Genomic DNA, 72089 nt, shown 5'->3' with positions numbered 1-72089 from the left:
CTCATAAAAACTGGTGAGAACAAGGAACCTGTTTTCCCAAAGAATGCCATATGTTAGCAATAGTTTTTAAAATAGCTTTCCGGCGTGGCACAGTAGTGTAGTAGTTAGAACAATGCTTTACAGTACCAGTGACCCGGGTTCAATTCCTACCACTGCCTGTAAGGAGTTTGTACATTCTCCCTGTGACCACGTGGGTTTCCTCCCACAGTCCAAAGACATATTGGTTAGCAGGCTAATAGGTCATTGTAAATTGTCCCGTGATTAGGCGAGGGTTAAGTTGAGGGGTTGCTGGGCAGTGTGGCTTGAAGGACCAGAGGGGCCTATTCCTTGCTCCATCTTAATAAGCAATAAATAAATAAAATAATAATAAAAAGAAGCATATGGGGGAGAAAGGAATATGGGATCTCACACAGAGTTTCATCTGTGTAGAAAGAGGTGGAGGCTTGAATCAAGTATTATTGTTGGGCCAAATGGTGTGTCTCTGTGTCTTATAAGCATCAAGGCTCAGCTAATATACTTACATGTGTTAGGAATTTCCTGTGGTGTGTTGGTGTGACATGCAACAAAAATACAACGACATTCAAGAATAAAGAATTACATAAAAAATAAAGTTAGAGGTCAAAGTACAGATATGGAATAAAATCTGTATAAACACATAAATACCATAGTGTAACCAGCAATATAAAATGACTGTTGCAGAAGGTCCCAAGCCCAGCTGTGAAGGGAGGAGGGTTGTGCGTAGGGCTGGCAACCCCAGCCTATAAAATACCTAGAGCTACAGAAAGGCCAACAGACGGATCCCTGGGACAGGAAGGATCTTTCATGGACTACACCTGAGGACAAGTTGGAAGACTGGCCCAGGACAGAGGACCCTGGTGAGCTGCTAAAGGTGGCCCATGCCCCTGTAGGAGTGATGGCCTTAAATACACCAGTGAGTATTATAAAAGTGGTTTAAAGTGCTTGCAGTGTAGTGTGGTGATTGGGGTGACATATAGAGGGGGTGGGGTCACTAACTGGAATGGTTAATCAGATTAAGATTGAAATATATTTGTTTGTCCATTTCTCTGCAAAACCCCAACAAATGTCAAAAGTTCATAACTGTGAAGATGTGTAGCCACATATTTATAATCCAGGGCCACCTTGTCCTAATTGTTTTACAATGAAATGCAGTACTGTGTAAAAGTCTTAGGCACATCTGTGTACTGTAGCTACGGTGCCTAGGACTTTTCCACAGTACTCTATTTGTCAACGTGAAGTGCAGAGCAAGTTTGTAAATCTAGTGGAGTCAAAGGATATTGAGAATGGTGAGGGTGGAGTGCCATGGGAGGGGTGAGAAAGAATGCCAGGGTGGAGGGGTGGCGCAGGTACAGGCACGTCCAGCCCTGAGATGCCAGACAAGGTCTTTTGATTCCAAAGAATTGGTTTATTGATCGTTACAGAATGTTTCTCTGGGGCTTCTCAATCCCTCCCCTTTCCCAACCATGACCCCCACTGTAGCAGCAAAAACAAATCCAAAGAGAAAACAGCTGCCGCTAGGCTGTGACGGCTTTACAGTTGTTATACTTGTGTGACACGCCCTCAGCTCCAAAGGAATGTTTGTTCCAAAGAGTTGCAAACGTGCCATCTTGAAGCGATCAGTGATCTTAAGTGGCCAGCAAAGAAAATGACCTCCGCTGGTCTCAAGCTACAGCCTGCCAAGACGTAGCAACGCATTCCCTTCCCTTTTACCACACCCCCTCTAATGAGTCTGGTTACCACAATAAACTTAATGAATGCACAAGACAGAATACAAAATAAATAGAGAAGAGATACATGGCTCCAATATGTCTCACCCTGGTCTCTTCCTACTCTCTGTCCATAATACAGACCCCCATCAGAATCAGGTTTATCAACATTCACATACGTCATGAAATTTGTTTTTCTTTGCAGCATCAATACAGTGCAATGCATAAAATTACTACAGTACTGTGCATACATTTGAGCAACAGAAGTTTTTTTGTTTCAAATGAGAAGAATAACTTGAACTATTGAAGTTACAATTATGTAGCTGTTTCTTCAATCTGTCATCTGTGGCTTTGTTGGTTAATCGTACAGGGATTTGTTCTGGGAGAGCACAACGCTCTCTTCAACGGTGAAATAATTAATTCCAGACTAATCTGCCTTGCTATTGATTGCATTGTTCCAACCACTCTCCGCTGAGTATTTGAAAGCTTGTCTAGCCAAGCCTTTACTATGCTAAAGATCATTTGGAATTGTCCTCAGAACTACAGCAATCTCTTTCAGAGGTGCAGCAGCTAACAAGATAAGCCAGCTGTAAATGTATTCAGAGCAGCCGATTTGCAGCTCTCTCTGATTGTATGAATTATCAGCATCAGTGTCTTTAACCAATACATGGACCCAACAGAGAATTACGGCTTACAGTAAAACTGAGAAACTGCTATCCATTTCTTTGGAAATCCTGATAGTTTGCATTTGGCTAAAGAGAGCCTTGTTTCCCATTCGCATTTTAAACTCATCAGGGCCCTGTTACCCTTGTTCTGATTAATATCACTGGCGCCTTGGTTTCAAATAAAATAAATTTATTATCAAAATATGTACTTACTTTCTGCCTGTTATACCACCGACATTTAGGGCAGTAATGGAGGTCCTCCATCTCTGTCTGTCCCTGGCCATCTTGTCTAGTATGCCCCAGGGGCCTCATTTCTATGCTGCCGCACGCAGGTATGGAAGGGTTCTTGAGAGTGTGGAATGAGCTGCCAGCTCAAGTGGTGCATGCAAGCTTGATTTCAACGTTTAAGAGAAGTTTGGATAGGTTCATGGACGGTGAGGGTACAGAGGGCTATGGTCCCAGTGCAGATCGATGAGATTAGGCAGATTAAATTGCTCTGCATAGACTAGATGGGCCAAAGGGCCTGTTTCTGTGCTGTACTTTTCTATGACTATTGATGTTTCTGGAACAATGACTTTTTTTTTGACCAGTCAGGGTTGTTAGCCCAGAGCAGAACCCCTGAACATGGAGGACCGATGGACCACTCTTAGTCCGGCCTCTAACCCTTGATCTGTTTGGCATGGGTGACCCCACCAACAATCAAAGCATAAAGCCCTGACTCCGGCCAGCAGAGCTCTTTGGGTCACTGAGGCATGCAAGCCTCCAAACCCAATCTAAATATACCACATCCACTGGCTCTCCCCTATCCCTATCCAAGGAGTTTTGAAAAATTATCACTAATGCATCCACTATTTCTTGGGCTACTTCCTTTAGCACTCTGTGATGCAGACCATCCAGCCCTGGGGATTTATCTGCCTTTAATCCCTTCAATTTACCTAACACCATTTCCCTACTAACATGTATTTCCCTCATTTCTTCCATCTCACTAGACCCTCGGTCCCTTACTATTTCCGGAAGATTATTTATATCCTATTTAGTGAAGACAGAACCAGAGTAGTTATTCAATTGGTCTGCCATGTCTTTGTTCCCTATGATCAATTGACCTGTTTCTGACTGTAAAGGTCCTACTTTTGTCTTGACCAATCTTTTTCTTTTCATGTATCTATAAAAGCTTTTACAGTCAGTTTTTATGTTCCCTGCCAGCTTTCTCTCATAATCTTTTTTCCCTTTTCTAATTAAGCTCTTTGTCCTCCTTTGCTGGTCTCTGAATTTCTCCTAGTCCTCAGGTGTGCTGCTTTTTTTTTGCTAATTTATATGTTTCTTCTTTGGACTTGATACTATCCCTAATTTCCCTTGTCAGCCATGGGTGCACTACCTTCTCTGGATTATTCTTATGCCAAACTGGGATGAACAATTGTTGTAGTTCATCCATGTGAGCTTTAAATGCTTGCCATTGCATATCCACCGCCAACCCTTTAAGTATAATTTGCCAGTCTATCTTAGCTAATTCACGTCTCATACCTTCAAAGTTACCCTTCTTTAAGTTCAGAACCTTTGTTTCTGAATTAATTATGTCGTTCTCCATCAATACAGCAAAAAAACTGGTCCTAACACTGACTCCTGTGGAACACCACTAGTCACTGGCAGCCAAACAGAAAAGAATCCTTTTATTCCAACTTTCTGCCACCTACCAATTAGTCAGCTCTAACCATGTTAGTAACTTCCCTGTAATACCATGGGCTTTTAACTTGTTAAGCAGCCTCATGTGTGGCACCTTGTCAAAGGCCTTCTGAAAATGCAAATATACAACACCCACTTTATCTATCCTACTTGTAATTTCCTCGAAGAATTCCAACAGCTTGGTCAAGCAAGATTTTCTGTTAAGGAAATCAAGCTGATTTTGTGCTATCTTGTCTTGTATCACCAAGTACTCCATCACCTCATCCTTATCAGTTGACTCCAACATCTTCCCAACCATTGAGGGTAGGCTAACTGGTCTATAATTTCCTTTCTGCTGCACTCCTCCTTTCTTAAAGAGTGGAGTAACAGCTGCAATTTTTTGGCCTTCTGGAACCATGCCAGAGTACAATGATTCTTGAAAGCTCATTTCTAATACCTCTACAACCTCTAGCACTTCCTCTTTCAGAACCCTAGGGTGCAGTTCATCTTGCTCGGGTGCCTTATGTACCCATATGTCTTTCAGCTTTTTGAGCAACTTCTCCCTTGTAATAGTAACCGCACTCACTTCTCTTCCCTCAGACATTTCAACATCTGGAACACTGCTAGTATCCCACAGTGAAGGCTGATGTAAGATTCTCATTTAGTTCATCTGCCATCTCCTTGTCCCCTATTATGTTAACCTGCATGTTAAAATTTCCCATGACATTGCCCTTATGACACGCCTTTTCTATTTCCTGTTCTAATCTGTGGTCCACATCTCAGCTACTGTATGGAGGCCTGTACATAACTGTAATCAGGGTCCTTTTACCCTTGCAGTTTCTTTACTCAACCGACAAGGATTCAACATCTTCCGATCCAATGTCACAACTTCCTACTGATTTGATGCTATTCTTTACCAGTAAAGCCTACCTTCCTATCCCTCCGATACAATGTGCAACCTTGGACATTCAGCTTCCAACTACAACCATCCTTCAGCCACAATTCGTTGATGGCCACAATATCATACTTGACAATCTGTAATTGTGCAACAAGATTATCCTCCTTATTTCTAATGCTCCATGGATTGAGATATAACACGTTGAGTACTGTATTTGCTACCCTTTTTGATTCTGCTTGCCTATTATACTGATACTCACCCTGCTGGCTGCAATCTTATCCTATCACGGGCCTGCCCACCCTGACTGTCTGACTACACGCTATCTTTGCTTTTTTACCATCCATCCTATCCTGAGTCCCTTCTCACTGGTTCCCATTCCTCTGCTAAATTAGCTTAAACCCTCCCCAACAGCTCTAACAAACCTGCCTGTGAGAATATTAGTCCCCTTGGGGTTCAGGTACAACCTGTCCCTTTCGTACAGGTCATGCCTCTGCCAGAAGAGGTCCTGATGATCCAAGAACCTGAAGTCCTGCCCCCTGCACCAGCTTAAAAATGTAGAAAATGTGAAAGATAGCATTTCCATTACATAATATTAAAAGTTCTTTCCAATAGTTCTGGAAGACTGTGGTGACAGCAAACATTGAGAAGAAGAATGATGACAGTTCTTCAAACCATCCCTGTGACCTGTTTTTCATTGTATAGGGGGGGGGGGCTGTCCATCATGTCCAACGATGGAAGGGAACCTGTGCGGGAGAGTTTTGAAAGTGGAAAAGCCATTGCACTGGGGCAGTTCCACTCTCTTGACCTTTGAGGTCCGGCTCCAGTGATGCAAACATGCGAAACAAACTGAGATCTTCCTTGGTTGTAGTGGGTGCCCATGACATCTTCTGTGCCTCGTTGTGCCCTTCGTTCCCCATGGAGCATTACAGTACAGCCTTCCTGGCTGTTGGATCTCACTGTTGGTCTCGTCCTCTCAGCCTGCCAGAGCTGACTGTGTATGCTAGGACAGGCATGCAAAGAGCTACTTGGAGCCACAGGTAAGAGCTGAGTGGGGATCAAAGGTGAGTGAGCTGGCCTGGAGTGGACATGATAAGCCTCTTCGCCAGAGGTCCCACCCCTCCCTGGACACTCCACACTCCCCATTTTTACACTATGTTAATCAGATACAAAGCTGTCAAAGTAAAAATTACCAAAGCCTGAATGTTAGAGAAGGATGTAAAATAACCGTGCAAGCCTAATAAAATCCAAATGGCAGCAAAGAATGCCTTTAATTAAAGCAATATAAATTCCTCAAATCAGTTGTCCAAAGAAAAATAAAAACTGATAATCTGAGAGCTTGTATTTTGGTTAAAATATTAATGAAGCATTGTGGTACCATTACTACATTCCCAAAACTGTAGCATTTCTTTTATACGAAAGTAATTTGCTAACAGAATTTGCACACTGAATGTTTTTTTAAATTGAAAGTAGATCCATTTGTATTTTATTTGGTAAGATTTATTTTTGAAGATGTTATGAAATATCACTGGCATACATTGGGAAACTTGTTGTTTTGTGGTAGCAACACACCACAATATGTAACAAAAAACTATATGTTACAATAAGAAATATATAGTTGAAAATTAAATGAAATAATTAGTGCAAGAAGAGAGAGAGAAAGTGAAACATATTTTGAGGCAGTGTTCATGGATTCATCGTCTGTTGAGATGCCTGATGGTGGAGGGGAAGAAGCTGTTCCTGAAACATTGAGTGTGTGTCTACAGGCTCCTGTACCTCCTCCTTGATGGTAGTAATTAGAAGAGGACTTGTCCTGGGTGATGGACGAGGTGAGTTTCAGTTGAAGGTATTGGAGAGGAACAACCTGTGTGGCCCAAATTTCTGGTTTAGTTGCTGCTTCACCGCATGGGAGATAGGCTGTTTGCATACTTCTTATCTTACACAGTAATATCCGGAATTTGGCAGACTGGACTTCGCTTCCCCACCGTTTCCCATTTAACTAACATATTCTCTCCATCAATCCTTCTTGTTTGCCAATGTCAAAATTCAATTCTGTTACTTACTCTTACATCTCCTGCCCATTGTCTGGACAGAAGGCAATCTTACCTCACCTGTCATTGTCCACTATCCTATATCTTTAGCAGGCTCAAATCCATGCTGTTTTGTGCTTCTGCACTTCATACCTTGTTTCTATCCCCTTCCTGACAAATATGCTGTCTTCGGCCCCTTGAACACCTCACATTTAATTTCCTGTGCTTAGCCTTAGCAGTCCCAAATCAATAACCTCCAGCTCTCTCCACTCCTTGAATTCCCCATTCCTCCAGCTCTGCTTTAATGTGTAACCTCCCCTCCATTGTCCAATGCCCGATGTTGTCATGCATTTTGTTTCCTGGGCCACATGCCCTCAGTGGGCACCTTATTATGTAGCTCCTGTACCTGAATATATGTTCATGGTCTTCTAACTGTCTGTACCACCGTCAGGTATGAGGGGAGGCATGGCACAGGATCAAAATAAGCTGCTGAAAGTTATAAACTCAATCAGCTCCACCATGAGCACTCGTCTCCCTAGCATCCAGGATATGTTCAAGGAGTTATGCCTCAAAAAGGTGGCATCCATCATTAAGGACCCCCACCACCTAGGACATCCTCTCTTCTCATTGCTACCATCAGGGAGGAGGTCCAGGAGTCTGAAGACACACATTCAACAATTCTGGAACAGCTTCTTCCTCTCTGCCATTAGATTTCTGAAAGACACTGCCCAGAAGAAGGCAATAGCAAACCACTTCTGTAGAAAAAATTGGCAAGAAAAATCATGGTCCTGGAAAGACGGTGGTTATGTCCCATGTCATACAACTTAGGATCATTATCATCATCATCATCATCATCTCCTCAATAAATAAATAAATAAACTTTGCACAAAACTCTTTTCCTTCAAATTCTCTTAAAAACTCCTTTCTCTTACCTTGTGACAGAAATGTAAGACAAGCACCAGAGCCTGCAATTCCCAAGCATTTAAGAGCAATGAGGTGTACAGTGACTAGCTTTGGAGCCAATTAGTAAGTGAGAAATTAGATTTACTGTCTGGTGCGGTTTGATGTGCTCTGCTGTGTGATGAACTGGGGCTGAGGCTGTGGGCCTGCTCCAGGCTTTGTGTCTGTGAGCTCTGCTATGTGATAAACTGAGTCTGAGGCTGTGGGCCTGCTCCAGCTGCTGCAGGCTTTGTGTCTGTGAGCTCTGTGATGTGATAAGCTGAGGCTGAGGCTGTGGGCCTGCTCCAGGTTTTGTGTCTGTGAGCTCTGCGATGTGATAAGCTGAGGCTGAGGCTGTGGGCCTGCTCCAGGTTTTGTGTCTGTGAGCTCTGCGATGTGATAAGCTGAGGCTGAGGCTGTGGGCCTGCTCCAGGCTTTGTGTCTGTGAGCTCTGCGATGTGATAAACTGAGGCTGAGGCTGTGGGCCTGCTCCAGGCTTTGTGTCTGTGAGCTCTGTGATGTGATAAGCTGAGGCTGTGGGCCTGCTCCAGCTGCTCCAGGCTTTGTGTCCATGGACATACCTTTCGTTCTGAATGCTGTTTCTTTGCTTTTATTGTTTGCATGATTTATGTCTTGCTGCACATTGGGTGTGTGTTGGTCTTTTATTAATGGGTTCTTCTGGGTTTCTTATTTTGTGGCTGCCTGTAAGGCGATGAATCTCAAGGTTGTATAATTTATACATACTTTGATAATAAATGTACTTTGAATTTTGAATTTTGAAGACAGAACCTTAATGTCAAGAGGTGAGAATCTTATCTAAGCTGCCAAGATCAAAATCAAGTTCACTGAACTTTGTTCTAAAAAATATAAAGTTTGAAGTACATTTATTATCAAAGTATTTATAAATTGTACAGCCTTGGGATTCTAATTTGTCCATGGTGTCCTATTTTTACACCATTTGTAAAAAATGGTTTGCATTATTTTTGATCAGTGTTTTTCTTATAGTGGGCGCATGAACAGAGACTTTAGCAAGTTCTTGAGATTTCTACAGGTGTTATCGCTGGGTTCTTTTTCACTTCCTTCAGCTTTGCACGTTGTGCTCTTGGTGTGATCTTTGTGGGATGCCCACTCCTAAGGAGAGTAGCAACAGTACTGAGTTTCCTCCATTTCCAGACAATTTCTCTTCCTGTGGACTGATGAATGCTCAGGTCTTTAGAAGTGCACTGGTAGCCTTTTCCAGCTTCATGTAGCCCTAAAGTTCTTCTTCTAAGGTCCTCTGAAAGTTTTGATCAATGCATTGTACACATAAGCAGGTCTTTCTTGAAGAGCACAGGCTCTGTCAGTAACCTGACTTAGTGTGTCTTTTTGATAGGGCAGGGCACCTCTACAATCCACACCTCATGTCATTGACTGAAACACTTGACTCCAAATAGCTTTTGTAGAAGGCATTACCCTAGAGGTTCATATGCAACCACATAAGACCATAAAACATAGGAGCAGAATTAGGCCATTTGGCCCATCGAGTCTGCTCTGACATACAATCATGGCTAATCTATTTTTTCTCTCCTCAACCTCTCTCCCCAGACTTCTCCCCGTAACCTTTGAAGCCATGCCCAATCAAGAACCTATCAAGCTCTGCCTTAAATAAACCCAATGACCTGGCCTCCACAGCTGCATGTGTTAACAAATTCCACAAGTTCACCACCCTCTGGCTAAAATGGACACCCTCTATCCTGAGGCTGTGCCCTCTTGTCCTAGACTACCCAACCAAGGGAAATATCCTTTCCACATCTAGGCCTTTCAACATTTGAAAAGATTCAATGAGAAACCCCTTGATTCTTCTAAATTCCACCAAGTACAGATCCAGGGCCATCAAACATTCCTTGTGTGATAACCCTTTCATACGCAGAATCATCCTTGTGAGCCTCCTTTGGACCCTCTCCAATGCCAGCTCATCTTTTCTTGGATGAAGAGCCCAAAAATGTTCACAATACTCAAGGCAAGGCCTTACCAGTGCCTTATAAAGCCTCAGCATCATATCCCTGCTCTTGTATTTTAGACTTCTTGGAACGAATGCTAACATTGCATTTGCCTTCCTCACCACCAACTCAACCTGCAAGTTAACCTTTAGTTGTTCTGCACAAGGACTCCCAAGTCCCTCAGCATCTCAGATTCCTGGATTTTTTCCCCATTTAGAAAGTAGCTTGCATACTTTTTTCTACTACCAAAGTGCATGACCATGCATTTTCCAACATTGTATTTCATTTGCCACTTTCTTGCCCATTCTCATAATCTGTCTAAGTCCTTCTACATCCTTCCTGTTTCCTCAACACTACCTGCCCCTCCACCAATCCTCGTATCATCTGCAAACTTGGCAACAAAGCCATTTATTCCATTATCTGAATCATTGATATACAGCATAAAAACAAGTGATCCCAACACCGACCCCTGAGGAACACCACTAGCCACTGGCAACTAACCAGAAAAGGCCCCTTTTATTCCCACTGCCTCCTACCAATCAGCCAATGCTTCAACCATGTTAGTAACTTTCCTGTAATACATGTAATAATATTGGATCATTTTTCGCAATAAATAAATGAACAAATAAAATGTTTGTTGTGCTATTTATTTAATTGTATTCCTTTTTTTCTAGTTTTAGGACTTAAATGATCACATTTTAGGTCATATTTATGCAGAAATAGAGGAAATGTTATTGGTTTCACAAACTTTCTAGCACCACTGTGTCAATATTAAGTAAGATTAACATGTGTGAGGACACCAAGGTTGCTTCTGACTAATGTATTTGATATTTTAAGTCAGATTGTTCACACATATTTATCTTATGCATCATGGTATGATTAAATAGCTGTCAAAGTGTAGACAATGGGAGAACATTGCTTTTATTCAGAGAAAGATATTGAGGGAAAATATTTATATAATTCAACTACTCTAAATAGACTTGCAAAACAAAATGATTCATCATGTTCCCTTCAGGTGCTTAAACAGAAAAGCCCCATACCATCATCTATGATAACTACAGGGGTAGATTTTTATTGTGAATATATTTCGCTTTTCCTTTAGACCTACAGCTGTGCTGTCCCATTTCTGAATTGACTCAGTTATTTGCCTCAAACCAAAATATTTGGAGTTCAATTTTTAGTACCTCTTGAAGAAGATTCTGAACAGTTTGTCTATGCTTCCACGATTGCATGCACATCAGAATCAGGTTTAATAGCACCACGTTTGTCATGAAACTTGTTAACTTTGCAGCAGCAGTACAATGAAACATGATAATGTTACGGAACCCGGTAACTGGGTCACTTACCAGCAAAGATAGAGAGGTCCGTTGAAGTCTGATGGTACTATTTTTAAAAGTATTTATTGATAAAGGGGCACAAAAATAAGATTAATGCAAACATACAGATAATATACGTCGTCAATACTAAATCTAAAAGCGCGGGTATAATAAGAATCAAGAAGAAATAGCTCTTTCATTGTTTAGGGGAATAATGTATTGTCCAATGGAAATACAAAAGTCACTTTTAGTTCATTCAAGCTGCAGCATTTTGGGTTTAAGAGAGAGACGGTTTAAACTTGCCCAGTCTTTAGGGTGCCAATCCGTTGAGTCGGGGAGTTGGTTTCCCCATTGTTAGCTAAAAGCCGTTTTCCGTGTTACACACCACCAGTCCCAGGCAACGGAACTGAACGCACGTAGCCTCCTTCAAATGGCCTCCCGTTGTCACGCGAGTGCTAGCGTTTCTTCTGGTGCGTCTGAGGGGGTTGTTCCCCAGACCCTCTTTTATCCTTACTCACGGGGTCTCAGATGTCAATCAGGTTGGGATGATGCAATCCCTCAACCAGCCCACTCTGGTCATCCCCTGAGGGGCTTCAATGAATAGTACAGTACTCAATACACAACTTGGTCTTCCGGAGACAATGGCCATGTCCCTTAGCTTTACATTGCCGGGGAAACGAGGCATTTTGCATGTCCCTCTCTCATTTCCTGGGCCCCTTGACCCAACCCAACAGTGATCTTGTGATTCTCACAAAGGAGGGGGCTACAGACGTAACAATAAAAATAGGAAAAAAGTAGAGTTCTGGTAAGTATATATATGTATATTAAATAGTTGAATTAAGATATATAGTGCAAAAAACAGAAATTAAAAAAAAGTGAGGTAGTGTTCATGAGTTCAGTACCCATTCAGAAATCTGATGGCAGAGGGGAAGAAGCTGTTCCTGAGTCACTGAGTGTGTGTCTTCAGGCTTCTGTATCTCCTGCCCAATGGTAGCAATGAGAAGAGTATCTGATAGGATACTGCCCACATTAGAGCAGTAAGGCCTTGACAGTTTCATTGTCAAAGGCTTGTTCAGTGACTTTCCTTTCCTACAGTCAGAAGTGAGGATATTCACTGCTGTTTGCATGACGCTTACTTCCATTCATAAATCCTCAGCACTGAACTACAGTGAAGGACAGGGGACGCAGGCTCCTGTGAACCCATCCCCAAGCTACACACTATCCTCACGTGGCAGGGTAACACCTGGCCTTCAGGTTTGCAGGATCTAGTTCCTAGAAAGCACCCAGCACATCCTTGGGTGTATTGGTTGTTAAAGCAAACAACACATTGGTTTCCAGTTAATTGGGCCACTGGTTAATCAGGCAGCCATTTATTTGGGACAACTCTTAAAGAACAAAAACTAAACGGGAAAATAGCCAAGATTCCCTTCACATATTTGGGACACAATTAGGATAGGAAACTGTTGCCAGACAGTTAGTAACTAGCGTCAGCCACGTGCACTTGTCTGCTATGCTTAAAGTAAACAGTTTTTACATCGTGTTAGTTGGGCGTGTTTCTGTTCAAAAAGCAGCGATTTTTGTCACTGATAGTTGACAAGAAATAAACAGTAAGACAATTCAGAACTGTCTTGCTCACTGCAGTCTCAAGCATTCAGGCTTGGCAATGCCAGAAACACACGGGAGTGAAAATGAAATGATTTTACTGCGTTTACAAGTTAGGATCAATGAGAAATTTAATCTTGAATGTTACAATGAAAATGAAGATTTTGGAGGATACAATTGTCAAAAGCTTTACATAAAGGCAGCCCATGATTTGCACTGTTTATGTTCATTTACAGTCAATCAAAAGAACATGGCAGTGTACAAAGGATGAATTCCTCTGTCAATAACTATTAGGAAATAATACACAGTTTTATTGTATTGTAGTAGTTTTGGTAGCTTTCTAATTTTTTTCTGTATTTCAATTGAATACATAATTTGTTACTCAGTTTGTCTTTTTATACACGTTTAACTATTTCCATGAAACTCCAACTAATTGGGGCAGCCACTTAAATGAGCCAAAATGTACTAGTCCTGATGTGTCCCAATTAATCAGAATTCAGTGTATATATTTTGGTATACATGTGATAAATAAATCTGAATCTGTATCAGAAGACCTGGAGCAGTTTAAGGAAGTCTTCTTACATGACCGTCTACACAAAGTCTCTTAGCTTGTAGTAAGCAGATCCTGAAAAGGGATAAAAAGAGCTAGTTTCCTCTCCTGTGGAATTTAAGAGACTTTACTGGTATAATAGCAAGCAACAAAATGGAACGTGGCAGAGATCAGTAGCTGTAGCCGGGAGTGATTCTGGGACCAGGAAGCTGTGCATGGCCGTGACCCTGACAAGCAATTCAGTTTAACGTGTTAGTGTGTGTTTGAGATCGGAGCAGGTAGAAAGTGTCAACAAGGGCAAAGAATGCAGGTACTTTGATTAGCTTGGTTTCAGGGTAAAGAGGATTGGTAAAAGCTAGTCTGTGATTGAATAAGAACTGCCTTGTCAGACAGGGGAGCACAGAGAATTAAGCTGAAAGACTCTTGGGCCTGAAGTGATTCTGAAACCAGCAAGCTGAGCATGGCTTTAACTCTGACATGCTTGGGTAAAGCCACTCATGTTAACATGGTGTACAAGACTTCAATTCCTCCCAGCTTAGCCATTATTGCCTTGGCAATATTTGCACAGGTGACCATTAATTAGGGTAGAACAATCTGAAGTGTTTATTTATCACAGAGAGTGGTTGGTGCATGGAATGCACTGCCAGCAGCGGTGGTAGAGACAGATACAATAGGGTCTTTTAAGAGCCTCTTAGGTACATGGAGCTTAGAAAAATGGAGGGCTATGCGCTAGGGAAATTCTAGGCAGCTTCTAGAGTAGGTTACATGGTCAGCACAACAGTGTGGGCCGAAGAGCCTGTAATGCTCTTTTAATTTAGAAATCCAGCACAGATCAGGCCCTTCCAGCCCAATGAAATGTACCATTCAGCGACTGGTTTAACCCGAGCCTAATCACAGGATTACTTAGTTACCAATTAACCTACTAACTGGAAACTGTGGGAGGGAACTGGAGGACCCGGAGGAACCCATGCGCTCACGGGAAGGACGTACAGACTTTTTCCAGAGGATGCCAGAATTGAACTCTGGACTCTGACCCCCCAAGCTGTAATAACGTCACGCTAACCACTACGCTCGGTAAATTCTGATCTCTGGTGGGCTGAATTTAGCATGTCGCACCACGAATAAAAGAGGGCGGCACAGTAGCGAAGCGGTTAGCTTAATGCTTTACCCAAAGTAAAATTATTATCAAAGTATACATGTGTCACCATATACTACCTTGAGATTCATTTTCTTGCAGGCATCCATAATAACTACAAAGAAACACAAGAGAATCAGTGAAAAACAGGACTGTATACAACAAAGGCAGATGAATAAAAATGTGCAAAACACTACAAATTGTGCAAATAATAACAAGATCTAAATGATAATAATAGGTAAGTAATAAATATTGAGAACAGGACTTGTAGAGTCCCTGAAAGTGAGTCCATAGGGAGTGCTGGTGATTAGCAATCCGCGATCACTGCAGTGAGGAGTTTATGCGTTCTTCCGTGACCACGCGGGTTTCCTCTGGGTGCTCGGGTTTCCTTCCACAGTCCAAAGATGTGCAGGTTCTGGTTAGTTAGACGTGGGCATGCTATGTTAGCTTCAGAAGTATGGCAGCCCTCGTGGGCTGCCCCCAGCTCGTATTCCAACTGTGTTGGTCATAGGCACAAACGACACATTTCACTGTATGTTTCGATGTACAGTGTCAAATAAAGCTTCATCTTTGACCTTTAAAGTCCTTCAAAGGAGTCCAAAAACCAGTGGGCACAGCTTCAAGAAAAGAAGGGAAATTGTTTTAAAGAGATCTGACAGGGCACCTGGAATGAGCTGCCAGAGGAAGTCATCGAGGTGGGTGCAATTGCAACATTTAAGAGATTGAAGTCAACAAGGATGAGAGCTCTCTTCCCTCTCTCTCGTTCACTGCTGTTGGAGGAAGCTGCAGGAGACTTGGGGTTTGGGAAACTGTTGATTGGCACCATTTGTGGATTGGACTCATTTTTAGAGGACTCTGCAGTTCACATTATACGTGGTTCTGGTTACCAGTTACTCCTCTTTTTATCACTATTTTGCCAGTTTTGACCAGAGCGGACTGGCTCTGTGGCCTGCGGTCAATGAACGACACCACGCTAAACTGAACGGAACATTCCTAGATTGTTTCAAGGACTCTGTGGTTTGATGTTTAATGTTCTGTGTCTTATTCACTTGCTTTTACCATTTATGCATTTGGTGTTTGACAATTCCTTTGAATGGGTTCCATTATGTTTCTTTGTTTTGTGCCTGATTCAGGGTTGTATACTACATACATACTTTGATAGTAACTGTACTTTGAATTTTGAACTCGGAACATTTATTTATTTATTGGCCTACGACGTGGAATAGGCCCTTCCCACAATCCCCCAATTTAATCCAAGCCGAATAACAATGGCCAGTTAACCTACCAACTGGTATGTCTTTGGACTGTAGGAGGAAACCAGAGCACCCAGAGGAAACCCAAGGGGTCACAGGGAGAGCGTATGAACTCCTTATAGGCAGCGGTGTGAATTGAATGCCGGTCACTGATGCTGTAAAGTGGTGTACTAACCCCTTGGATAGTTAATTAGAGAGGAAGGACTTGGAACGAGCAGTGAGTATGCTGTGGTTGGGATAAGCTAGTTGGGCTGAACAGCCTGTTTCCCAGCTGTATTATCCAATGTCCAAAATTATTTACATTGGAGAAAAAGTGAAAATAGAAATCATACCAAAGTATGGAGATATAAATTTCATAATGTACGCTAAGGACCCCAGTATCTTGTGAAAACTCTTCTACTTTGGCTTAGACTCACACGCAACTGTATTTTCTGTGTTGTCTGCCTGACCACATTTCTAGAGTGCATTCCTTCAGTATGTGTCAACCCTAGCTGTGTAGAACTTAACGAGTCAATTACAAATAAACCTGTAATATGCACAACAAATGTCACAGTGATCTTCCCACATCTGTAGGCATTAACAGTGCACATGCTGAAACTCCCAACCATACGTCAAGCTGCAGAATTTGTGCCGCATTAAAATTATTCCAGCATCTTTATTGCCAAAACAACTTGTGCTAAAGAAATTTATAGTACCGATCTGGTCATCTTCCCTGTGGTTGAATATACAGATCAGTATTCTACCTCAATAACGCCAAGGTTGTTTAATGTTGTTTCCAGTCCACAGGTGGAAAGGAAAAATACGAAATTGTGACTCCAGAATCAAATGCAGCACAGAAGAAATAATTACAATAACACAATAATTAAAAAAACATAATAAACATAAATACATAACACATATAAATTTCTGGAGGAACTCAGCAAGTCAGGCAGCATCTATGGAAATGAATAAACAGTTTATGTTTTGGGCTGAGACCCTTCTACAGGACAGGGAGAAGATGGCAGATCATAGATATATAAGGTAGCTTCTATACGTTGATTGATTATATATCCATAAAGTGACACAAGGCTCAGGAATGTCTGTACATTGGGTGGCTCTGACAGGAAATGATAAATAGTGGAGGGTTGGGTTAGTGAGTGGAAGCATTTGTGGAAAGTGACTGCTTTTGAATCTGGTGGTCCTGGTGTGAATGCTACTTATCCTCCTCCCTGATGGGAGTGGGATAAACAGTCCATGTGTAGGGTGGTGTTTTGTAGATGAAGGATGCTATAATGCCTCATGGTACAGATAGTGCCTAAAAAAAGTATTCACCCCCCCCCCCCCCCCTTGGAAGCTTTCATGCTTTTTGTTATATGACATTGAATCACAGTGGATTTAGCTTAAGTTTCGTTTTTGGCACTAATCAACAGAAAAAACCCATTCGCGTCAAATTGAAAACAAATTTCTACAAATTGGTCTAATTTTATTACAGCTATTAAACACAAAATAATTGATTGCATAATTACTCACTCCCTTAAAAGGATCCTTTTCTGTTTGGCTGCCAGTGACTAGTGATGTTCTGCAGCGGTCGGTGTTGGGACCGCTTCTTTTTATGCTGTATATAAATGATTTAGATGATGGAATAGATGGTTTTATTGCCATGTTTGCAGATGATATGAAGATTGGTGGAGGGGCAGGTAATGTTGAGGAAACAGGTAGGCTGCAGAAGGACTTAGTCAGATCAGGAGAATGGGCAAGAAAGTTCCAAATGAAATACAATGTTGGAAAATGCATGGTCATGCACTTTGGTAGAGGAAGTAAACATGAAGACTATTTTCTAGATGGGGAGAAAATCCAGGAATCTGAGATGCTGAGGGACTTGGGAGCACCCAAAAGGTTAACTTGCAGGTTGAGTTGGTGGTGAGGAAGGCAGATGCCATGTTAGCATTCATTTCGAGAGGTCTAGAATGCAAGAGCAGGGATGTGATGCTGAGGCTTTATAAGGCACTGGTGAGGCCTCTCCTTGAGCATTGTGAACAGTTTTGGGCCCCTCATCTTAGAAAAGATGTGCTGGCATTGGAGAGGGTCCAGAGGAGGTTCACAAGGATGATTCCAGGAATGAAAGGGTTATCATACAAGGAACGTTTGATGGCTCTGGCTCTGTACTCTGGAATTCAGAAGGATAACGGGGGATCTCATTGAAACCTTTCTAATGTTGAAAGGCCCAGACAATAAATGTGGAAAGGATATTTCCCATGGTGGGAGAGTCTAGGACAAGACGGCACAGCCTCAGGATAGAGGGGCACCCTTTCAAAACAGAGGGTGGTGAATTTGTGGAATTTGTTGCCACATGCAGCTGCGGAGGCAGGTTGTTGGATGTTTAAGGCAGAGATTGATAGGTTCTTGATTGGACATGGCATCAAAAGTTACCGGGAGAAGGCTGGGAACTGGGGTTGAGGAGGAGGTAAAAAAGGATCAACTATAACTGGATAGAGGAGCAGACTCGATGGGCCAGATGGCCTTATTCGGTTCGTATGTCTTATGGTCTTAAAGTCAGTATTTAGTAGATGCACCATTGACAGCAATTTTAAACTATTCCTGTGTAGCTTTGGCATATGCTTGGGATCATTGTCTTGCTGGAAAAGAAATCTTCTCATAAGTCGCTATTCTCTTACAGACTGCATCAGGTTTTCCTCCAGGATTTCCCTGTATTTTGCTGCATTTATTTTACCCTCTACCTTCACAAGCCTTTCAGGACCTGCAACAGTGAAACATCCCCACAGCACGTTGCAGCCAACACCATGCTTCATGGTAGGAATGGTGTGTTTTTGATGATGTGCAATGTTTAGTCTGATGGCCAAAAAGCTCAATCTTGGCTTCATCAGACCATAGAACCTTCTTCCAGCTGACTTCAGTGTCTCCCACATGCCTTCAGCAAACTCTAGCCGAGACTTCATATGAATTTTTTTTCAACAGTGTCTTTCTCTTTGCCACTTTGTCATAAACCTGTGACTGGTGAAGCACCTGGGCAACAGTTGTATGTGCATTCTCCCCCATCTCAGCCATTGTGCCATTTTCTTTCCATTTCATGATGATTGAATTAACCATACTCCAACAGATATTCAGTGACTTGGAAACATTCTTGAATCCGTTTTCTGATGTGTGCTTTTCAATAACCTTTTCAGAGTTGCTTGTAGTGTTCTTTCCAGATACAGGTGTATTTCTACTACAATTAACTAACTATGTGACTTCTAAAACCGATTGGCTACACCAACGATGACTTGTTGTGTCACACTAAAGAGGGTGAATACTTATGCAATCAATTATTTTGAGTTTTATATTTGTAATTAATTTAGTTCATTTTATAGAGAGCTGTTTTCATTTTGACACGTGTCTTTTTCTGTTGATCAGTGTCAAAAAAGAAAATTAAATCCATTGATTCAATGTTGTAAAACAATAAAATATGAAAACTTCCAATGGGAGGGTGAATAACTTTTATAGGCACTGTAGATGACGCGGTAGATAGATGGTGTGACATGCTATATACTGTAGATGTGGATGCTATGGAAGAGGTAGTTGCTACGTAAGGGGTGGATGTTACGTAGATGGGAAAACGATGTATCGTCCTCCCTGATGGGAGTGGGACAAACAGTCCATGAGCAGGGTGGGTGGGATCCTTCATGATGTTACTGGCCCTTTTCCAGCAGTTTTTTTGTCCTTGATGGCATGTAGGCTTATCTATCTCTGTAAAAATAAGCAAGAAGTTGTACTTTGAGTCCACTATCACCCAAAACACTTACAAACTTGTACAGCTTGCACCTCTGACTCTAACAAACTTCCTTGTGACAAGGACAACACGGTGTTGTGTTTCAAAACCTTTCAACCCCTTGTCTAGATATTAGTGTGCCCAAACAGTTTCCTTTGTGTACATAGTACAGTAATACTCACCAAGCATCACCAAGCAACACGGTGAGGTCCTCAATCCAGTTTTTCCAGCTTATTGCAGCATATTATTTCACAAAGTGCCTTATGCTGTTGCGTCGTTCCTGTCTGAAGCTCATTCCAAAAAAAAACAATTTATATTTTCTTTGCATTGCACTTTGTCAATCAAGGTCTTCTTAGAAGTGACTACATTCCTCAAGTTCTCTAGGAAACAATTGTCACACACCTGATTAACACTTACCAGCAAGACACGCCTTTAACAGTATGACAATTGTTATTTGACTGTGTCATTTGATATTGGTAATTTTTTCAGTTCACTGCTCAGCTTCTCTCTAATCACTTAGACAAGAAAGTCTGTTGATGCTGGAAATCCAGAGCAACACATACCAAATGGCAGAGGAACTCAGCAGGTCAGACAGCATCCATGGAAATGAAGACACAGACTTTCTTCAGGACTGGAAGGGAAGGGGGAAGACACCAGAATTAAAAGGTGGTGGTGGGGGGGGGGGTACAGGAAAGAGGCCAGCTGGAAAGTGATTGGGGAAGGCAGGTGGGTAGGAAAGGTCAAGGGCTGGAGAAGAAGGAATCTGATAGGAGAGGAGAGAGGACAATAGGAGAAAGGGAAGGAGGAGGGGACCCAGGGGGAAGTGATAGGCAGGTGAAAAGAGGTAAAAGGTCACAGTGGGGAATAGAGAAAGAGGGGAGGGGGAGGAAAAAGAACGAGTTTTACCGGAAGGAGAAATCAATATTCATGCCATCTGGTTGGAAGGCACCCAGATGGAATATAAGGTATTACTCCTCCACACTGAAGATGCCTTCATCTTGACACAAGAGGAGGTCATGGACCAATATTTCTATGATGCCTAAGACTTCTGCACATACTGGATTTGTTAACATGGAGCAGAGATTGAGTTTGTGAGTCTGGCGGGAGCAAAGATTGTTGGGAATGGTGAGGGTGGAGTGCTGTGAGAACGACGAGGGACTGGTGCTGGAGAAGGAATGCCTCATTAACAAATGAAGACACACCCAGTCCTGATACACCAGACAAGGTCAATTGATTCCAAATAATTGATTTATTGATCATTACAGAATGTGTCTCTGGCATTTCCCATTCCCTCCCCTCTCCCTTCCCCTTTTCCCAAACATCATTCCCCTCTCCCTGCTCCCTTCCCACTCTCAGTTCACAACAGAGACCCATATCAGAATCAGGTCTATCATCACTCACATGTGGCATGAAATGTGGGTTTTTTGCAGCAGCAGCAGTACAATGCAAAACATAAAATTACTGCAGTACCGTGCAAAAGCCTTAGGCACCCTAGCTACAGTATATATATATATATCTATATCTATACCTAAGACTTAGGTGACATACTGTACTTATATGTACTTTGGTAATAAATCTACTTTTATCTTACGTTCTCACAATGCAAGGGTTGGTCCTCTTGTTGCTTCTGTGCATTCCGGTTGCTGAAGAATTTCTACTAGCAGAAATATGCTGTTACTCTAAGATCAGATCTGCAGTGAAACGTCAGAGCCCGCGATCTCTGTCTCATTGAATACTAGAGTTTTGTTTGCTTATCTGGAGATACGGCACGGAGTAAGCCATTCTGGCCCTTCAAGTTCCTCCGCCACACAACCACCGATTTAACCCTAACCTAATCACAGGGCAATTTATGATGACCAATTAACCTACTAACTGGTACATCTTCAGACTGTGGGAGAAAGCCAGAGCACCCAGAGGAAACTCACACACATATGGGAAGGAACGTACAAACTTGTTTACAGAGGGTGCTGGAATTGATCTCCGAACTGCTACTCCCTGAAGTGTAATACTGTCAAGGTAACTAGTAAGCTACGCTCAGAGCAATGGTTGATCTGGACAGCTGTAAAAAAAACTGGGGGGGAATGTTGGACAGATCCATAGAACATATAATAGTACAGCACAGTACAGGCCCTTCAGCCCACAATGTTGTGCTGACCCTTAAACCCCCACCTTAAATTTCTCCATATACCTGCCTAGTAGTCTCTTATTTTGAGATCCACTCAAGAGCCCAGATGAAAGTGACTCTTAAATTTATCACCCCATAAACATTAGCCTTGAAACCTGGGGTTGAACCAGTGACCTTTTGATCTTCAATCTAACACTCTTCCAACTGAGCTATTTTGCCTACCGAATACTTCAGTTAGTTTAATGCAGTTCAATTGTTTTGTTTTGCATGTATGATTGGAGCAGGAGATCCCAACATTTGCTATGTGGTGGACCAATGCCATTAAGTAAGGGATGCATGGATCCCAGGTTGGGAACTCCTACGTTAGAGTGTGGGTCAGCAAGGCTCCTCTTATTATACAGAGAATGTTTGGACGTGCAGCAGTAACCACAGGCAATGAACAAAATAAATTTATTAAATAGTGTTTCTCAGCCACAGATGCAAAGTTTCTGGCACATATTTTGCCTATCTTTTGCAATGCCACACAGCACCAACAATCAGCAAAAGGTTCAATTCCCGCTGCTGTCTATAGGAAGTTTGTATGTTCTTCCTGTGGTGTCTGGTTTCCTCCAACATTCCAAAGATGTAGGGGTTTGGGTTAGTGAGCTGTGAGCATGCTATGTTGGCACTGGAAGCATGATGACACTTGTAGGCTGCCCCTAGTACATCCTCGGATTATGTTGGCCATTGCTGCAAGCATCGCATATCACTGCATATTACAATGTTTCGATGTAAACTTCTCTTCCTGTTCTTAATTGTTCATTTCTCACTTGACAGGGCATAGTAGTCTAGTGATAATGGCTCCAGGGGCAGTGTTTTGTACTCTGTGTGGGATGTCTCCAGTCTTCCAGATCATCACATCTGCACCAAGTGCACTGAGTTGCTGCTCCTAAGAGAAGGTATTAAGGAACTGGATGCTGTGTACTTGGATTTTCAGAAAGCCTTTGACAAAGTGCCACACGTGAGGCTGCTTAACTATGGTATTACAGGGAAGATGCTAGTTTGGATAAAGCAGTGGCTGATTGGCAGGTGGCAAAGAGTGGGGATAAAGGGAGATCTTTCTGGTTGAACGCCAGTGTCTGGTGATGTTCCACAGGGACTGATTCTTTTTTACGACATATGTCTATAATTTGGATGATGGAGTTGTTGATTTTGTGGCCAACTTTGCAGACAATATGAAGATAGATAGAGAGGCAGGTTGTTTTGTTGATGTAGGGAGGCTAAAGGACAGATTAGGGGAATGGACAAAGAAGTGGCAGATGGAAGACAGTTTCTGGAAGTATATGGTCATGCAACTTGGTAGAAAAAATGAAAGAGTTGACTATTTTCTAAATGGAGAAAAAAAATACAAAAAAAATTGAAGTGAAAAGGGACTTGGGAGTCCTTGTGCAGGATTCCCTGAAGGTTAATTTGCAGGTTGAGTCTGTGGTGAAGAGGACAAATACAATGCTCACACTAATTTCAAGAGGCCTAGACTATAAAAGCAAGGATGTAATGATAAGACTTTATAAAGCAGTGGTGAGCCCTCACTTGGAGAATTGTGAGCTGTTTTGGGCCCATATTTTAGAAAGGATGTGCTGAAACTAGAAAGAGTTCAAAGGATTTCACAAAAATGATTCCAGGATTGAATGGCTTGTTATATGAAGAGTGTTTGATGGCTGTGGGCCTGTATTTACTAGAATTTAGAAGAAAGAGGGGTGACCTTATTGAAATCTACGGAGTGGTAATAGAGTGGATGCGGAGAGGATGGTTCCTATGGTAGGAGCTTCTGACCAGAGGACACAGCCTCAGAATAGAGGGGTGTCCTTTTAGAACGGAGATAAGGAGGAATTTCTTTAACCAGAAAATGGTGAATCTGTGGAATTCTTTGCCATAGGCAACTCTGGGGGCCAAGTCTGTATCTATATTTAAGGCAGAGGTTGATAGATTTTTGTTTCGTCAAGGCAAGAAGGGATACAAGGAGAAGGCGGGAGATTGGGGCTGAGAGGAAAATTGGGTCAGCCATGATGAAATGATGGAGCAGACTTGAGGGACCAAATGGCCTAATTCTGTTCCTGTATCTTATGTTGTTTTGGTAAATGTGGCAAATAAAGATCTCATTTTTTTTCTTGTTCTAATCTCACAGAAATCATTTTATCCTGCCTTAACTCCAATCATCAAGGATTCCCACTGTCCAGACCATTCCCTCTTCTCACTCCTGCCATCACAAAGAGGCCTCAGGACTCGCACCACCCCGTTCAGGAACAGTTATTACCCCTCAACCTTCAGGCTCCGGAACCAGAAGGGATAACTTCTCTCACTGAACTGTTCCTTTAACCTATAGTTTCATTCTCAAGAACTCGTCATTTCATATTTATTGAGATATTTATTGTTTATTTATTATTATTATTATTTTGTTTGTCTTCTGCCCTTTGTCTTTGCACAATTTGTTTTTTTTTTACATATCAGTTGTTTATGCATCTTGTGTACAGCTTTTTATTGATTCTCTTATATTTCTTTGTGAAGCTTTTCTTTATACAGTGAATGCCCACAAAAAATGAAGCTCAGGGTTGTATATGGTAACATATGTGAACTTTGATAATAAATTTACTTAGAACTTTGAACTTAGAATCTTCCCTTGTCCAGTGTGTTCTGATGTACTGTACAGAAACAGACCCTTTGGCCAGTCTAGTCCATGCTGAACCATTTCCCATTGAGCTGCACTGGGAGCATACTCCTCCATATCCCTGCCATCTGTGTACCTACCCCAACTGCTCTTAAACATTGAAATCAAGCTCTCATGACCACTTGCACCGGCAGCTCATTTTATACATTTACCACCTTCTGAGTGAAGAAGTTAGACAATAAGACCATGAGACACAGAAGCAGAATTAGGCCATTCAGCCCATCGAATCTGCTCCACCATTCCATCTTGGCTGATCCTGGATCCTACTTAACTCCATACACCTACCTTCTCGTGTTATCCATTGATGCCCTGACCGATCAGGAAACAATCAACTTCTGCTTTAAATATACTACAGACTTGGCCTCCATCACAGTCTCTGGCAGAGCATTCCACAGATCCACCACTCTCTGGCTTAAAAAAATCCTCCTTACCTCTGTTCTAAAAGGTTGCTCATCAATTCTGAGTCTGTGCCCTCTTGTTCTGGATACCCTCACCATAGGAAACATCCTCTCCGCATCCACCCTATCTAGTCCCTTCAACAGTCAGTAGATTTCAATGAGATCCTCTCACATTCTTCTAAAATTCCAATGAGTACAGGCCTAATGCTGCCAAATGCTACTTGTATGTTAACCCTTTCATTCCCAGAACCATCCTCGTGAACCTCCTCTGGACTCTCTCCAGTCTTTCTGAGATATGTGGTCTGAAACTGTTGACGATTCTCCAAGTGTCTCATAAAGCTTCAGCATGACCTCCTTGCTCTTATTTTCTATTCCCCTTGAAATAAATGCCAACATTGCATTTACCACACATGTTCTCCTTAAACTTCTCAACTTTCACATTTAACCTCTGGTTGTAGCCTCACTCAACCTCAGTGGAAAAAGTCTGCTTGCATTTATCCTGTTGATACCCCTCATAATTTTGTGTACCTCCATCAAATCTCCCCTTGTTCCCCTGCATCCAAGGAATAATGTCACTGGACATTCTGATGTCAGGTCAACCATCTGAAGCATTTGTTCTGTTTAGTTACTTGACAGATACTAAATCATCAGCAGAGCATTTCAGGCAATCACTTTTATTTCAGATTTCTGTAGGTGCTGTATTCTGAACCTCATAGTTCAAGGATTGGTTGTAAGTAGGTTTAAACTCTTCTGACAGATCATCTCTGAATAACGCTTTCTTGAATAGCAGCAGCTTCTGTTACTTGGACAATCTGCCTTCCACCCTATCATGAAATATATGTGAATTTCAGTTACATGTAAACCTATATGGTGAATAAAACTTGTCCTTGATCATTTACCATGGACATTCCCTCTGTTCCCTCTCCAGGGGTGCTGCTGAATTCCTCGGGGTGGCGCAGTAGATTAGCAGCTAGCATAATGCATTAGGGCGCTGGGGACCAGGTTTCAGTTCCTGCCATTGTCTGTAAGGAGCTCTCCCCATGACTTTGTGAGTTTCCTCCAGGTGCTCCAATTTGCTCCCAAGTCCAAAGACCTACAGGTTTGTGGGTTACTTGGTCACATGGATATAACGGGGCAGTGCACACTCATTGGGCCAGAAAGAATGGTTACCATGCTGTAATTTAAATACAATAGTGAAATAGATACTCTGCTTTTATCCTGAAGAAGGGTCTTGGCCCAAAAGGTCAACTGTTTACTCTTTTCCATAGATGCTGCCTGTCCTGCTGAGCTCCTCCAGCATTTTGTGTGTCTTGCTTTGGATCTCCAGCATCAGCAGATTTTCTCCTGTTTGTCTGTTTTTATATTGAATAAAGTTGTTGATTACTGAAAGAATTGTTACCAAGATCATTTAATAATGAGCCAAAATCATTAAAACTTCCAGTTTTAAGATGGGGCTGGTGAAACTCAGCGATGACTTGCCGGCAATAAATAAAACTATTAATTACTTTATTAATCACATTTTTTCTGCTAAACGATCTGTATTGTAACAGCCTGTAACATCCCTTTTGGAGCTGAGCTTTTGAAACTCCCTTGTGACCTGGCATTTTTGAGGTGTGAAGTCTAGAAGGTGCGGGTTGGCTGTGGTGTGTTGGGCACAGGCCAAATTGAAGCGGTGGGGCCAGGGTCCGAGAGCAGGGAAGGAGCCAATGTTTGACTAATTTAAGTGCCAGGCCGGATTGAAAAGGTTGGGTATGGGCCAAATTGAGCCGGTGGGGCCTAAGCCCAAGAGCATATCGAAGCAGCCAGGCCTGGGTCCAAGAGGGAGGGACTTATTAAGGTTTGGCCGATTGAAGCACCTGGCCAGATTGAAAGGGTCTGGGCTGGAGGAGAAGGATGGGCCAGTTTAGTTCAGCACACTGCTCAACAGGTTTAATCATCTCCGCACTAAAATGAGGCTGTGGCCTGCATCTACTGGGCTTCTGGATCGGCTGGGATGATTGACTTTGTGGTTGTAGACTCACTTTCGGGAACTTCATTTGCTTATTTTTATTTGTTGCTCGATTTAATTCTTTTTTTCTCCACACTGCTTTTTTGACGGCCTTCGTTTTTTAATGCATTCTGTTGAATTTCTTTGCTTTGGGTGTGGCTGCCTGTAAGGAGACAAACCTTGAGGAAGTATATAATATACATGCTTTGATAATAAATGTACTTTGACTTTGAGCTTTGAAGTTGAGCTAATATTGATAAGAGTTTGATACAGTTTACCAGACATTAACGAAAACAAAGTGCACGGTGGGCCAAGACAGTGAGTGGGTATAACTGCACAGTGCAGTAAGTCTACAACCACAAAGCCAATCATCCAAAAGCTTTAGTGGAGAAGGACTGGCTGAAAGAACTTGAGATGATTGGGAAGACCTTTCCAACTTAGACACTGAAAAGTGTTTCACCTTCAAAGATTCACTCATTATCGAAGTACACCACTCTGAAATTCTCCTTCTCCAGATAGCCACGAAGCCAAGAAAGGAAAGGATAGAATGGCAGTACAACCATCACCCCCCAAATCCCTCCCCCTGCACACAGAACAAACAGAAACATAACAGATATATCCACCCCCCAAATCCCCCTCCCCTGCACACAAAAAACAAACACAAACTTAACAGGTATATCCACCCCCCCCATCTCCTCCCCTGCACACAAACTTAATCGATATATTGACCCCCCCACATCCCCTCCCCCACACACAAAACAAACAGAATCATAACAGATATATCCACCCCGCCAAATCCCCCTCCCCTGCACACAAAAAAAAACACAAACTTAACAGGTATATTGACCCCCCCCCCATCCCCTCCCCTGCACACAAAAAACAAACACAAAAAGCTTGACATGACATTGCTCCGATGACTTCACTAGGAGTTAAAGGGCAGGCGCGCGCGCGCACACCCACGCACAGACACACACACACACACTCACACACACACACAGACACACACTCACTCACACACACACACACACACACACACACACTCACACACACACACACACACACACACACACACACACACACACACACACTCACTCACTCACTCACTCACTCACTCACTCACTCACTCACTCACTCACTCACTCACTCACTCACACACACACACACTCCAATATAGGGTCGTGCTATATAATAGCCCATAGCCAATTGGAGACACTGTGAATATGCCAAAATCTGAGGATAAAGCAGAGCAAAGAGATGATGCATCACTATCTGTCATAGTGCATGAAATTTGCTTCAGACCATTTGATCTTGTTTGCAAATTGCTTGAATTGGAACAGTGTGAAAATGCTCCCCCTTATTCTTGTAATCTGGACTCAGATGGGTTAGTCAGGATCGTTGAGGAGATTGTCAAAAGGAAGGGATATCAGTTCTCTATGTTGTGTCTCTAAATACATAAATAAAGTCAGCATAATATTGGTCAATTTTTTTGCTGAATTACAAAATGCTATGCACATTACTGTAGGCTATAGGCCCACAGATTTCTTGACCGAGAACACACCAGAGCTTTGTTCAATTAAATTTGGCTTCTAGACTTGCACATTAGCAGTGAGCCAGGAACAGCACTTTTGCACTGATCAGAAGGAGCAGCGTTTGAAACAAAATGAGTGGGTTTGTATTCTTACCCACTCATCGTAAGCCAAGTGTGAGGTAGGAGCCATAATAAAGTTTGTAGGACCAGGACGTATTTGTGGTGAAAGATCAAATGAGCTGGACCCAGTCCAGACATCAGGAAGTAGAATGCCAAATCCAAGCATGCCTGACAAAGGAACAGAACTCCCTTTGAGTTTGCCTCCCGAAACTCTCCAAAAGGTGATTCAACATCAAAACCTGAAAGGCAATCGGAAAGATTCCAAAAATTGGTGGCTGGACTAGGATCACAATAGTTGCTCATTTAAAAGAGAAAAAAAAAACGCTTTTAATTATGTGAAATGTATATATTTTCTCTGTGTTTTTTTGTTTAAAATGTTAAATGGAACATTGGTAAAATGTCTTCTTTTAAAGCAGGGATTCTCAACCTGGGGTCCATGGATGCCTCAGCAAATGGTAGGGGTCTATGGCATTAAAAGGGTTTGGAACCCCTGTTTTAAAGAATAGGTGATGGAGAGTCACAGAGTCACAGAGGGTTACGGGACTGATACAGGCCCTTCAGCCAGTACCAACTAGTTTTCATCAGAAACAGGTTTAATAGCACTGGCATACTGTATGCTGTGGAATTTGTTGTTAGGCGGCATTACAATACATAATAATAAAGACTGAATTACCGTAAGATATCTATATATCCAGGTATATAAAAGTTAAGTTAAATAAGTAGTGCAAAGAAGTATTTAGGTAGTCAAGTCAAGTCAGTTTTATTGTCATTTAACTATATACATGTATACAACATATGTAACCATATAATGTATATAGAAACAAGACAACATTTCTCCGAACCAGGGTGCAACGCACAACAGTACACATAACACACGATAAGAGATGCTGCTGCCCACACGGACTGACTGTGGCCTTACTGTTAACAAGTCCAATATCCTATTGCAGAGGGAGGTGTTAAACAATTGAACACACATCCATTACTTCGGCTGGGACCTCGTTCCACACACGCACCACCCTCTAAGTGAGAATCCCTTTCAGGTTTCCCTTGAATACTTTACATCACACCCTTAACCTATGACCTCCTACTCTCACCTAACCTGAGGGCAAAAGACCTGATTGCATTAACCTTATCTATATTCATCATAATTTTGCATCCCTCTTACAAACCTTCCCTCATTCTGCTACACTCCAGGGAATAAAGTCATAACCTATTCAACCTTACCCTGAAACTCAGCTCTCAAGTCCTGGCGACAAGTATTTGAAAATTTTATCTGTACCCTCTCAGTCTTATTGATACCATTCCTGCAGGTAGGTGATCAGAACTGGACACAATACCAAATTCGGCCAATGTCTGTACTGTAGCGCTTTGTGACTCCATCACTCTAACTGGGTGTTCTGAATCGACATTTCGGCCCATGACCTTTCATCAGCACAGAAATAGGCCCTTTGGCCCATCTAGTCTGTGTCAACACCACTTAAGCTGCCTGCTCCCATTGACCTGTACCAGGACCATAGCTTTACATAACTTTACCATCCAGGTACCTATCCAAACTTCTCTTAAATGTTGAAATCGAGCTCGCATGGACCACTTGTGCTGCCAGCTCATTCCACACTCTCACCACCCTCTGGGTGAAGAAGTTTCTCCTCACGTTTCCCATAAACTTCTCACCTTTCACCCTTCAATAGGGTTTCAGTAGGTACATTTAATGTCAGAGAAGTGTATAAAATATACACCTTGAAATTCTTTTTCTTTGCAAACATCCACGAAAACAGTGGAGTGCCCCAACTAATGAATGACGGTTAAATGTTAGACCCCAAAGCACCCCCAGCTCCCCCTCCCACGCATAAACAACAGCAAAGTGATGACACCCCTCCTCCAGCAGCAAAAAAGCATCTGTGCATTTCACCGAGCACTCAAGCGCGCAGCAAAACTACAGCAAAGACACAGACTTGCGGTTCCCCAAAGAATACTCGTTCACCCAGTAATTCAACATACCATAGGCTTGATCTCTCTCCCTAATAAGGGAAAAAGTGGTGTCCCTTTTTCATAGCAAAAGGGAGGACATAACAAAACAACTCTTAAGAACATAAGAAATAGCTCACTGATCTATGGAGTTAAAAGTTGTTCCATTGCTTTTTCCAAGCTCTGTGCCCAAAGAACTCAGGTCTCTGGGCATACAACCAGCTTGCTTCCTTCAATCTCCTGTGTACTCTCGCTACCCATCAGGCAACTGCACCGATCTCGAATCCGCCCGCCTCCAGAGCCAGGAAAATCCAGCACTCTGAAGGCACGCTAGTATTCCAGGCCGTGTCCTTGGCATATCGAAAAGCGGCCGGTCGCGGGTCCCTGAGAGCAGGTTCCAGTTCCGCGACAGCATGTAACTCCAGGTCAGGGTCTTCAAAAGAACCCTGAAAAGGAAAAAAGAAGACATTAAAGATAGAAATAGAACTGTTTCTGAAGACACAAGTTTAAGAGTCTCTGTTAGACACCACCATCCGCAGCTCCACCCGTAACCCATGACTTCTGGTTGTGGTCCCACCCAACCTCAGTGGAAAAAGTCTGCTTGACTTTACCCTATTGATACCCATTATAATTTTGTATACCTCTTATCAAGTTTCCTCTCTATCTTCTACATTCAAAAGAATGCAGTCCTAATCTATTCGACCTTTTCTTATAACTCAGGTCCTCCAGACCGGCAACATCCTTGGAAATTTTCTCTGCACTCTTTCATCCTTGTTTACACCTCTCTTGCAGGTGGGTGACCAAAACTGCACCCCCTACACCAGATTAGGCTTCACCAACTCCATCATAGCATCCTACCTCTGTACCAAGTACATCGATTTATGAAGGCCAACGTGCGAAAAGCTTTCTTTATTACCCTACCTGTAACACCACTTTCAATGAATTATGCACCTGTATTCCCAGATCCATTTGTTCAACCACATTCATTGATGCCCCACCATTTACTGTGTAAGACCTACCATGGTTGGTCCTACTGAAGTGCAAAACATCGTACTTTTCTGCATTAGATTCCATCTGCCATTTTTCAGCCCATTTTTCCAACTGATGCAGATTTCTCTGCAAGCCATGATAGCTGTCCTCACTAAGAAATGCACTAAGCAATGCACAAAAAATGCTGGAGGAACTCAGCAGGCCAGGCAGCATCTGTGGAAAAAAGCACAGTCGATGCTTCAGGCCAAGACCCTTCAGCAGGACTAGAAAAATAATGACTATTCATTACACCCCCAATCATATAACCATATAACAATTACAGCATGGAAACAGGCCATCTCGGCCCTTCTAGTCCGTGCTGAACGCTTTCTCTCACCTAGTCCCACCGACCCCAATCATGATATCAACTGCAAATCTGCTGATCCGGTTAACCACATCATTCTCTAGATCATTGATATAGGTCGATTGCAAACAACAAAGGACTCAGCACCGATCTCTGTGGCACACCGCTCGTCACAGGCCTCCAGTCAGAGGAGGCAACCATCTACAACCACTCCCTGACCTCTCCCACAAAACCAATGTCGAATACAATTTCCTACCTCATCCTGAATGAAATTGATGCCACTTTGCCTCAATTCTATAGACTCTGTATCCATCTCCTGAGTAAATACTGATGTGAAGAATACATTTAAGATCATCCTCATCTGTTTTGGCTCCACACATGGATCACCAATCTGGTCTTCCAGAGGACCTATTTTGTCCTTTGCAATCCTTTTGTTCTTAACATATATGTGATTTCCTTCTTAAGTATTTTCCTGCATTTCTGATACTCCATAAGGACCTCATTTGTTTCCACATGCCTGAACCTGCTTTGCTTCTTTTTCTCTGAACCTGGCCCTCAACCCAAAGCGTCCCTACAATAGTTATCTTTACCCTTTATTCTGACAGGCACATAATAGCTTTGTACTCTCAAAATTTCATTTTTGAAATTTTGAAATCCTAGACATCTTTGCCAGAAACAGCCTGTTCCAATCCATGTTTGGCAGGTAATTTCTGATACCATCAAAATGAGCCTTTCTCCACTTTAGAATCTCAACCTGCGCACCAGACCTATCGTTTGCATATTTACTTTGAAACTAATGGCACTGTCGTCACTGGATGCAAAGTGTTCCCTGGCACAAACTCTTGTCACCTGCCCTGACTCAATCCCTAATAGCAGATCCACTACCATACGCTCTCTTGTTGTACCGATGAAGGAAACTCTATCCCATCTAGTCATTTTGTAGTATGGGATTATCAGTCAATATGTGGAAAGTAAAAATCACCTACTATATCAACCTTATGTTTCTTGGAACAGTCTACGATCTCTTTACAAATTTATTCCTCTAAATTCCTCAGACTGTTGGGTGGTCTGTAATATAGCCCCAATAACATGGTCATACTTTTCTTATTTCTCATTTCCACCCTTAACATCTCACAAGTCAAGTTCTCCAGTCTGTCCTGACGGAGCACTGCCGTGACGTTTTCCCTAACTAGTAACGCCAACCCTCCTGTAATCCCTCCCGCTCTGTCATGTCTAAAACAATGGAACCCTGAGATATTGAGCTGCCAGTCCTGCCCTTCCTGTGTATAAGATGATGAGAGGCATTGATCATGTGGATAGTCAGAGGCTTCTTCCCAGGGCTGAGATGGCTAGCACGAGAGGACACAGTTTGAAGGTGCTTGGAAGTAGGTATAGAGGAGATGTCAGGGGTAAGTTGTTTACACAGAGAGTGGTGAGTGTGTGGAATAGACTGCTGGTGACGGTGATGGAGGCAGATACGACAGGGTCTTTTAAAAGACTCCTGGACAGATACATGGAGCTTAGAAAAATAGAGGGCTATGGGTAACTTCTAAGGTAGGACATGTTCGTCACAACTTTGTGGGCCAAAGGGCCTGTATTGTGCTGTAGGTTTTCTATGTTTCTGTGTTTCTATCTAGGTCTTACTAATGGGTACAACGTCATAATTGCAGGAGCTGATCCATGCTCTGAGCTCGTCCACCTTTCCTACAGTTCTCCTTCCATTGAAATATATGGAGCACAGCTCAGAACAGTGGTCGCACCACGCTCAACCCTTGTGATTTCTAACTTTGCCTGAGGTTTTACCAACATCTGCTTCCACAACCTCTCCACTAACTGTTCTGGCACTCAGGTTCCCAACCCCCTGCAACTCTAGTTTAAACCCCACCGTGCAGCATAAACAAACTTTCCTGCTAGGATATTAGTCCCCCTCCAGTTCAGCTGCAAACCGTCCTTTCTGTACAGGTCCCACCTTCCCTGGAAGAGAGCCCAAAGATCCAAAAATCTTAATCCCTCCCAACTGCACCAACTCCTTAGCTACATATTAAACTGCATAATCTTCCTATTTCTGGCCTCACTAGCACGTGGCATAGGTAGCAATCCTTGGAGATCCTGCCTTTTAACATAACATCTAACTCCATGAGTTCCCTGTGTAAAACCTTGTCACTTGTCCTACCCATGTCATGTGAACCTACAAACGTACATGGGCCATGACTTCGGGCTGTTCACCTTTTCACTTGAGAATGCTGAGGACTCGATCTGAGACCCTGGAGGCAACATGCCATCTGGGAATCTCGTTCTCACCGATAGAATCTTCTGTCCGTTACCCTATTTAATGAATCTCCTATTACCACTGCATGCCTTTTCTCCCCATTTCCCTTCTGAATCACAAAGGCAGACTCAATGCCAGAGTCCCAGCTGCTTTCCTCTGTTAGGTCAACCTCCCCACCCCCCCAACAGTTTCCAAAATGATATATCTGTTGATGAGGGGGCAGCACAGGGTTACTCTGCACTGGCTCCTTAACCCCTTTCGCCTTTCTGACTCTCACCCAGTTTCCCGTGTCCTGCACCTTGGATGTAACTACCTCTATCATGTCCTATCTATCACCCTCTCAGCCTCCTGAATGATCCGGAGTTAATCCAGTTCCAGCTCCAACTCCTTAATACTGTTTGTTAGAAGCTGCAACCGAATGCACTTCTCACAGTGTAGTCGTCAGGGTCACTGCCTTCCCACATCCTGCAAGAGGAGCATTTCACTATCCTGCCTGTCATCTCTCCTGTCCTCGCTGAGCAGATATAAAGGGAGGTTTAAAAAACTTAACCTAAAGCTTTTCCTTCTTGCATTCTCTGACTGAAGCCTTAAGATCACCACTGTGATTCTGTCCACTCAGCCACCGAATGATGTGACAATGTCCCTGCCTTCTTTTAATTTGCTCTGGACTGGTCATCGGTCAAAGCCGTATTACGCCGCCCTAACCCGTTGCTCACTTTTTCTACTCGGGTGGTGGACCTGAGTGAAATCTCCTCCTTGCAAACTTCTGGTGTCCAGACTGACTGCTGGTCAAAGTTCTGTTTCGGCAAGATGGAGGCGTGCATGGATGCAGAGGCCTCTGCAGGGCCCACCAAAGTTGTTCTTGTCTTTCTTAAATGTCACATCCAAGACAATGCCTCCGGGGCTTCACAAGACCCTGATCCAGTGGGGGTGGGGGGGGGGTCCGGGGGTAAGCAGGTACTACACCTGCCCCAAGGGTGACCTGCAGGCTAGTGGAGGGAAGGAGAACCTCACACCTCCTTTGGTAGAGATGTTTCGATGTACTTTTGGTAAATTATGTTAATCCTCTCTTTAATCTTCTTAGAACTATTAATGCTGGGGTTGGAATCTTTTTTGGGGGAATAACCTTTGCAAATTAATTACCCAAAGCTCTAGCGCTTTGCCCCCACTTTATCTGATTACTAAGTCTATTTTGCAGAATTATGTAAATAAGTTCTTAGGGCATTTCATGTAATCTTTTTCGATGTGCTAACTATCCTCCCACAGTTCAGCTTCACAAGAAGTTCCACCCTTTAAATATGTCCAAAACCAACAAACATCTTGTATAGCGGCATGTATAGGCAACAAATTTGCATGTTCAGACACAGGTTTCCTGAGACATACTAGCTGATGAGAACAGTAAACAGATATTAAGGGAGGGATATGAGGGGTATAGATAGGGTAATGCAAGCTGGCTTTTTCCACTGAGGTTTGCGTGGGGGCAAATTAGCGGGAACCTGCTTCCTGCCTCCAGTGTATCCAATCCCTTAATAATCTTATATGTCTCAATCAGATCCCCTCTCATCCTTCTAAATTCCAGTGTATACAAGCCTAGTCGCTCCAATCTTTCAACATATGACAGTCCCGCCATTCCAGGAATTAACCTTGTGAACCTGCGCTGCACTCCCTCAATAGCAAGAATGTCCTTCCTCAAATTTGGAGACCAAAACTGCACACAATACTCCAGGTGGGGTCTCACCAGGACCCTGTACAGCTGCAGAAGGACATCTTTACTCCTATACTCAATTCCTCTTGTTATAAAAGCCAGCATGCCATTAGCTTTCTTCACTGCCTGCTGTATCTACATGCTTGCTTTCATTGACTGATGTACAAGGACACCTAGATCTCGTAGTACTTCCCCTTTTCCTAACTTGACTCCATTTAGTAATCTGTCTTCCTGTTCTTGCCACCAAAGTGGATAACCTCACATTTATCCACATTAAACTGCATCTGCCATACATTTGCCCACTCACCCAACCTGTCCAAGTCACCCTGCATTCTCATAACATCCTCCTGACATTTCACACTGCCACCCAGCTTTGTGTCATCAGCAAATTTGCTAATGTTACTTTTAATCCCTTCATCTAAATCATTAATGTATATTGTAAACAGCTGCGGTCCCAGCACCAAACCTTGCGGTACCCCACTGGTCACAACCCGCCATTCTGAAAGGGACCCGTTAATCGCTACTCTTTGTTTCCTGTCAGCCAGCCAATTTTCAATCCATGTGTCGGGGTCCGGTCCGGTCCGGAATCCGCGTTCCAGGTCTCGATCTGGTCCGAGGGCTCCAGACTCCGGGTCCTGCAGTTGTCCCTCCCATCACCCGTGATCTAGTTAGGACCCTCCTGGCTCAAGGAGGCACACCTGTGACTCATTGAGCTGCAGGTGCTTATAAGGGGCCTTGGGACTGGGCCCAGGTGGGTGGTCGTTTGTTTTGTTTCCTGTTCTCTGCCAGCTCCGAACTCATCTCTGTATTCTGTTATGCTGTCCGGGCTCAGATCTACTCCTCATCATGCTTCTCTGCCCCGTGCCAGTACTGCCAGGTTGGTCCTCTCCCCCATCTTTCTTCCCATGCGCTGGTCCCGCTTCTCCGCTTGTTTGTGTTGTTCGCGCGGTCGTGCCGTCTGCCGGCCTTTCCCGATTTTCCTGTTGTCATGACTGTTGTGTTGGTCACCCTGGACCTATGCCTGTTCCTATCCCTTGCCTCCGTCGGGCAAAGTCCGGCTGACCTGCCACTGCCCGGCGGGGGTTCTGCCCCGTCCTCCTCTTCCGCCCGAACCCTGGGATTGTGCCCCGCACTCGCCGAGGAGTTTGTGTCTTGCCCAGGCCTCCAGTGTTTCCGCCTGGGAGGCGGCCCTACCCGGGACATATGCGGCCCGCCCAGGGAGGGCTCTCCGCCAGCCTATCTAGCCACCTAGACCTACCTGTCTGCCTGAACCCCAGGGACCTGCCTGCCTGCCTGCCTGAACCACGGGAGCCCGCTCCGCTCTGCCTGCCAGAACTCCGGGAGCCCGCACCGCTCTGCCTGCCTGACACTCTATCTACCTGAACCCCAGCTCTACCCTTACATGCCATGGCATCCCCATCCTGTCCTCCCCCTAGTACTTCAGTGTCTGCGTCCTGCGTTTGGGTCCATCCGGCCGCGTTCCTGACACCATGTCAGTACTCAGCCCCCAATACCATGTGCCCTGATTTTGCCCACTAATCTCCTATGTGGGACTTTATCAAAAGCTTTCTGGAAGTCCAGGTACACTACATCCACTGGCTCTCCCTTGTCCATTTTCATAGTTACATCCTCAAAAAACTCCAGAAGATTAGTCAAGCATGATTTTCCCTTCATAAATCCATGCTGACTCAGACTGATCCTTCTACTGCTATCCAAATGTGTTGTAATTTCCTCTTTTATAATTGACTCCAGCATCTTTCCCACCAATGACGTCAGGCTAACCGGTCTATAATTTCTTGTTTTCTCTCTCCCTCCTTTCTTGAAAAGTGGGACAACATTAGCCACCCTCCAATCAGCAGGAACTGTTCCTGAATCTATAGAACATTGGAAAATGATTACCAATGCGTCCACGATTTCTAGAGCCACCTCTTTAAGTACTCTGGGATGCAGACCATCAGGTCCCGGGGACTTATCAGCCTTCAGACTCAACAGTCTATCCAACACTGTTTCTTGCCTAATATAAATTTCCTTCAGTTCATCCTTTACCCTAGTTCCTTTGGCCACTATTACATCTGGGAGATTGTTTGTGTCTTCCCTAGTGAAGACAGATCCAAAGTACCTGTTCAACTCATCTGCCATTTCCTTGTTCCCCATCACAAATTCACCCATTTCTGTCATCAATGGCCCAATTTTGGTCTTAACTATTTTTTTGCTATTCACATACCTAAAGAAGCTTTTACTATCCTCCTTTATATTCTTGGCTAGTTTACCTTCGTACCTCATTTTTTTCTTGGCTTGTTGCCTTTTTTGTTATCTTCTGTTGCTCTTTAAAAGCTTCCCAGTCCTCCGGTTTCCCGCTCATCTTTGCTATGTTATACTTCTCTTTTATTTTTATACTGCCCTTTACTTCCCTCGTCAGCCACGGCAGTCCCTTACTCCCCTTGGGATCTTTCTTCCTCTTTGGAATGAACCGATCCTGGACCTTCTGCATTATTCCCAGAAATACCTGCCATTGTTGTTCCGCTGTCTTCCCTGCTAGGGTATTGTTCCATTGAACTTTGGCCAGCTCCTCCCTCATAGCTCCATAGTTCCCTTTGTTCAACTGTAATACTGACACATCCAATTTTCCCTTCTCCTTCTCAAATTGTAGGTTAAAACATATCATATTATGGTCACTACCTCCTAATGGTTCCTTTACCTTGAGGTCCCTGATCAAATCCGGTTCATTGCACAACACTAAATCTAGAATTGTCTTCTCCCTGGTAGGCTCCAGTACCAGCTGTTCTAAGAATCCATCTTGCAGGCACTCCACAAACTCCCTTTCTTGGGGTCCAGTACCATTCTGATTCTCCCAGTCTACCTGCATGTTGAAATCCCCCATGACAACTGTATCATTATCTATGCGACATGCCAATTTTAACTCTTCATTCAACTTACACCCTACATCCAGACTGCTGTTTGGGGGCCTGTAGATAACTCCCATTATGGTCTTTCTACCCTTAGAATTTCTCAGTTCTATCCATACTGACTCTACATCCCCAGATTCTATGTCCCCCCTCGTAAAGGACTGAATATCATTCCTCACCAACAGAGCCACCCCACCCCCTCTGCCAGTCAGTCTGTTCTTTCGATAAGATGTATATCCTTGAACGGCAGACTCTGTCCCAGTGAGCACTGACACTGACTGACCCCGGGTGCGGAGGGACGACAGACTCTGTCGCGGTGAGTACGGACAGTGACTGACCCCGGGTGCGGAGGGACGACAGACCCTGTCACAGTGAGTACGGACAGTGACTGACCCCGGGTGCGGAGGGACGACAGACTCTGTCACGGTGAGTACGGACAGTGACTGACCCCGGGTGCGGAGGGACGACAGACTCTATCACGATGAGTACAGACAGTGACTGACCCCGGGTGCGGAGGGACGATAGACCTTGTCACCGTGAGTACAGACAGTGACCGACCCCGGGTGCGGAGGGACGACAGACCCTGTCATGGTGAGTACGGACAGTGACTGACCCCGGGTGCGGAGGGACGACAGACCCTGTCACGGTGAGTACGGACAGTGACTGACCCCGGGTGCAGAGGGACGACAGACTCTGTCAGGGTGAGTACGGACAGTGACTGACCCCGGGTGCGGAGGGACGACAGACTGTGTCGCGGTGAGTACGGACAGTGACTGACCCCGGGTGCAGAGGGACGACAGACTCTGTCGCGGTGAGTACGAACACGGACAGTCACTGACCCCGGGTGCGGAGGGACGACAGACCCTGTCACGGTGAGTACGGACAGTGACTGAACCCGGGTGCGGAGGGACGACAGACCCTGTCACGGTGAGTACGGACAGTGACTGACCCCGGGTGCGGAGGGACGACAGACTCTGTCACGGTGAGTACGGACAGTGACTGACCCCGGGTGAGGAGGGACGACAGACTCTATCACGATGAGTACAGACAGTGACTGACCCCGGGTGCGGAGGGACGACAGACCCTGTCACGGTGAGTACAGACAGTGACTGACCCCGGGTGCGGAGGAATGACAGACTCTCTTACGGTGAGTACGGACAGTGACCGACCCCGGGTGCGGAGGGACGACAGACCCTGTCACGGTTAGTACGGACAGTGACTGACCCCGGGTGCGGAGGGACGACAGACCCTGTCACGGTGAGTACGGACAGTGACTGAGCCCGGGTGCGGATGGACGACAGACTCTGTCCCGGTGAGTACGGACAGTGACCGACCCCGGGTGCGGAGGGACGACAGACCCTGTCACGGTGAGTACGGACAGTGACTGAGCCCGGGTGCGGATGGACGACAGACTCTGTCCCGGTGAGTACGGACAGTGACCGACCCCGGGTTCGGAGGAATGACAGACCCTGTCACGGTGAGTACGGACAGTGACCGACCCCGGGTGCGGAGGGACGACAGACCCTGTCACGGTTAGTACGGACAGTGACTGACCCCGGGTGCGGAGGGACGACAGACCCTGTCACGGTGAGTACGGACAGTGACTGACCCCGGGTGCGGAGGGACGACAGACTCTGTCACGGTGAGTATGGACAGTGACTGACCCCGGGTACGGAGGGACGACAGACTCCCATGTAGAGACAGAAACAGGAGTTTATACATCGGAACTCCCGATCATTGGCATGACCAAGTAACACTGTGAGACGAATCATTCTCAAAACAAGGAACCCTCAATAGGTGCTAATGAGGAGTATGTTTTAAATCATCTCAGAGTGCAGAAAACCCTTTCCAGTCAAAATAAACTGTAAGATTGCACAGAAAGCACAAGGCCTTAACAACACTAGTTCAGACAAAAATTAAGAAATAGATGTGCTTGAGAACTCTGGGAGCTCAGCACTCTATGGCTCACCACAGAGGGCCGTAAGTCTCATAAAGTAGATCATAGAAGAATAGAGGGCAGTACAGGCCATTTGGCCCATGATATCATGCTGACTCTTTAACCTGCTCCAAGATGAATCCATCCCAGGTGTAAAAAAACCTCCCTCTAACATCTCCCCTATACGTTCCTCTAATTGCCTTAATATTATCATCTTCATTATGAGCCCTGTTGTACGATGTTAGCAGTCATGTTCTCTTTGTCCATGATTGTCATTGGCAAATTTTTCTACAGAAGTGGTTTGCCATTGCCTTCTGGGCAGTGTCCTTACAAGACAGTTGACCCCAGCTATTAACAATACTCTTCAGAGATTGTCTGTCTTATGTCAGTGCTCACATAACCAGGACTTGTGATATGCACCAGCTACTCATTTGACCATCCACCGCCTGTGCCCATGGCTTCACATGACCAGGACTGGGGGGGCTAAGCAGGTGCCACACTTTGCCAAAGGTTGACCTACGTACTGGCAGAGGGAAGGAGCACCTTACATCTCCTTTGGTAGTAACATATCTCCACCCCACCTCCCATATTAGATAAGGGACCAAAATTGCTCACAATGCTCCAATATTTTTCTAATTTTAGATTTCCAGCATCTGCAGTGTGCAGTTATTGAAAACCATGGGCCGAGATTTGAAAATTTACCAATGAGGTTATGAGGAATGTAGAATCCTTTCACGTTACCCTAATGCCCTGGTTTGCAGAAGATGCCTACATCAGGTTCTCAACTTGGTCATCATTGCTGAGGTATTATATTTATGTTTGCCTGTCATGTTTAATGAATCGTGGCATTGAATTCAAAATTAGCAATAGTTGCACCAGATTGCTGGTCATGACTGCAAAGGGCTTAGTTTTTTTTGGTACTGTCTGGTTAATTGTCTCAATTAAAATAGTTATGTGTATGATTTCAAACCATTAGACAATAAGACAATAAGGTATAGGAACAGAATTAGGCCATTTGGCCCATCGAGTTTGCTCTACCATTTCATCATGGCTAATCCATTTTCTATCTCAGCCTCAATCTCCTGCTTTCTCCCCATGTCCCTGAGTAATCAAGAATCTATCAGAAACTACTTTAAATATAAACAAAGACCTGGCCTCCACAGCTACCAGTGACAATGAATTCCACAGGTTCACCACTCTCTGGCTAAAGAATCTCCTCATCATCTCCATTCTAACAGGACAACCCTCTATTCTGAGGCTGTGTCCTCTGGCCTTCGACTTCTCCAGCATGGGAAACAACCTCTCCACATCCACCCTATTGAGGCCTTTCAACATTTAATAGGTTTCAATGAGATCACCCATCTCATCATTTTTCTGAATTCCTGTGAGTAGAGGTCCACAGATATCAAACACACTTCATATGACAAGCCTTACAATCTTGGAATCATTTTTGTGAACCTCCTTTGAACCCTTTCAAATGTCAGAACACCCTTTATTAGATACGGGGCCCAAAACTGCTCACAATACTCCAAGTGAGGCCTCACCAGTGCTTTATAAAGTCTCAACATTACATCCTTGCTTTTATATTCCGGTCCTTACAAACTGAAAGTGAACTTCACATTTGCCTTCCTCACCACAGACTCAACCTTCAAATATACCTTTCAGGAATCCTGCACGAGAACTCCTAAGTACCTTTGCATCTCAGTTTAAACCAGTCATTAAAGAGTAAAGATTTGCTTTGCCACATTTACATCGAAACATTGGGAGATACAATAGAAGGGTCATTTGCACTAAATTCAATCAGTGGAGGATTGTGCTGGGGAAGCCCACAAGTGTTACCACACTACTGGCACCAACACAGCATGCCCACAACTCACTAGCCATAAACTATACGTTTTAACACTAATGGTACGTTTCCAGAATCTGGGAGGTAAAGGTTATGGAGTAAAGAGTAAAAAGTAAAGGTTAAGGAGCGAATCTAAAACAGTGCTCACTCCATGAACATCTCCTGGTGCTGAGGATTATTGAGACATGTAGACATAAGCTGGGTGACTGTTTGATGATATTGATTACAAATGTTGAGGGAGGAGGGGTGCTGGTTTGATACCCAAGTTCTCTCTGCACTGATTCATAGTCATGCTGGGTGTTTGAGACTGGACTGTGCTTTGGATGGGCCATTAGTTTTGACCAACATTCTCCTGTGTTATATATTGTATGTAAACCTTTGAGAATTACAGTACTGTGCAAAAGTCTTTGGCACATATTTATAGCTAAGGTTTCTAAGACCTTTGCACAGTACTGTAGTAATTTTATGTATTACACTGTACTGCTGCCGCAAAAGAAACACAAATTTCATGACGTATGTGAATGATGATAAACCTGATCCTGATGTGGGTCTTAACCGTGGACTGAGAGTGGGAAGGGGCAGGGAGAGGGGAGTCGTGGTTGGGAAGGGGGCAGGGAGAGGGGAGTCGTGGTTGGGAAGGGGGCAGGGAGAGGGGAGTCGTGGTTGGGAAGGGGGCAGGGAGAGGGGAGTCGTGGTTGGGAAGGGGGCAGGGAGAGGGAGTTGTGGTTGGGAAGGGGGCAGGGAGAGGAGAGTCGTGATTGGGAAAAGGGGCAGGGAGAGGGGAGTCATGGTTGGGAAAAGGGGCAGGGAGAGGGAGTCGTGGTTGGGAAGGGGGCAGGGAGAGGGGAGTCGTGGTTGGGAAGGGGGCAGGGAGAGGGGAGTCGTGGTTGGGAAGGGGGCAGGGAGAGGGAGTTGTGGTTGGGAAGGGGGCAGGGAGAGGAGAGTCGTGATTGGGAAAAGGGGCAGGGAGAGGGGAGTCATGGTTGGGAAGGGGGCAGGGAGAGGGGAGTTGTGGTTGGGAAAAGGGGCAGGGAGAGGGGAGTCATGGTTGGGAAAAGGGGCAGGGAGAGGGGAGTCGTGGTTGGGAAAAGGGGCAGGGAGAGGGGAGTCATGGTTGGGAAGGGGGCAGGGAGAGGGGAGTTGTGGTTGGGAAAAGGGGCAGGGAGAGGGGAGTCGTGGTTGGGAAAAGGGGCAGGGAGAGGGGAGTCGTGGTTGGGAAAAGGGGCAGGGAGAGGGGAGTCGTGGTTGGGAAAAGGGGCAGGGAGAGGGGAGTCGTGGTTGGGAAAAGGGGCAGGGAGAGGGGAGTCGTGGTTGGGAAAAGGGGCAGGGAGAGGGGAGTCGTGGTTGGGAAAAGGGGCAGGGAGAGGGGAGTCGTGGTTGGGAAGGGGGCAGGGAGAGGAGAGTCGTGATTGGGAAAGGGGCAGGGAGAGGGGAGTCATGGTTGGGAAAAGGGGCAGGGAGAGGGGAGTCATGATTGGGAAGGGGGCAGGGAGAGGGGAGTTGTGGTTGGGAAAAGGGGCAGGGAGAGGGGAGTCGTGGTTGGGAAAAGGGGCAGGGAGAGGGGAGTCATGGTTGGGAAGGGGGCAGGGAGAGGGGAGTTGTGGTTGGGAAAAGGGGCAGGGAGAGGGGAGTCGTGGTTGGGAAAAGGGGCAGGGAGAGGGGAGTCGTGGTTGGGAAAAGGGGCAGGGAGAGGGGAGTCGTGGTTGGGAAAAGGGACAGGGAGAGGGGAGTCGTGGTTGGGAAGGGGGCAGGGAGATGGGAGTCATGGTTGGGAAAAGGGGCAGGGAGAGGGGAGTCGTGGTTGGGAAAAGGGGCAGGGAGAGGGGAGTCGTGGTTAGGAAAAGGGGCAGGGAGAGGGGAGTCGTGGTTGGGAAAAGGGGCAGGGAGAGGGGAGTCGTGGTTGGGAAGCAGCAGAGAGACATTCTGGAATACAAATATGAGAAAATCTGCTGATGCTGGAAATCAAAACAATATAAAATCAAAACAGGCCAGGCAGCAGCTATGGAAGAGAGTAAACAGTCAATGTTTCAGGCCAAGACCCTTCATCAGGACTGGGAAAAAAAGATGAGAAGTCAGAACAACAAGGTGGGGGAGGGTAGGAAGAAGTACAAAGTGGTAGGTGATAGGTCAAGTAAAGTCACTTTTATTATCATTTCGACCATAACTGCTGGTACAGTACACAGTAAAAATGAGACAACGTTTTTCAGGACCATGGTGTTACATGACACAATACAAAAAACTAGACTGAACTACGTAATAAAAAAAACAACACAGAGGAAGCTACACTAGACTACAGACCTACACAGGACTGCATAAAGTGCACAAAAACAGTGCAGGCATTTACAATAAATAATAAACAGGACAGTAGGGCAAGGTGTCAGTCCAGGCTCCAGGTATTGAGGAGTCTGTTAGCTTGGGGGAAGAAACTGTTACATTGTCTGGTCGTGAGAGCCCGAATGCTTCGGAGCCTTTTCTCAGACGGCAGGAGGGAGAAGAGATTGTATGAGGGGCGCGTGGGGTCCCTCATAATGCTGTTTCCTTTGCGGATGCAGCGTGTATTGTAAATGTCCGTGATAGCAGGAAGAGAGACCCCAATGATCTTCTCAGCTGACCTCACTATCCGCTGCAGGGTCTTGCGATTCGAGGTGGTGCAATTTCCAAACCAGGTAGTGATGCGGCTGCTCAGGATGCTCTCAATACAACCCCTGTAGTATGTGATGAGGATGGGGGGTGGGAGATGGACTTTCCTCAGCCTTCGCAAAAAGCAGAGATGCTGCTGGGCTTTCTTTGCTATGGAGCTGGTGTTGAGGGACCAGGTGAGATTCTCCGTCAGGTGAACACCAAGAAATTTGATGCTCTTTACAATCTCTACCGAGGAGCCGTCGATGTTCAGCGGGGAGTGGTCGCTCCGTGCCCTCCTGAAGTCAACAACCATCTGTTTTGTTTTGTTTACATTCAGAGACAGGTTGTTGGCTCTGCACCAGTCCATTAGCTGCTGCACCTCCTCTCTGTAAGCTGACTCGTTGTTCTTGCTGATGAGACCCACCACGGTCGTGTCATCGGCGAACTTGATGATGTGGTTCGAGCTGTGTGTTGCAGCACAGTTGTGGGTCAGCAGAGTGAACAGTGGACTGAGCACGCAACCCTGGGGGGCCCCCGTGCTCAGTGTGATGGTGTTGGAGATGCTGCTCTTGATCCAGACTGACTGAGGTCTCCCAGTCAGGAAGTCTAGGATCCAGTTGCAGAGGGAGGTGTTCAGGCCCAGTAGGCTCAGCTTTCCAATCAGTTTCTGAGGTGAAACTGAGAGAGGGGGAGAGTGTGAAGTAAAGAGCCGGGAAGTTGTTTGGTGAAAGAAATAAAGGGCCGGAGGTGGGGGTAGAATCTGAGAAGAGACAGTAGAAGACCATGGAAGAAAAGGAAAGGGGAGGAGACTAGAGGGAGTTGATGGGGAGGTAAGGAGAGAAACAGGAATGGGAATATTGATAGGGAGGGTGGGATGTTCCTGCCATCAGGTTGGAGGCTACCCCAATGGAATATAACGTGTTGCTCCTCCAACCTGAGTGTGGCCTCATCATAGTAGTAGAGGAAGCCATGGACTGACATGTTGGAATGGGAATGGGAAGTAGAATTGAAATGGGTGATTACTGGGAGCTCCCTCAATTTCTGGCATGGGTGCTTAGCAAAGTGCTCTCCCAACCTATGTCGGGACTCACCGATAAACAGGAGGCCACACCGGGAGCACTGGACGTAGTAAATCATCCCAACAGATTCCCAGGTGAAGTGTTGCCTCACCTGGAAGGATTGTTTAGGGCCCTGAATGGTAGTGAGGGAAGAGGTGTCGGAGTTGTTCTACTTGCAAGGAAACCATCAGGAGGGAGATCATGGGGAGAAATGAATGGACAAGGGAGTCACGTAGGGAATGATCCCTGCAAAAAGTGGAAAGAGAGAGAGGGAAAGATGTGCTCAGTGGTTGGATCTCATTGGAGATGGTAGAAGTTATAAAGCATTATGTGCTGGACATGGAGGCTAGTGGGGTGGTAGGTGAGGACTAGAGGAACCCTTTCCCTGGTGGGAAGGTGGGAGGGCAGACGTGCGTGAAATGGAAGAGGAGCCGATGAGAGCGGAGGAAGGAAAATCGCTTTCTTTGAAGAAGGAGGACATCTCATTGGCTCCGAAATGTAAAGCCTCAGCCTGGGAGCAGATGCGGCAGAGATAGAGGGACTGAGAGAAGGCGATGGCAATTCTTACTAGGGGCGGGGTGGGAAAATGTATCACCCAGGCAGTTGTGGGAGTCAGTGGGTTAATAAGAACTAATATAGGTAAACTGTCTCCAGAGACAGAGAGATTGAGAAAGGGGAGGGAGGTGTCGGAAATGGAGCAGATAAATTTGAGGGCAGGGTGGAAGTTGGAGGCAAAGTTGATGAAGTCAACGAGCTCTGTATGAGTGCAGGAAACAGCACCAATGCAGTCATTGATGTAGCGTAGGAAAAGTTGAGGGTGGACGCCAGTGTAGGCTTGGAACATAGACAGTTGTACGTAGCTGACAAAAAGCTGGGCCCATGCGAGTCTCCATGGCTACACCTTTGGTTTGGAGGAAGTGGGAAGAGCCAAAAGAGAAATTATTGAGAGTGAGGAGCAGTTGCACCAGACAGAGACATCTGTAATGATCAATAAACCAATTGTTTGAAATCAAATGACTTTCCGTGGCTGGTGTCTCAGGGCTGGGTGTATCTGCATCTGTGTCACCTCCAAGCTCCTGGCACTCCTTCTCTGCCACCTGTCCCATACCTCTTCCACGGTGGTCCACCCTCACCATCCCCAACATCCTTCGCTCCTGCCTGATTAACAAACTCACTTTCCGCTCCACATTGACAAATACAATACTGTGCAAAGGTCTTAGGCAGTCCAGCTGTATATTTGTGCCCAAGACATTGGCACGGTACTGTATGTATCAAGAGGTATGGGCCTTGTTGTATTGTTGTTACCACCCACAGCATTGGCAGCATTTAATAAAGTTACTTTATCTATCCTTGTATAAGAATATCCTTGTAATTTGCCTTAACGAAAGGAGTCTATGGATACCACACTGTCAACATGTTTGGGATGTCACAGCTTGAAGAAGTATGCAAACTATAATCAGATATGAAGTAACAGCAAGTTGACTTGTAGACCATAAGACATAGAGGCTGCAAAGTTGGTTACTTAATCCTTGTCCGGTGCTTCTGGTGTGGCCTTTTATATATTGGTGAGACCTGACACAGACTGGGAGACCGTTTCGCTGAACACCTATGCTCGGTCCGCCAGAGAAAGCAGGATCTCCCAGTGGCCACACATTTTAATTCCGCGTCCCATTCCCATTCTGATATGTCTATCCATGGCCTCCTCTACTGTCAAAATGAATCCAAACTCAGGTTGGAGGAACAACACCTTATATACCGGTTAGGTAGCCTCCAACCTGATGGCATGAACATTGACTTCTCTAACTTCCGTTAATGCCCCTCCTCCCCTTCTTACCCCATCCCTGATATATTTAGTTTTCTCCCCCTCCTTTTTTTTCTCTCCCTCTGCCCATCACTCTGCCTGTTCTCCATCTCCCTCTGGTGCTCCCCTCCCTCTTTCTTTCTCCTGAGGCCTCCCTTTCCCTTCTTCAGCTCTGTATCCCTTTTGCCAGTCACCTTTCCAGCTCTCAGCTTCACCCCACCCCCTCCAGTCTTCTCCAATCATTTCGCATTTTCCCCTCCCTCTCCTACTTTCAAATCTCTTACTAACTTTCCTTTCAGTTAGTCCTGATGAAGCGGCTTGGCCGGACACGTTGACATTGCTTCTTCCTATAGATGCTGCCTGGCCTGCTGCGTTCCACCAGCATTTTGTGTGTGTTACTTAATCCTTATTATTTGTCTTTGTCAGTAGCAACACAAAAGGGTCTTTAGAATTGGAGTTGACCTCTTTCTCCAGAATAAAAGTTGTATTTTCTTATTGGGGTTAATACGTGTGAAGTTAATTGCCTGAAACATTTTCTAAACTGCTTCATTAACAAGATAAATGCATATTATGGTTTTCACATGATCTTGTTTCTGCATGATTATCAATCTCATCTACTAAAATACAACTAAAATAATTTAACACAATACAATAAACACATCAATTCCTCATTCTGGTTAAGCAAATTCCTGAGCTCTTTCTCTATTCCCCACTCTGACCTTTTACCTCTTCTTATTTGTCTATCACTTCCCCCGGGTCCCCTTTTCCTTCCCTTTCTCTTGTCCTCCACTCTCCTCTCCTATCAGATTCGTTCTCCAGTCCTTTATCTTTCCTACCCACCTGGCTTTCCATATTATCTTCTAGCTATCCTCCTTCCACTCTCCCCAGCTTTTAATTTTGGCATCTTCCCCTTCTTTCTCAGTCCTGAAGAAGGATCTTGGCACAAAACATCGACGTTTGGCCATTTCCATAGATGCTTTGTGTCCTTCTGAGTTCCTCTAGCATCTTGTGTGTTTTGGTCCGGATTTCCAGCATTTGCAGACTTTCTCATGTCTACAATAAAAAGCATTCTGTATTTTAGTGGTGGAAACAGAAGACTATGTGCAAGATATACATATTCACCCTAACCTGGTTATATGCGGGGGATACGTTCCCCGCAGCCAATGCATAATGTAAAAGTGCATAACGTGAATAATTATTTAAATGGAGAAAATAGGGATGTGTTTTGAAGGGCTTCCTAAATATGTTTTATCTTTAATTTATTCACATTTTCATACCAATCCGACACAAAAGCAATACCACAAGGCAACATTCGTATTATATATCATCAATTTAAGGTAACATTCAACGTAATAAATCATAGAATGTTCACATACTGGGGTGTACAGTACTCACCAACAGTGGCAGGTGTGTTGGCTCCGGGAGATGAGTGGTTGTTGTGGTCCCGGGCAGCTTTACGTGGATGAGGTGGATGGTTGTGGGTCGTCAGGATCATATCAAGGACAGCAAGGGGTGAAGGAAGACTCACAGAATGCTCAGTACTGCTGGCAGCAGGAGATGACACCGGTTTGAAGGAAGTGATGAGGGTTGTTTTCTTGGCAGCATTTTGTTTTTCAGCATAAGTTTGCTTGAAGGGAAGAAGGCTCGACGGCAGGGAACGACTGAAATGCTGACTCCGTTCTAAACTTGGGTCCGTGTCCATCACCATTTGTGCCAAGTGTTCTGCAGCCTTAAAAAACGTTGCCAGTTGCTTCACCGTAAAATCCTTCACCTGCAACTCGACACTTTCCTCTTCATCACTATCACTTTCGGTCCGAGTTAAATGCGGAAGGTCATCCACACTTAATTCTTCACCATGAGAATCCAGGAGTTCTACCACATCAGCAGTCTCAAGATCTGAGAATCCTTCCCCACCAATTTTAAGGCTGAGAGCCACACAATCCTGGAAAGCTGCAGTGAAGGCAGGAAACCCATTGAGGGTGTGCACACACTCCACCCAAATTGATTTCCACGCTCCATTGAGAGCAGAAGACATGACCTCTTCCCAGGATTCATCAATGTTGTTGATGGCATGTCTGATGTTGAAGGATTTCCACCATTCCCTCACCGTTGGTAAGCTCCCTGGATTTTCAAAATCATCTGTTGCTTGCAGCATCTAAGAGATAGTTTGTTGTAAAAAAAATATGCCTTGAATGTGGATATCACAACTTGGTCAAGTGGTTGAATCAGTGATGTTGTGTTAGGCGGCAGGAAACGCACTGTTATGTTAGGATGAATGCTGTCCAAATGTTTAGGATGTCAAGCATTGTCAAGCAACAAAAGAACTTTAAAGGCAAGATTCTGTTCCCGGCAGTAGCGTTTGGCCTCAACAGCAAAATGATTAGCAAATCAATCTTCAAAGATCTGACCAGTGACCCATGCTTTCTTGTTGGCTGCCCAGTGGACAGGAAGCATATTCTTACTCAAACCTGTAAGAGCACGGGGGTTTAGTGAGCAGTAAACTAAGAGAGGCTTCATCTTACAGTCTGCTTTGGCATTGGAACACATAAGCAAAGTCAATCTGTCCTTTGCTTCCTTGAAACCTGATGCAGTCTTTTCATCCTTACTTATGTGAGTGCGTTTTGGCATACGCTTTCAAAAAAAACCGGTCTCATCTGCATTAAACACCTGCTTTGGTGTGATGTCTGACTCAGCTGCCATAGCTTGCACAGGGTAGTGTTCAGCAGCTTCGTGGTCAGCACTAGCTTGCACAGCTAAGTTGTGAAGCCTGTGACCATGGTAACAATCTTTGAAGACACTTGTGATGAATCAATCACTGCACTTTTTATTTTCTCAGCGTTTTTCTTTATGTTACTGATTGTGGACTCACCCAGGCCGAAGTAGCATCCCAGAGCTGTGTTACCTTCACCAGACGCCACCGTATTTGTAATTTCCAACTTTTTTTTCAAGTGTTAAAGAGGTTTTTTGCTGCTTGGCTGATGGCCCAGGACTTGACATCGGATACTTCGGAGGCATTGTTGAATATTTCAAGCACAAAATCACTGCACCGTAGATAAAAACAACAAAAGTTTAAGAGAGCAAGGTCGCACATCCACACGTTGCCAAAACCAATGTGAGACTGGTGGGAGTGAGACTGTGAGGCGAGCGCACGTGACTGGATAGGACGTGACAGGCGTGCCCAGATAGGACGCCAGTCCATCGCGAGGTTAACTTCCAGCATTTTGCCAGTACCCATTTTCAGCTGGGTGGACTAGAGCAGTGCCTTGCTCAAGGACACAACACGCTGCATCGGCTGGGGCTCGAACTCACGTCCTTCAGATCGCTAGTCCGACGCCTTAACCACTTGGCCACGCACGAGGATAGGGTGTTTTTATTTTTGTTGTGAAGATAAAAGCATAAACTCTCTTTCCCATTGGATATCAAACCAGCATACAACTTTGATTAAAGGTGATATTACAAATTATTCACCCATACAAAATATCATGCAGCTTTTCAATTTACGTTTGTAATTATTTTCCTGGTCAACTAAAATCACCTCTTTCTTAGATCAATGTGATTTCAGGGGACATATTCAAAGTTCAAAATTCAAAGCACATTTATTATCGGAGCATGAATACATTACACGTTCTTGGGATTCGTCTCCTTACAGGCAGCCACACAACAAAAAAAACATTAGAACCCATTTAAAAAAGATTGTCAAACACTCAATGAGAGGGGAAAAAACAAATCATGCAAACAATAAAATAGCAAACAAGTGCAAACAAAATAGCATTCAGAACATGTTTTGTATGCCAAATGTTCTCAACCATAGACTGTTTAGCAAAATAAACAACTTTAACTTTGCAAGATAAAAAGAAATAGTAAGTTAATGGAGCAGAAGTGATCAAACAATCTGTCGGAGAAACCTGATGGGGTAGAGCAGAGTCTGTTGGGGGGGGGGGTGGGTGGGAAGAATTGTTGACATTCACTTCAAAAACTTGCATTAGGTCTTGTGGGGGGTGGTGAATAGTGGGGGGTGTTATTTCTGGACTGAGTTAGATTCGCCCATGAAATACACTGAAAGAGATCATGAAGGACCTTTAGTGAGATGGAATTTCTTTAGCCGGAGGGTGGTGAATCTGTGGAATTCTGTGCTACAGCCACCTGTGGAGGCTAAGTCATTGGGTATATTTAAAGTGGAGGTTGATAGGTTCTTGATTAGTCAGGACATCAAAGGTTATGGGGAATTAGAATCAGGTTTAATAACATTGGCATATGTCGTGAAGTTTGTTGCCTTTGTGGAAGAAGTACAATGCAATACATAATTATAGAGAAAAAAATTGTGTATTACATTGTAAGTATATATCAGGTAGATGGAGCTTGTCAGCCTGGGAAGGCAGTCCATCTAAGAGAGGGGAAACTCTGATTTCAAACCTCCGCTGCCTTGCGGCCATACCCAATCTTGGGAAAGGCTTCGGGAGTAAACCCTGAGGACAAATCCAGAGCTGGAGTCCCTGAGGCAGTCTGACGTTGCCTTCACCCTCGTTCTGGCAACTTCTGTGACGACACTGGTGCCAAGTTGTATCAGCCCTTGCCCTTCCTTTGGACAACATTGGTGGCGTGGAGAGGGGAGATTTGTTGCTTGGGCAACTGCCAGTTTTCCATACAACCTTGCCCAGGCCTGTGCCCTGGAGAGGGCACAGACTTTCCAGGCACAGATCCAAGGTCTCGCGATACCAACAGATGCCATCACAATATAACTTATATAAGTGCAAAACATAAAAATACAAAAGTAGTGAGGTAATGTTCATGGGTTCAATATCCATTCAGAAATCTGATGGCAGAAGGGAAGAAGCTGTCCCTGAATCGTTGAGTGTGTGCCTTTAGGCTTCAAAATCTCCTTCCTGAAGGTAGCAATGAGAAGAGGGCATGTCCTAGGTGATGGGGATCCTTCATGATGGATGCCGCGTTTTTGAGACATTGCTCCTTGACGCTTCCTGGATGCTATGAGGCTGGTGCCCATGATGGAGCTGACTAAGTTTACAACCCTCTGCGGCTTATTCCGATCCTTTGCGGTGACCCCCCCCCCCCCCACACACCAGACAGCGATGCAGCCAGTTAGAATGCTCTCCACCGTACATCTGTAGAAATTGGCAAGTATCTTTGGCGACATAACAAATCTCCTCAAACTCCTAACGAAATATAGCTGCTGTCTTGCCTTCTTTGTAGATACATTGATACATTGGGAAGGAGGTTGTGATGGATAATGGATCATGGTGAAATGGTGGAACAAGTTCAATGGGCCGAGTGGTCTAACTCTGCTCCTATGTCTTATGATCTTATGGAATGTGTTTGTACTGCATTCTCCCTGGTTCCCTTGTCCAATATTTTGCCATTTGAAAGATTAAGCTTTTTTTTCCAGGGCCCAGGACCGACTGATTATCATCTTGAAATCCAAAACTTTCATAGTGTTTGACCCTAGTGCAGGGCCCTGGTCAGGAATTTGGAACTGGTTTATTATTGCCACATGTCATATACTTATTGTTGCCCCAGTAAAACAGCCAACAGCAGCAAAGGCCCTACCTACAGAACTTTGCAGAAGTCTTAGGCACATATATATATTGCAGGAATGCCTGGGACTTTTGCACAGGACTGCAGTAATTTTATGTACTGCAGCAAAATAAAAAGCAAATTTCATGGCGTATGTGAGTAATGATAAACCTGATTCTGATATGGGTCTCTACTGTGTACTGAGAGTGGGAAGAGGACAGGAAGAGGGAAATCATGGTTGAGAGAAGGGGAAGGAGTGGGCAACACCAGAGATGAATTCTGTAATAATCAATAAACCATTTATTTGGAATCAAATGACCTTGCCTGGTGTCCCATGGCTGGGTGTGTCTGCACCCACATGCTCCCCCCCCCACTCCCCATCCTTGGCACTCCTTCTTTGCCACCTGTCCCACACCCCTCTTGTGGTGCTCCACCCTCGCCACTCCCAACACAATTGTTCCTGCATTATTTACAAACTCTCTCTTCGCTCCACATGGACAAATACAGTACTGTGCAAAAATCTTAGGCATCCCAACTATACAGGTGTGTGTACTAAGGCTTTTGCACAACACTGTAGATACTCTCTTCTCCCGTCTGCCATCGGGCAGAAGATACAAAAACCCGAAAGCATGTACCACTGGGCTCAAGGTCAGCCTTTACCCGACTGTTATATGATTACTGAGCAATTTCCTGGTCAAAATCAAATTGACTCTTGACCTGACAATACACCTTGTTATAATCTTGCACTTTAATGCTTGTTTCAGAATTTCACACACACGTCACACACTTGACAATTCAGGAACAGCTTCTTCCCCTCTACCACCAAAAATCTGAATGGACATTGAACCCATGACCATTTCCTCACCACTTTTTTACTTCTATTTTTGCACTACTTATTTAATCTAACTATTATTTGCAATAATTCGCAGTTTTTCTCTATTATTACATATTGCATTGTACTGCTGCTGCAAAGACAACAAATTTCACAACATTTCACAGTGATATTAAATCTGATTCTGACTCAGGTTCACTTGTGCTGTTGTTGTTACACTTCATTTTGTTATTTACCTTGGTCTACACTGTGTAATGATCTGATCTATATGGACAGTAGACTGGACAAGCTTTTCACTCCATCTCAGTATATGTGACAATAATAAACTAATGCCAATAGCAATTCCAAATGACTATATAAAGAACAAGGCCTCAAACCCAACACCAAGCTCATGGTTAAGTTCTCTCAAGGGACAGGGCCTGAAAGTCAATATAGGACACTCTAGTAGTGTAGTGGTTAGCATAACACTATCACAGCTCCAGTGACCCAGTTTCATTTTGCCCTGCTGACTGTAAAGACTTTGTATATTCCTCTCATGACCACGTGGGTTTCCTCTGGGTGCTCTAGTTTTCTCACACATTCCAAAGATGTACGGGTCAGTAGGTTAATTGGTCACATGGGTGTAATTGGGTGGTGCAGGCTCGTTGGGCTGGAAGGGCCTGATGTATCAGTGCTGTGTCTCTAAATAAAATAAATAACAAGTCATCCTCAGTCCCATGACGTCCTACGAAGGATAAGAATACTTGAGCTATACTTGGTGTGAGCACTCATACTTTGGGGTCACCCTCTTGTTTCTCATATAAGGCTACAGCTCAGGAATCATTAGCTAAGGAAGTCCCAGCCCCGGTCTGCCCCGTCTCCTTTACACTGATGAATAACAGAGGTTAGAAAATAGTGTAGTGTTCAAAAGCCAAACAGAAATGTTAACTGATTGTGAGCCCTTTCTTTTCCTGAAAAGGATGGCTTACAGAATGTGCCAGGACACAAGGACAGAGACCAGGAGGAATTTGCTGAATCAGCTGAAGCTGATGAATCTGTGGAGTGCATTGCCTCTGACAGCTGTGGAGACTATATCATTGTGTATATTTAAAGCGGAGATTGATAGGCTCTTAATTAGTAAAGGCATCAAAGGATACAGGAAGAAGGCAGGTGAATGGGGTTGAGAGGGTTAATAAATCAGCCATGACATGAAAGAATGGTAGAGCAGATTCAATGGGCTCAATTTCCCAACTCTGTTCCTATGTCTTATAGTCTTTTGGTAAACAAAGTTCAAAGTGAAATTTATTATCTGAGTACATATATATCACCACATACAACCCTGAGATCTGTTTTCAGCGTATACTCCGCAAATCTATAGAAAAGTAACTGTAAACAGGATCAATGAAATGGCATAGAAGACCAAAAAACAGTGAAATGCAACTAGAAGTAAATCTCAATAAATAAAGAGAGCATGAAATAACAATGTTGGTTGTGGTAGGGACACAACTACTGCCTAGGACACTCTGGATGTTAAGCTGGAGGGCAATTGTTAGAAGTCTGTGTCCTTTCCTATAGCTGCCTGCAACTTGGCCACTAAAGCTCATATATCCAATCATACTGCAATACGGTTTATTATGGTTTGATATAAAGTGCCATCATTATGCTATGTTGGCACTGGATGCACAGCGACACTTAACGGGCTGTCTCCAGCACATCCTCAGACTGATGATCGTTGACGCAAACTATGCTTTTCACCATTTGTTTCAATATCTCATTGTACTGTAATGTGACAAATAAAGCTAATCATTAATCTTTAATCAAATACTGCCTAGGACACTCGAGATCTCAGGTACAAATTTCAAAGTAATTTTCAAAGTACCTGTTTCTTACCGGCTATGAGCTTGAAATTAATTTTCTTGCAGACATTCACAGGAAAGTAAAGAAATGCAATAGAATAAGACCACAAGACCAGGAGACATGGGAGTAGAATTAGGCCATTTGGCCCATCTGCTCCGCCATTCAATCACAGCTGATTTATTTTCCCTTTCAACATCAGTCTCCCGCTTTCTCTGTGCAATCTTTGATGTTCCTACTAATGATCTCCATACTTGAGGAAGGATATACTGGCTTTGGAGGCAGTGCAGAGGAGGTTCACCAGGCTGATTCATGGGATGAAGGGGTTAACCTATGAGGAGAGATTGAGTCGCCTGGGACTATACTCTCTGGAGTTCAGAAGAATGAGAGGGGATCTTAGAAACATACAAAATTTTGAAAGGGATAGATAAGATAGAAGTAGGAAAGTTGTTTCTATTAGTAAGTGAGACTAGAACTAGGGGACATTGCCTCAAGATTCAGGGGAGAAGATTTAGGATGGAGATGAAGAGAAACTGTTTTTCCCAGAGAATGGTGAATCTGTGGAATTCTCTGCTCAGGGAAACAATTGAGGCTTCTTCACTAAATATATTTAAGATACAGTTAGATAGATTTTCACAGAGTAAGGGAATTAAGGCAGAAAGATTGAGCCATGGTCTTATTGAATGGCAGGGCAGGCTGGATGGGCCGGATGGCCTACTCCTGCTCCTATTTCTTATGTTCTTATGTAATTAAGAACCTATCAACTTCTGCTTTAATTATACCCAGTGATTTGGCCTCCACAGCTGTTTATGGAAATAAATTCAAAAGATTCACTATCCTCTAGTTAAAGAAATTCCTCCTCCTCTCTTTTATAAGGGAACGTCCTTCAATTATGAGGCTACTCCCTCTGGTCCTAGTCTCCCCCACAATTGGAAACATCCCTTCCGCGTCCACACTACCTATGCGTTTCAATATTTGATAGATTTTCAATGAGATCCCCCTTCTCATTCTTCTGAACTCCAGTAAGTAGAGGCCCTCAGCCATCAAATGCTCCTCATATGTTAACCCTTTCATTTCTGAGATCATTCTTGTAAACTTCGCTGGACCGTCTCCATTGCCAGAACACAAACAACCAATGTGCAAAAGAAGACAAACTGTAGAATTTTTATAAGTCTGTGCCCTTTTCGACTACTGTCAACAACTTGTACACTGAAAGTTTTGTTTAACTTTATGCTCAAATTGATGGTTGCATTTTCCACTTTGCAGCGGTAACATAGTTTCAATGTCGGGGTGCCTGTGGGTATGCAAAGTACTGTGTAAATCCAGATCTTTTCATTCCTTAGTTTACAAAGTACCCCCCAAAATTTAAACTAATTTACAGGAAAAGTGGTTGGAACGCAGAAATTATGGTCGAAAGAGGATCTGCAATTTTTTTCAGAATCAGGTTTATTATCACTGCCATGTGATGTGAAATTTGTTTTAAAGGAGGTGTGCAAACTACCTGGAAAGGAGAAATGTTAAAGAGCAAGGGAAGAAGGTATGAGAGTCAGATCACATGGGGAGAAATGATTTTGACTCCATTGACCATAAATAGCCTGTCCTTGTCTAGAGCGTTCACTCATTGCATAAATATTAGTTTGTCAATTCCACTCTTAATTCAGAATTTCCACTGAGATCTAAGATCAGAGGACCTCAGAATAGAGGGATGCCCATTTAGAGCAGAGATGAGGAGGAATTTCTTGAGCCAGAGAGTGTTGAATCTGTGGAATTTGTTGCCGCAGGCACCAGTGGAGGCCAAGTAATGGCTTGGGTGTATTTAAGAGAGAGGGTGATTGGTCAGGGCACGAAGGGATACGGGGAGAAGGCAGGAGATTGAGGTTGAGAGGGAAATGGGTTAGCCTTGATGAAATGGCAGAGCAGACTTGATGGGCCAAATGGCCTAATTCTGCTCCTATACCTTATGGTTTTATGGTCCTGCTAATGCATGTAATTTAGAATGGTTTGATGAAAGGTCGTGAAAGGGAGAAGTTAGCTCCATTTCTTTCTGAACAGGTCGTGCCTGATCTGAGCAGTTGGTTCCTGGATTCTCTGTTGATAAGAAGATTCTACAGTGCATCTCAGCTTGAAACATCGACACTTTATTCCTTTCCATAGATTCTGTCTGACCTGCAGAAGTTTGTGTACGTTGCTCTGGATTTCCAGAATCTCTTGTGTTTATTGTGAACCAAGCTTTTTTGTTTTAATGGTTCAAATGAAGTAGGAAGTCCAAGAGCCTTTTCAACTAACAGTGGACATTAGACTAGAAGACTAGAGCTTAATTAGGCCACTCAGCCCATCGAGTCTGCTCTGCCATTCCATCATGGCTCTCTCAACACCATTCTCATGCCTTCTCCCCATAACTTTTGATCTCCTTACTAATCTATCAACTTCTGCTATAAGTATACCCAACAAATTGGCCTCCACAGCTGCCTGTGGCAATCAATTCCACAGACTCACCATGCTCTGGCTAAAGAAATTCTTCCTCGGCTCTGTTCTAAATGAGTGTCCAACTATCTTTGGAACAGCAATAAACTTGGCCACATAGTCATCCAAATCATTAATGTACAATGTAAAAAGAAGCAGTCCCTATAGTAACCCCTGAAAAATGCCACTAGTCACCAGTGGCCAACCAGAAAAGGCCCCCTTTATTCCCATTTTTGCCTCCTGTCTATCAGCCATCCATACTAGTGTATTTCCTGTAATACTTTGGGGTCTTACCCTCTTTAAGCAGTCTCATGTGTGGCACCTCCTCAAAGGCCTTCTGAAAATCCAAGTAAACAACATCTATTGTCTTTCCTTTGTCTATCCTCACTGCTATTTCCTTGAAAAATTAGGCAAGATTTCCCCTTGAGGAATCCGTGCTGACCTTGGCTTATTTTATCATGTGCCTCCAAGTATTCCAAAAGGTCATCCTTAAAAAATGGACTCCAACGTCTTCCCAACCATTGAAATCAGGCTAAATGGCCTGTAATTTCTTTTCTTTTGCCTCCCTCGCTTCTTAAAGAGAGGAGGAGATGTTTGCAGTTTTCCAGTCATCCAGAATCATTCCTGAATCCAGTGATTCTTGAAAGATCATCACTAATCAAAGTTCAAAGTAAATTTCATTACAAAGTACATGTGTGTCACCATGTACAACCCTGAGATTCATTTTCTTGTGGGCATACTCAATAAATTCATGATAGAATAATGAACACAATAGAATCAATGAAACACCACACCAACTTTGGCATTTAACCAATGTGCAAAAGGCAACAAACTGCGCAAATACATAAATAAATAATAAACAAACAAACAAGGAGGATGAGAGGAGACATGATAGAGATGTACAAGATATTAAGAGGAATAGACAGAGTGGACAGCCAGTGCCTCTTCCCCAGGGCACCACTGCTCAGTACAAGAGGACATGGCTTTAAGGTAAGGGGAGGGAAGTTCAAGGGGGATATTAGAGGAAGGTTTTTCACTCAGAGAGTGGTTGGTGCATGGAATGCACTGCCTGAGTCAGTGGTGGTAGGCGGATACACTAGTGAAGTTTAAGAGACTGCTTGACAGGTATATGGAGGAATTTAAGGTGGGGGATTATATGGGAGGCAGGGTTTGAAGGTCGGCACAACATTGTGGGCCGAAGGGCCTGTAATGTGCTGTACTATTCTATGTTCTATGTTCTTAAACAAACAAATAAATAAATTATGAATTATTTATCCCACTCCACGCCTACCCTTTAATCTGGAGCATCCTGCACTGTTTTACAAAGAGGGCTAATGCAAACCCTCATAATCCATTTAGGTACATTGTAACATTGGTGGGTGTGTGGAACGGTACGCTGGGGTGGTGGTAAAGGCAGATACATTAAACAACTGGGAACAATCTCTTAGATAGGCACATGGATGATAAGGACTATGCTACCAAGGGCGGCAGTACACTACAGTATCGGTGCCCACATGGGCTTTCCTCCCACAGTCTAAAGGCTTACCGGTTGGTAGGTTAATTGGTCATGCGAATGTGGCCCGTGATAAGGCTACGATTAACTCAGGGGATTATGGGTAGCACAGCTCGAGGGTCAGGAGGGCCATGGTGTATCTCAATACATAAACAAACAAAACTGGAGGGCTATGTAGGAGGGAGGGGTCAGACTTTATAAGACCTGAAGACCATAAGATATTGGATCAGTATTAGGCCATTAGGCCTATCGAGTCTGTTCAGCCATTTCATCATGGCCTTCTCCCTGTATCCCTTCATGAGCTAACCAGTCAAGAATCTATCAACCTCTGTCTTAAAGATACATAAAGACCTGGACTCTACAGCCGTCAGTGGAAAAGAATTCCACAGATTCATCACTCTCCAGCTAAAGAAGTTGCTCCTCATCTCCATTCTAAAAGGACGTCCCTCTATTTCAGACTTTGCCCCCACATCCTCTCCGCATCCACTATCAAGGCCTTTCATTATTCGGTAGGTTTCAATCAGCTCTGATACACCATCAATAACTCTCGGAGACGGGAGGCAAATGACAGGCTTTTATTAGCAGCAAAAGAGACCACAGCATCTTGGAAACTGAGGGAGGAGCAGTGCCTCCAATTGCCTTTATACAGGGGTCTGTGGGAGGAGCCACAGGAGCAGTCAGCAGAGGGGCGTGTCCAGACAGGTATCCATAGTTTACCACATTCACCCCCGCTTTGTTTTAAAAGAGAGTCTCCACGGGGCGAAGTTTCTTACAAGTATATTTACAGGTTAAGTCTATCAGGTGGTCGAGTCTGTCGCTGCGATCTACGTAGCACCGGTGCCGGTGGTGCTGGGTGGGATGCGCAGGTCGGTGTGTGTGTGTGGTCAGTAGCGGGGTATGTGACAAAGTCCCACAAAACTGAGGATTTCTGACAGTGATTGGTGGGAGTTGTCACACTTTTCAGGTGGCTCTGGAAGCCGAGCCCCAATAGCACAGGGGCACACAGTTGAGGCATGACCAGTAACGCAAAGTCCTGATATTCTGTGCCCTGTACCACCAGTGTCGCTACACAACCCACCCGGATGGTGACCTTCTGGCTTACTGGCTGTGCCAGGAGTCCGCAGCATTGCACTGTGTCCGGGTGAACAAAACTCTCAGTGCTGCCCGTATTAAACAGGCAGCTAGTCCTGTGCCCCTCCACCAGGATGTCCATCATTGACCTTGCAAGCTGGTGTGGAGCACTCTGGTCGAGGGTCACAGAGGCCAGAGTTGAATCGCCGTCTTGGTGCCCAGTAAGCACCCGTGGGTCGGAGGCGGGGCGAAGTGGCGCCGACAAAGATTGCCGCCCCCATGCCTCGCACGCGGCGGGCAGGCAAGATGGCGGCGACCAAGGTGGCTTTTATTAGCAGCAAAAGAGACCACAACATCTTGGAGACTGAGGGAGGAGCAGTGCCTCCAATCGCCTTTATACAGGGGTCTGCGGGAGGAGCCACAGGAGCAGTCAGCAGAGGGGCATGTCCAGACAGGTATCCATAGTTTATCACAAGTTCACCCTCTCATTCTTCTGAATAACCATGAAGACAGAACCAGAGCCATCAAACGCTCTTCATATAACAAGCCATTCAATCCTGGAATCATTTTCGTAAACCTCCTTCGAACCCCTCTCCAGCTTCAGCACATCCTTTTTAAGATAAGCAGCCCAAAACTGCTCACAAAACTCACAGTAATGCCTCACCAGTGCTTTATAAAGTCTCAACATTACTTCCTGGCTTTCAGATACTAGTCCTTTTGCAATGAATGCTAACATTGCATTTGCCTTCTTCACCACAGAACTTGTAAACTAATCTTTAGGGAATTCTGCAGGACTACTCCCAAGTCCTTTAGCATCCCAGTTTTTTGTATTTTCTCTCCATTTAGAAAATAGTAGCCCTTTTATTTTTTTTTACCAAATTGCATGACCAAACATTTCCCAGCATTCATTTGCCATTTCTTTGCCTATTCTAATCTGCCTAAGTCCTTCTGTGGCTCTCTACTTCCTCAAAACTACCTGCCTCTCCACCTGTCTTCATATCGTCTGCAAACTTTGCAGCAAAGCCATCACTTCCTCCATCCAAATCATTGACATAAAACAGAACAAGAATCAGTTCCAACGCAGACCCCCTGTGAAGCACCACTGGTCACTGGCAACGGGTCAGAAAAGGCTCCATTTATTCCCACTGTTTGCTTCCTGCGAATCAGCCACTGCTTTATCCATGATAGAATCTTTCCTGTAATACCATGGGCTCACAGCTTGTTAAGCAGCCTCATGTGTGGCACCTTGTCAAAGGCCTTTTGAAAATCCAAATGCACATCAACTGATTCTCCTTTGTCTGTCCTGCTTATGGTGACTTTACACACTTCATGAGCTCTGATGCAAAATACTTATTCAGTTCATCCGCCATTTTTTTGCCCCTCATTACTACCTCTCCAGCATTGTTTTCCAGATATCCAGTCTCGCCTCTCTTTTACACTTAAGGTATCAGAAGTGGTTTTTGGTATCCCCTTTAATATTATTGGCTAGCTTACTCTCATAAACCATTTTTACCTTCTTAATGTCTTTTTAGTTTCCTTCTATTAGGTTTTTAAAAGCTTCCCAATCCTCTAACTTCCCACTAATTTTGGCTCTATTGTATGCCCTCTCTTTGGCCCTACTGCTGGCTTTGACTTTTCCTGTTAGACATGGTTATGTCATCTTTCCTTGAGAATACTTCTTCCTCTTTGGGATGTACATATCCTGTGCCTGCTGAATTGCTTCCAGAAATTCCAGCCATTGTTGTTCTGCTGACATCCCAGCCAGTGTTCTTTTCCAATCAATTCTGGCCGACTCCTCTCTCATGCCTCTGTAATTCCCTTTACTCCACTGTAATGCTGATACATTTGACTTTAGTTTCTCCTTCTCAAATGTCAGGGTGAATTTGATCATATTATGTTCACTTGTCCATAAAGGTTCTTTTATATAACCTTATAACCATATAACAATTACAGCACAGAAACAGGCCATCTTGGCCCTTCTAGTCCATGCCGAACGCTTACTCTCACCTCGTCCCACTGGCCTGCACTCAGCCCATAACCCTCCATTCCTTTCCTGTCCATATACCTATCTAATTTTGCTTTAAATGATAATACCGAACCTGCCTCTACCACTTCTGCTGGAAGCTCATTCTACACGGCTACCACTCTCTGAGTAAAGAAATTCTCCCTCATGTTACACTTAAACTTTTGCCCCCTAACTCTCAACTCATGTCCTCTTGTTTGAATCTCCCCTACTCTCAATGGAAAAAGCCTATCCACGTCAACTCTATCTATCCCCCTCATAATTTTAAATACCTCTATCAAGTCCCCCCTCAACTTTCTACACTCCAAAGAATAAAGAGAGAGCTTATCATAAGCTCTCTAATCAATTCTGGTTCATTTCACAACACCCAATCCTGAACAGCTGATCCCCTAGTAGTGGCTCAACCATGAGCTGCTCTAAAAAGCTATCTTGTCGCCACTCTAGAAATACCCCCACCTGGAATCCGGCACCAACTTGTTTTTCCCAATCTGCCTGCATATTGAAGCCCCCCAACACTATTGGCATGCATTTTCTATCACCTATTGTAATTTGTAGGGCACATCCTTACTACTGTTTGGGGGTCTATATACAACTCCCATCAGTGGGGTCTTTAGCTACTTCCACAATGATCCAACACCTTCCAACCCTATATGCGGTGGAAACACAATGCATAAAAGCATGCAGACATGGTCAAGAGGTTCAGATATCAGAATGGGGAAGAAATATGATCCAAGTGACTTTGACTAGGTGCCAGACTGGTCGGTTTGTGCATCTCAGAAATACTTCGGGACATACATGGAGAACAGCCTCTAGAGTCTACAGAAGATGGTGCGAATAACTAAAATGCATCCTGTGAGTGGCAGTTCTGTGGCTTAATTACTTAGAGAGATCAGAGGAGAAAGGCCAGACTGGTTCAAGCCGACAGGAAGATGACAGTAACTCAAATAACCACGTGTTATAACAGCAGCGTGCTGAAAGTCGTCTCTGTACACACACTTTGAACCTTTAAGTGGATGGGCTACAACAGCAGAAGACCACAAAATACACGTTGTGGTCACATTATTAAGAACAGGAGGTACCTAATAAAATGGCCAGTGGGTGAAAGTGCAGATGGTGTTGTACTTTCGCTGTCCCTCACTGTTTCCCTGCCTCTGGGGTACATGTTCTAAGAAGTCATGTTATTATACACTATGGTGTCTTTTGTTTACTTTGCCGCTTTGCCCACCTCCCAACTTGCCTTTGAGGTTACACTTCGACATTCCAGATGAAGGAGGTGAAGATGTCACTTCCTTTTTTTCTCAGATGTGCTTAGTCATTCATAACAGAAGTTGAAGATTCTCCTCTCTTTGAGAGAGGATAAAAGCCGTTGGTGTTGGGACAGTGGTGTTTTTTTTCCAGTTCTTTACAGCAAGGCTCTCTTGGACATATGCAGGCTCATTCCAAGAACAAAGGCTCAAATTATTGAATTTGAATTAAAATCAGACCAGACAACAAAAGTCTACTTTTGCTTCGCACTAGGAATCTAAGCACCTGCTGCCTAAGAGATAATAACTTTAGTGAAATTCATTCATTCCGTGGCCAAAGGGCAAACATCCACATTATAGACTGGATCAACATCATATTTCCCAGATGTATTTTAACAAGCCTGCCTTTAATTAAACGTGGTAGAGTTGACAAAAACTCTACGGCATTGGCCAGAAAGGGGTTTATGTGGAAGGAATTGTCCAGCGCACAGAGCTGGGCCCTTCTCAGTTATCTTCCGCGATCTTGCAAAATTTCATCTTTGAAACGATAACCGATGATTCAAGAGTGGCTCTGCTAAAGGGAGCTACAGCACACAATATCACGGCTGAGGTAAGACCCTTCACCGGCACTAGAGAACAAGCGCGGATTTGTTGTACTCTAATTGAAATGAAAGCAAAATGCATTCGGGTAACAAAGGAGTTAAATTAAGTCAGTTTGTGTGAGGCTTGGCTAACATTTTTCTTTTCAGTACATTTTACCCAGCTGTAGCTCAATTACTCGGAGCTGCCTTTCCTCCCTAACCACACACACACTGATTCAATTAAAGTGCATTTATACTACCACCATTATATTGGAATGTGCATGGGATGGATTAACTCCGTTATAAAAGTTATAAGTGAAAATCCTCTTTTGCACTGGAATGAACTTAGAAAATGTTTACTGGAGTAGTGTTCAGGCAGTACCTGCAGTCCCTTGTAAGACTCGGGATTAAATCCTAAAGGGGTTGAAATTCCTGACTTCATTAGTTTGAGCAGAGAATATCATCTGGAATCCAAAAGTGAAGGAATTCGGGAGACAGGACTAGCAAGCTATTTCTGCATGCTTAACAGAACTGCTCTTTGAAATATATATTTACATATGATAACAGCAAGAGAAATGAACAACTTTTGATTATTGATGTTGCTTATTAGTAAGAAAAATGTGTAGTATTTCCTTGATGCATTCCAAAGCAGTTTAGTTCATGCTTCTGGTATTTGTAGTATAAAATATCAATGTTATTGGCATTGTTAATGTTAATGTCACAAATCAGAATCAGGTTTAATATCACATGCATATGTCTTGAAATGTTTTAACTTTGTGGCAGCAGTACAATGCAATACACAATAATACAGAGAAAAAACTATGAATTACAGTTTGTGTGTATATAAATAAATATGAATGTAGTGTAAAAAGTAGAAATAAAAAGTAGTGAGGTATTCTTCATGGGTTCAATGTCCATTCAGAAATCAGATGGCAGGGGAGAAGAAGCTGTTCCAGAATCATTAAGTGGGCACCTCCTTCCTGATGGTAACCAAGAGAACAAGCCATGTCCTGGGTGGTGAGGGTCCTTAATGATGGACGCTGCCTTTCTGAGGCGTGCTCCCTACAGATGTCCTGGATACTACAGAGGCTAGTGTCCATGCTGGAGAACAGCTTCCCTGGCAGCAAAATCTAGGCCTGGAGCGACGTGCTGCAGCAGGACAGGGTCCTAATGCAAGGTCTGGACGATTTAAACACTGCCCCCTATAGTCTGGGGGCTCCTCTCTCCACGACACTAAGGCTGAGAGTGTCTCTGGCTGCTGTGCTTCATGTCTGTGAACATTGCATCAATTTCCCAGCTAATACAATGAACTAAATTCCAAGGCTTTGGGCCTGCTCTGGGGATTTGGATCCAAGGACTCAATTTGGTTCAGAATGCTGTTGTTGATGCTCGGTTCTATGGTTTGCATGACTTGCTTTGTTATTTCATTCTCTTTCTCTGTTGGCATTCGGAGGGTTGGTCTTACTTTTTTTAATTGAGTTCTTTTGGGATCCTTGCTTTACAACTGTCTGTAGGCAAACACATCTCAAGGTTGTATAATTTATACACTCTTTGATAATAAGTTCACCTTGCATCTTTGAATGATGTAACTGACTTAATTTTACAACACTCTGCAGCTATACTCCAATCCTGTACAGTAGCCTCTGACCCCCGCCAACAAGCGGTGATACAGTCAGTTACAATGCCGTCCATAGAAATTAGAATTTGCGAGCGTTTTAGGTGACATACCGAATATCCTCAAACTCCGAACGAAATGTCTTACCTGTGTTGATTTGTTAGGTCCTCAGAGATATTGACACCCAGGAAAATAAAACTGCTCATTCTCCACTTCTGATCCCTCTATAAGAACTGGTTTATGTCCCCTTCTCTTACCCTTCCTGAAGTCCACAGTCAGCTCTTTGGTCTTTCTGACGTTGAGGGCCAGGTTGTTGCTGCGACACCATTCATTGATCAATAATGCTTTAACCAATCACTGTGTTTAAAGTATCGGTACATCTATGTTGATACTTGAACAGTAAATAGGAATTTTTAAGCAGGATATCTGGGTATTGCAACCATCAGTTGATAAACCACAGGGCGATGACAGGGTGACCTGTTAACACAGAAAGTACAAGAGAGAAATTGATCAAGAACAAATGCTACTGAAAGTCAGCTTGTAGGGTGACCAATTCCATTGTGAGATGAGGCGTATAATGGGCTTGGCATGGACTAGATTGGTTGAAGGGCCTGTTTCTGTTCGGTACTTCTCTATGACTCTATTCTACAATTCACTAAGTCTTTGATGTTGAGCATATTGTTTGTTAAGCATCACTTATGGCAGAAAGATACCCTGATTGGCAACATCTTTCTGGATTTGTTCAGAAACTTTCAGGAGTCGATGACTTTGTTTACAACTGGCACTTTCTTTATCATGCTTCAGAAAGATATAAAATCCTGGAGCATGTCACTTCTTCCAAAGCTGAGGGAAAACTTTCAAGTAACGTATCTCACAACTGCCCTCTCAAGGACAGCTAGGTTTATGGATTTACCACTGACGTCAAAGGGTAGTGCTACAAGACGTGAAAAGGAATTCATCCAGTTGCAAAGGCCAATGAAGCTAATGTGGTTTACTTTGCATTTGCTTCTGGATAAACCGCTCATTGCTGAATTTTATAACCCTCTATGTACTAGCTTTATTTGTCACATGTACAAAACACGTACAGTGAAATCATATCAAATCAAATCTGCGAGGGTAGCCGGGGTCGACTTGCGTCACCACACTTCAGCGCCAACATAGCATGTCCACAGCTGACGGACCTGAGCCCTAACTGTACGCCTTTACAGATGGTGCCGGGAATCGGACCACGATCAGTGATTGCGGTAACTGCTACACACCGTGCCACACTAATAAGTCATTTGACATGCATGAAGTCAAGGAAATGCAAAATGAGCACGTGGTATGTGATGCCAGTGGTCTGAGCTCGCAACCAATCCTGATGCATCCACATCAATTCAAACTGACTGAAACAGTTGCATTCAGAAATGTGACATCGCATGTCGGCATGTCATCACAACAATTAATACACGTTCTTATTATACCTCATTTTCTCCAATTCTCCACTAGCCTGCTTCAAAGGAGAATGATCAACACTTTAAACTTACTGCCCACTTTTCCCTACATCTAATCTCAAGTGATTCTAAGCTATTTTGAACTAGGAGTTTAAGTTTCAAATTCTCTAGAGGGCTGGATATGAGAGTAACAATCTATGTGAGATCTTTACTGAAGGCTTGTCGATGTTGTCAATCCCCTTGCACCGATACATATAAACCCCGAGATTCCGGCACACCACCATGAATGGTGGCCAACCATAACTTAGTTGTGGGTCAGTTCCTCAGATTTGCCTTAGAGAATTGCCCTCAAGGGAAAGCCAAGGAGTGGATCCAAAAGAAAATGGCCACAGTTGGTGGACATTAGGGGATGCTCCCTGCATTCAGCTGAAGGATATTCCCAAGAAGGACAGTCAGTGAAAACGTAGATGGTAAAAAGATGATAAGAGGCATAGATTGAGTGGACAGCCAGAGTGGATGCGGGTAATATGAGGGGGGATATTTTAAGGTGATCGGAGGAAGGTATAGGGGCTGTCAGAATTAAGGTCTTTATGCAGAGAGTGGTGGGTGCATAGAACGCCCTGCTGGAGGTGGTGGTAAAGGCAGATACATTAGGGGCATTTAAGAAAATCTTAGACAGACACATTGTTTTGTAACCTTAAAACATGAAACTAATTCAAAGGAAGACACAGGAGTCTGAAATGTGCGTCTAACTTTGTGTTTTATTTTAAGTGAGGTGCCCACATATCACGTGGTAGTGTCATGACGTTATGCAATTCACATATTTTACATATAACCATAATGAATTATATAAACAATAAAGAATGCTTAATTAAATAATATATTTACAATATTACTCAAATATCACTGAAATATTAAACATGCAATACATGTGGATGATTGAAAAATAGAGGGTTATAGAGTCAGAGGAAAATACAGGCCCTTCAGCCCGTCTGCTCCATGCTGAAACCAGTTAAACTGCCTACTCCCATCGACCTGCACTGGCACCATAGCCCTGCATATCCCTACCATCCATGTACCTATCGAAACTTCTCTTAAACATTGAAATCGAGCTCACATGCACCATTTGCGCTGGCAGCTTGTTCCACACTCTCACCACCCTCTGAGTGAAGAAATTTCCCCTCATGTTACCCTTATGCTTTGCTCCTTTGCTCCTTAACCCATGACCTCTGGATGTAGTCACACCCTACCTCAGTGGAAAAAGCCTGTTTGCATTTTACCTTAGCTATACCCCTCATAATTTTGTAAAACTCGATCAAACCTCCTCTCATGTAGGAGGGAAGGGTTAGACTGATCTTAGGGTAGATTAAAAGGTTGGCACAACATCATGGACCCGAAGGGCCTGTACTGTGCTGTAATCTTCTATGTTTTATGTTCTAAATGATAGTAAACAAAACAGTAAACCGTAAATCGTACAAATCACAGTAATATTGTACATCACCCGTGATTAGCCAAGGATAACTATTTTAATATCACAATAAAAATATGCTTTATGATCGCCTGCCGTCATTACATTGTTAGATGCCCATTGCATAATTCATGACTGGAAATGGTAAGAAAGAAAAATAAAGAACAAATAAAACAGACACTTGGAGTTCAGGGCAGAAGCGAGCTGCCTCAGGCTACAGGAGAAAAAGGAGCAAGGAAAGCTTCTCTAGCAATGTGTGGGGATTGTGTGGATCACAGAAGTGATTCCTAGCAACCCTCAGACATGAGGAAATCAGCGGCATGTTAAATGGCATTTATAGCCAGATGATGAGCTGGAAGGTTAACATTATAGCCTGTATTTAATAGAATGCTGCGAAAGCTAGCTAACGACAACATTCCAGAAAGAGAAAAGCGGCAGCATTTTGTTCTGTCCATGCCCGAACTCAGTATTATTTCAATTGCTATTTAATATGATGATCAAACGTCCGTGACAAGCAGCATCAGCAGGGAGCACCAGTGCACTTCCCAGTCAGATGCTTTAACATTCGTAGGAATAACAACATCTTAAGTTGCAGAACACTTGGAACACAGGCCTGGTTCAGATTCCGTCTCCTCCCTTAAATCTTTTCCACCTCCCATTATTCCACAATTTCCTTTCCAGGAAGAGTTTTTTTTGGATTAAGAACTGAACCGTTATAGTGTGACAACGCTGGTACAATGCTCTAGCAAGATCATGCGCTGTGTTTGACAGCAGACCAGGTTCAAGGCACCTTGTGAAATGGAAAACAAAGTTGCTGCACTATAAAATTATGTGAGTCAGCCTGATGATTTTAGCACTAACTTCTGTTTAAATGACGCAACTCTGGTTTAACAAGGAGAAAACAAGGATTTTTTAACAGAGAGGTAAGCCATTCCAATTTTACACTAGCAATGTGCTGTGTTTTTAATATGAGCAATAAGACTGGAAATTAATAAATAAACTTTTATTATTGCATAAAAAGTTATGTTGTTGCAGGGTTAATGAGGGGCAAGAGAATCAGCTTCTTTCTCTTGAAAAATATGACAATATTAACTAAAAGGAATTTTTGAATTCAATAAAAGCATAGATTGCCTTGAAGGCATTTTTGAGGAATTTTGTGCATCCCAGCAGGGAAATGATACTTATGTCAAGTTCTGAAGATTGAGCTACAAAACTCTATCCTTCTGTTGGTGTAAAAGTTGTTTCCTTGATGGAATCGTTGTGCTGGGCGAAAGCTCGACATGGGGGTGTTATTAATCTGTGCAACCTGGGGGTAAGGATTTCCTTCTGTTACGCACAACAATATTTAAAATATGGTTGGCAAGTTTTCAACGCTGCTTGCTTTAACAAAATAAGAAACGTATACTAAAAGAGAAAATTGATAATTTGAGTGAGTGCATGTGAAATCTTCATAAACACCAATAAAGTAATGAGTGATCAGAGTGGAATTCTTAGTCCTGAGGTGTGATCGGTAGCTAATTTCAATTAAATGCTGTACTTTGTTGCATTTTCAGTTGGGATAAGATAAGAATAATTTTAAAGGGTGAAATGTAGGAGTCCACCAACAGTCAGGTGGCTTCTGTAGAGAGAGAAGACTAGAATTAGCATTATAAGTGAATTAAAGATCGCTTTCCACGTGTGCAGTGAGATGCGTCGTTTGTGTCAATGACCAGCACAGTCCGGGGAATATGCTGGAGACAGTATGCAAGTGCTAATTCCAACATGGTATGCCCACAATTTACTAACTCTAACAAATAAGTCTTTGAAATGTAGGAAGAAAAGTGATCACCCAGAGGAAAGGCACTTGGGCATGGATAGAACACTCAGACTCCTTGCAGACAATGGTGGAATTAGAGCTGTACCACAGATCGCTGGCTCTGTAAAGTGCTGCGCTAAACCACTACGCCATTGCGCTGCCCTTGATAAAGTAAATGACCTAATGTCAGAAAATGTCCCAGACAGGGAATATTAAAAGCAAAGTAGAGCCCGGAAAAGTGGAGTGTAGAGAGGGATCAATGACTATGTTACAACATCATATACAGTAATTAAACACCAGGTAATTGGTGCAAGGCAAAAATAGATAATAGTTAAAAATGTTAAGGAAATTGAGGATGTTTTCTAGAGAGCTGTAGGTGGTTGTGGATTAATGCAATATGTGGGAATAACATGTCACATTATTTCAACACCAGTGACCTTGGGGAAGCAAGGTAGGGCAACGCTCTACAGTACAGGCGACACAGGTTCAACTCCCGCCACTGCCTGTAAAGAACTTGTACGTCCTCCCCATGACCATGTGGGTTTCCTCTGGACGTTCTGATCTCCTCCCACAGTCCAAAGACCTCTGCAAATTGTGAGCATGCTCTGCTGGTGCATGGAAACACGCGACACTTGTAGGCTGCCCAGTACAGCCCTCACTGATTTGATTTGACCCAGTGACGCACTTCACTTTGTTTTTCAATTTATATGTGGCAGATAAAGCTGATGTGTTTCTTTAATCAGTATGATTAATTCACTGTTTGCCTCCTTTCATCATACTCCACTGGACACAGACCTGAAAATGTCTGTGAGGGAAGAGAAACCTGATGCTGGTTGTTTGCCCACTCAGGAGTGACAGTTTCCATTGGGGTGTGTGGGGAAGGGAGTGTTGAAG

The 72089-nt window shown here is 43.9% G+C and overlaps 1 protein-coding gene across 1 annotated transcript; it reads right to left on the bottom strand.

Moving 5' to 3' along the window:
- Window positions 1-30142: 30142 nt before the first annotated feature.
- Window positions 30143-50773, bottom strand: LOC132400250 (tigger transposable element-derived protein 1-like). Its single transcript, XM_059981229.1, has 2 exons — window positions 49191-50773; window positions 30143-30765 (listed from the first exon to the last, which is right to left on the bottom strand). The coding sequence occupies exons 1-2, from the start codon at window positions 49948-49950 to the stop codon at window positions 30755-30757; spliced, it is 771 nt and encodes a 256-aa protein (XP_059837212.1). The 5' UTR covers window positions 49951-50773; the 3' UTR covers window positions 30143-30754.
- Between the last annotated feature and the right edge of the window lie 21316 nt (window positions 50774-72089).

Source organism: Hypanus sabinus, chromosome 10 (genome assembly GCF_030144855.1).
Source record: "Hypanus sabinus isolate sHypSab1 chromosome 10, sHypSab1.hap1, whole genome shotgun sequence".
Taxonomy (NCBI): Eukaryota; Metazoa; Chordata; class Chondrichthyes; order Myliobatiformes; family Dasyatidae; genus Hypanus; species Hypanus sabinus.
This window is presented reverse-complemented; position numbering and strand designations above follow the sequence as displayed.

What these genes read in the sequence shown, in the direction of transcription:
- LOC132400250 (XM_059981229.1), bottom strand. Translation starts at nt 49,950, where the DNA reads ATGCTGCAAGCAACAGATGATTTTGAAAATCCAGGGAGCTTACCAACG.